The sequence below is a fragment of the Sciurus carolinensis genome, chromosome 7, assembly GCF_902686445.1.
Source record: "Sciurus carolinensis chromosome 7, mSciCar1.2, whole genome shotgun sequence".
NCBI lineage: Eukaryota > Metazoa > Chordata > Mammalia > Rodentia > Sciuridae > Sciurus > Sciurus carolinensis.
In genome coordinates, this window is record NC_062219.1 from 79,020,411 (window position 1) to 79,092,499 (window position 72,089).

The 72,089-nt window shown below is 36.0% G+C and overlaps 1 protein-coding gene across 4 annotated transcripts; it reads right to left on the minus strand.

Moving 5' to 3' along the window:
• Nucleotides 1–38,470: 38,470 nt before the first annotated feature.
• Nucleotides 38,471–42,500, minus strand: Tpbg (trophoblast glycoprotein). 4 transcript variants are annotated; one of them, XM_047557189.1, is made up of 2 exons: nt 42,300–42,500; nt 38,471–41,220 (listed from the first exon to the last, which is right to left on the minus strand). In XM_047557189.1, the coding sequence occupies exon 2, from the start codon at nt 40,880–40,882 to the stop codon at nt 39,608–39,610; it is 1,275 nt and encodes a 424-aa protein (XP_047413145.1). In that variant the 5' UTR covers nt 40,883–41,220; nt 42,300–42,500; the 3' UTR covers nt 38,471–39,607. The 4 variants fall into 4 exon arrangements, with proteins under 4 accessions (XP_047413145.1, XP_047413144.1, XP_047413147.1 ...); XM_047557188.1 differs by lacking the exon at nt 42,300–42,500 and adding an exon at nt 41,939–42,146; XM_047557191.1 differs by lacking the exon at nt 42,300–42,500 and adding an exon at nt 41,488–41,533.
• Between the last annotated feature and the right edge of the window lie 29,589 nt (nt 42,501–72,089).

The following is a 72,089-nucleotide window of genomic DNA, read 5'->3' on the forward strand; positions in this document are numbered from 1 at the left end:
AATGTTAGGTAATATAGCTGTATGCAGAGGTGAAATGACTGGATCATGAGGACTATAACCTCATCAGTAGATTAATCCATTTGATGGATTAATAATTTGAATAGACTATTGGATGGTGACTATAAGGAAGTGAGATGTGGCTTGAGGACATAGATCACTGGGAATGTGGCCTTGAGGACTTTACAAGATAAAGTAGAAGAGGTCTCTTCTACACCTCTCTCCCTCTCTCTCTTTCTCTCTCTCTCTCGCTCTCCCCCCCCCCCATTCTCTCTAAGTCCTAGCTACCATAAGCTGAGCCATGCCCTTCCACCATGATAATCTTCCTTACTTCAGACCTAGAGCAATGGAGTCAACTGACCATGTACTGATACCTCTGAAACCGAACCAAAATAAACTTTTCCTCCTGTAAGTTGTTCTTGTTAGTATTTTGGTCACAGTAAAGAAAAGCTGACTAACATCCATTTTACCAGTTAGCCATCCCAACTAAAAACAACCATAAACACTTGTGCATAGTGACATTGCTGATTAAAGAAAATGTAACAAGTCAAAGTTAACTATCAAGAGATGCCAAAGTCATTCCACTATCACTTTAGCTGAGTTGTGGGAAGAAACAAATCCTCATGCCCCTGGATAAAGGAAAAATCCACTTAAAAGGTAATTTTAGTGTATTAAGTTACAGACCTAAATAGTCCTGAGATATCTCAACTCCAAGTTTCTTTCCTCCAGCAGTCTTTACTTTTGATCCTCTTAAATCACCCCATTCCCAAGGTCTCATCCTGAGTCACCTCACCCAGTGTGATCAGTATCCCACTGACCACAGCTCTCATTCTTCCAGATATCTCACTCCACTGCTCCTGGTATCTGGTATCTGATTATCTTTAAGACACTGATGTTTCCATCATTCTCACCACATCTATTTCTTCACAGGCCACCATCCATTCTCCCATCCCAGCCTCAGCCACATCTGTCCCAGTTCCCTCTGATCCAGCCCAGGATTTATGGAACATTGTTTCAACAAATTTCCTGTTAGAATCAATTCCCTTGCCTCTTCTCCAGTCCTGCTAATTGGAGACCTTTCCCAGCTCTATCATTTGCCCTGTCTACTACTATGCCCAGACTCCTGAAGACTAATGTAGAAAGTTATGCTAAATATGTACTGCCTCTCACCTCAGCAGGGATCCCTGGGTCACTGAGGCACCCCCTGTTTAGCTGTCTTTCCCATTACCTTCAGTGGCAGTCTCTAACCTCCATCATTCTCTCCATCCCTAACCTCTTCTTTCTCAGCAGATGGTACTTCTTCATATTTTACAGGAAAAAAAGTGTCTTTCAGGAAAGATCTTTTCTCACTCCTTTTCCCACAGAGAGGTACTTATTTATAACTATGCCATCTTTTCTTCATGTCCTGCAGAAAGAAATTTCTACCTAAGACTGGTCTTTCCTGTTCTTTAGATGCTTTCTGCTCTCAATTACTCAAGATCTTTGCACTATCAATGATCTCTTCTCTCTCTGCACCATCAATTTCCCCTCAACTAGATCCTTCAACACCATGTAAATATATTTGAGTTTCTCTATTCTAAAAAAGAATCTACCATTCACCTATCTTTACCTTCCCTTCTCAATCATCGTCCCCCCATAATATTCTTTGTGCTTCCTATTTCTACATCTTTCTATTAATCCCTCCAGCTTTTACAATTTATTTCTATTTCAATAATACTATCAAAATTAGTTACTACAATAATTTCAATGATCTTCAAGTTTATAAAGTTCAGTTTTTCATTCTCTTACTTGCAATATTTGATGCTCCTGGCCATTCCCACCCTCTTCAAGTCCCTGTCCTAGATTCTAGAAAAACATTCTTCCTTGTTTGTCCTCTTACTTCTCTGATCAGTCTTTTCCAGTCTGATTCCTGGACTCTTTTTCCTATCCATATTTTAAAAATGCACAATATAAGTGAAACAAGCCAGGCACTGAAAGACAAATACTGCATGATCTCACTCATATGAGAAATCTAAAGCAGGTGATCTCATAGAAGTAGAAAGTACAAGGGTGATTACCAGAGCAGGGGAGGAAACGGTGGGGCTCTGGGAGAGAATAGTCAGTGGGTACAAAGTTACAGTTAGAGAGGAGGAATAAGTTCTGATGCTCTGTTGCCCAGTAGAGTGACTGTGGTTAATAATATTGTATTAAATATTTCAAAATAGCTAGAAGAGAGGATTTTAGATGTTCTTACCACAAAGAAATGATAAATAGTATGAGGTGATATATATACTAAATAGCTTGATTTGATTATTACACCATGTATACATCTATCAAAACATACTATACTCCATAAATATGTAGAATTAATATGTCAATTAAAAAGCAAAAGGTAAAATAAAGAGAATTCTACATTTGGTCCCGTCCTCTTATCCCTCTTTGCGCACTTACTGTGTAACTCAGTCACAGATTTGACTTTTGCTGTCAATGCTTCATCTTGGGTGATACCAAAATAATGCTGGGTTCAGGAACCACTCACTCACAGGATGAAGCTTTTACTCTTCAAAATGACTCCAAGCTCCCTCAAGTCCTGGCTTTTGCAGGTCTTTCCAGATCCTCTGACCTCTCCCTTCCTTAAGCTCCAGGAAAAAGAGAGAGAGAGAGAGAGAGAGAGAGAGAGAGAGAGAGAGAGAGAGAGAGAGAGAGAAAGGAGCAGGAGTAGTTATTTTTTTTTATTATTAGTTCTTTTTAGTTATGTCTGACAGTGAATCTATTTTGATATAATTATGCAAACGGAATATATCTTAATCTAGTTAGGATCCCATTCTTATGTATGTACTTGACGGTGGGATTCGCTGTGTTGTTTTCATTTAAGTACATGGGAAAATTATGTCAGATTCAGTCCACTGTCAAGAGTAGTTATCATTTGCTAAACATTTACTATGTACAGTAGAAAGTGAGTGGTTAAGAGCTGACTTAAGACCCAGGTCCAAATCCTGGATCTGTCCCATAGTACCTATGGGCCCACGAGTTCATTTAAAAAGACCTCTTTGTGCTCTGCTTCTTCATTTACAAAGTAGAAATGTTAACTGCAGATTCCTCATAGAGTATGGTGAATATCCATGAGTGACTGGAACTGTAGATGACATGTAGAAAGTATTCAACAAATGTTAACAGCTACCTGGTCATTATGTCAGGTAGCAAACAAAGGCTTATTCCCCAGGATTGGATGACATTATGAGTGCCCCTTACCTAAGGTAGAAGTTCAAAACTTGTTTTTTCCTTGAAGATAAGCATATAATAAAGGCAAGATGCAAGACTGATTCTTAAGAGAGCAATGTGGAGACACAGGCACCATGTGGAATCTGATTTTTGGTGAGGATGAACAGTGAAAGGCTCTTGGATTTACATATTGAACCTGTGACTGGTGCTTAACACCCAGTCTCAGTTTGCAGTGTGGAGTCTCTGCCCAGAGTGAGCACTGGAGTTTTTCTGGAGTAGCCCTGCAGCACAATCAGGACATTTTAACTGGCTGGACCTTGATGCATGGTTCCCCAGCTCCCTCAGAGACTCTTGTGGACTATCCAAAATATACTTTAGGGTTCATTTTCTAGTTTAAATTAAATATGGTGGGATTTATTGTTGGCAACTAATAGGCCTGGTTGCCATTTTATTATTTAATGATAGGTATATTAATATATGTTCATTTTACGTAGGTTCTGTTGTCTCTAAAACCAACCAACCAACCAACCAAGCACTACAACAGAAAGTTGACTTTCTGTGCATTACTCTGGGCTGGAACTCTGCCACCTGTTTCTCAGACTCCTTTGCCAAGTGGTTTAGTTTAGTCCCATCAATGGGAATCACTGGCAGGAGATGTAAAGTGCATGAAGGGGTAAGCCACTTTTCTTTTTCTGTTTCTAAAGTGTCCTAGGCAGTAGCAGCAGCAGCAGGTGTGTGTGAGCATGGCTTCAGAGGTGGCAGGAGCAATGCAAACTCTGGCATCCTTGGATCTGGTTCCAAAGAAAGCTGTGGTGGGGCAGATGACTACAGGCTTAGTCATTGTTGTGATCCCAATGGCCCCACAGCATCAGTGGGTGCTTAAGTGATCCTGGCTAGTGAAGGTGAGCCTGAGGTAAAACTCTCTCTCCCTGTACTCCCAGTCTATGGTTGTGACTTCGTGCAATCACTAATCCCTGGTAACCTCTTTTTGCATCTCCGGTCCTTCTACTATTTTGTAACCAATTCTTTGTATTCAACCCTGTGTTTAGAATACCTAGAGAGGTTTCTGTTTCCATGGCTGAACCAAGAACCCAAGTGTAAAAAATTCCTTTTTGAATTCTTGGCAACACTCTAAGCGATTATACTTCTTCAAGGGAAAACTGTTTTAAAGTGGTCCTTGAATAATCATTAATTGAATTGAAGTGCTAATCCTTACCATGTATATAGCTCATATATAATTCATATAACATGATTTATAAAGTTGAAAGGCTTTGACTTCATCAGATAATGAGAGTTGGAGACAGATTGCGTAGGCTCACAACTTGGCTTTGGCACTTGTGTGAACTTGAAGAAGTCATCTAAGTTCTCTCAGCCTATTTCCTCATCTGTGATATGGAGGCAACTTTAGCCTAGTTGAATGATTGTTCTGACAAATAAAGGTGTCGATATATATATACAGTGAATTCTAATGTAAACCATGGACTTTGAGTGAGGATAATGTCAACATGGCCTCATCAGTTGTAGTAAATGCTCCACTCTGGCAGGAAATGTTGAGAGTGGGAAGGCTGTGTACATGTGAAAACAGGATATATATGTGGGAATCCTCTGTATCTTCCTATTTCGCTGTAAAAATAGAGTTGCTCTAAAAAATAAAATCTAAATGTTTTTAAGTCATAAAAAGTAGTTAAAAAATGACCTTTGAACTGAAAAACTCATAAAAAGTATTTGAAAAAGTGATCTTTGACCTAAAAATTTTAACTATAAATATAACTTGTATATTTATAGATGAAAAGTAACTCCAAAAAGAAAAAAAAAAAAAAAACCTTAAGGGGGTCTAAACACTATGAGAATTCCAGCATACGGAAATCAAAAAGATTCCAGGAATAAAAAAATCTGTCTACATTAAATGTATCCAGTGCCTTCACAAAAATAGTCCAACAAAAAGGGATGACATATATTGCTGGTGGAACTGCAAATTGGTGTAACCACTATGGAAAGCAGTATGGAGATTCCTTAGAAAACTTGGAATGGAACCTTATCCCACTCTTTGGCATAGACCCAAAGGACTTAAAATCAGCAAACTATAGTGCCACAGCCACATCAATGTTCACAGAAGCTCCAGTCACAATATTTAAGCTATGGAACCAACCTAGATGCCCTTCAATAGATTAATGGATAAAGAAAATGTGGTACGTATACACAATGGAATATTACTCAGTCATAAAGAAGAATGAAATTATAGCATTTGCCAGTAAATGAATGGAACTGGAGGCTCTCATGCTGAGTGAAATAAGCCAATCCCCAAAACACCAAAGGCCGAATGTTCTCTCTGATATGTGGATGCTGACTCACAATAGGTGGGGGGGAGGGAGGAGTAGAGCTTAACTGAATTGGACAGGGGGGTAGAGGAAGGAGAAGGAAGGGGGATGGGAATAGGAAAGACAGTAGAACGAATCACATAACTTTTTTATGTTCGTATATGAATACATGACCAGTGTAACGCCATATCATGTAGGTCCACGATGGGAAGTTATATTCCATGTATGTATGATATGTCAAAATACATTCTATTATCATGTATAACTGAAAAGAACAAATAAAAAAAAGACTCAAGGAAAAAAAAGGGATGAGAAAAAAAGAGCAAAATCATACTTCAAATGTATCATTTTTGTTAGTCCTTCCTGGGTTCTTTTCTATTTTTGAAGACAAATGACATATCTCTAGTCCAATTTATGAGCAACAATGACAACAAGTATACTTATTGTGCACTGACTGCATGCTTAATTATTGAGAGAACTTGGAGTAGCACTATGAGCAACAGTGACAATCTCTGCTCATAGGCTTAAAGTCTAAAGTAGTTCTTTAAAGAGATCTAATGCTATTTTATAAGTTGTTGGTATTGTCTATTTTCATGAATTAACAGCATATTAAATTAAAATTGTCATTTTGAAGTTTAGTCTATTGTAATATTCATGTTAAATTCTGGAATTAGGGCTAAAATTAGATTTCTTTGTATATTTAAAAATGTATCAAATGCCTACTCTTGTACTACAAAATGTGAAATGTTGCTTCAGAGAGCTTATTATTTTTTTCAAAATTAGCAAACAGAATGCTCTTACCATTATAGATCTTACTGAAAAGTAAATGACTTTTTTGGTTTTGCAAAAATTTAAATGTATACTCTCAAATTCAGGTCCAATGGAACATAAAAACATCCTAAAATAATTTATACTCTAAATTATCCCAGGTAAAACCTTTCCACATAGAAATTTTTAAAGAGGAATGTGTATTTCACATTTTAATATGTGTGAATAGTTTTTTATGAGGTAGAATAAATAAAATTTTGACATTTATCTCAGAGAATCAGTTACAAATAAAATTAGTAACTCCCCTGCTTCCAATACATCTATGACAGCATTGCATGTAACACCTAATAAGCCAAAATGTCATTATTAATCACAGCTACATGTAATGTCACAATCATCATAAATAATCAAATATTTATTTACTTCTCATAATGGTCTGATATGAACTATATATTCCATTATTCTATACAACTAACTAAAAGAGAAATATTTTCAACATGATGTATCGTACAATAATAACCAATTTATTGATTACTTAATAAAGCACTTTACTTGTATCAGCTCATTTCATTTTAATAAGGTTCAGTAGGTCATGCATTTACCCCTATTTTAAGATGAGGAAACTGAGACACAGAGAGCTAAGTACCCCAAGGTGACACTGCTACCTCTCAACAGGAAAAGGTAGATAGAGATCTGAACCCAGGTGGTTAGGATCAAGGTCCAATTATACCCCATCCCCATATTCTTATACACCAGGCTGCTATCTCTTATTTGTTAAAACAAGAGATTTTTCCATCACTTTTTAAATCCTAAAACAAATGTTCAAAGCTGCAACCTGCTTCTGCCTCATATTAAGTAATAATGGTTCTGGTGTTCTGGACATTGATTTAGAAGCCTCCTTTTATCTCTGTTCTTTGGAAATGCCTATCATTATAATGCCTATGCACTCAGAAAAATACATGAGACATGCTTAACAAGTGAGAGATAAATTTTCTCCTGGTCTCTATTACATTTTAATAGTGTGAAGAATAATGCGGAGGACAGATAATGGGGCAAGGCAAGGAACCGTGGGAGCAAGCTTCTTTGATGTTTTATGGCTGAATCACCAGACAATAACTCAGACCCTGGCAATCCTGGCCTAGATTCCTAGATCTTGGACCAAAAAGTTGGAGAAGTAATGCTAACACTGAGGTGTAATAGCACAAACCACGTGATATACAGTGCATCTACTCTGTGCATTGTCACAGATGGCTAGTGGAGTACTGTTGAACTGCTAACGTGTTTTAATTAGGGTTTCTTGTACTTCACTTCCAATAATAAATGTCCTTGAGCAACATACAAAATGTGTCTGCCTTATAATAAATTCCACAGTATAAAACAATTAGAGCACTTATTGCTCAGAGCAATGAGCTAAGTTGTTTACCTATTAGTTACTATTAGCATAAATGATTAGTGAAACAAAAATGCCACGTATAAAGATACTAAAGACACACTAAGATACACGGGTGGGGTAAAATTTAGCTGTTTTCATGCTTTGACATTCTTTGGGACATGAGTGTTTTCCTTTTCTAAGTTTATTTACTTTTTAAATAATCCAATAAGACAAATTTAATTTTATTGGGTTCTTCTTCCTACTGAGGAGTGTAATGGAGGCAGGTTTGGCTCCATGCTCAGGTTTTGTCCTTGTGGGAGCTCTCTGGGACAGCAGGTAAAGGCCATTTGTCAGTCTCATTTATCTTTGTCAAGCTTAAGTCAGCAGGCAGAGAGGTGAGACAAGTGACAAAGCCAGGCCTTTCCAGACCTTGCGAGACTGCTCATACTAGTGTAAGGTGCAGGAGGGCTTAGTGCCCTGGAGCAAAGCAGGGAGCTTCCCACCCATTTAGAAACAACGCTGCGGATCACCCCAAAATCCGATCTTCTCCCTGAGGCTTCCATAGTGAGTGCGGATAGGAAACAAGGGAATCTCTATTGAAATCCACAGTTTGTTCCAAAAGTCACTTCTGGTGATAAAATTTTGAACAAAGAAATTTCATTATAATGCAAGTTCAATAACAGAGAAGACAAGAGATCATGAAGAAGTAGAAAAATGTACATTACAAAACATCTCTAACATTCAAAATTTAAACCACTCTTCAATCTTAAGTGATTATGGTTCTTATTTACCAAACAAAGACAGATATGTAGCTTACTGGTTCTGAACTTTTTGATCTTAACAGAACTAAGTGAAATGCACAGTATTTGATTTTAAAAAAGAAATAGGTGTGTGTGCATGTGTATATAGACATATATGTATGTGTATATAGACATATGTATGTGTGTATATATTTATATATATATATATATACACATATACTCATCACTTTCTGATTATTTTACTACATATTACTATTATCTATGTTTTTAAAGTATTTACATGTCTTGTGTCTGTGTGGTGGAAATACTATAAAAACAATGCTGTGTTCAGGGAACACATCATGTTGAAAGCTTGAAATTGGCATGGTGGGGGGATTTATACCACAGAAATTGTCAAATTCTTTAAATCAAGCTTTTTCCCTTGGAGAGCTGGTTGACAAACATTTATCAGTGCTCTCTGTACCTAACTGATTTTGAAATGGTAAAGCACTCTACACATATAATTTTAGAAGTTTCTTCTAAGTTTATTCTAATACTCCTATAATTTCATGCTGAAATATTGTGCAACAAGAGCAATGGATACTATTAATGCTAATGGAACATTAATAGTTAACTATAATGCTTTTCATAGTTTAGGGGCAGGTGATCCTGAAGATTGGGTATAAAAAAATGATTGGAACTTGGATTTAAATATTAAACATGTGACTGTAAACATTGGGCAGGCGTGTTTTCAGGAAGTAAGCCCTGAAAATGGCCCTAAGTATGATTTTATCCTTCCTTCCAAGTATAAGCTAGAATTCACTAGTTCCACTTTTAGAATAGACCTGGTAATACTTGGGTATCTATTTTCTATGATGTCATGATATACATTTATAAGGTGCCTGTTGTGGTTTGATATGAGGTGTCCCCCAAAAGCTTATGTGTGAGACAATGCAAGAAAGTTTAGAGGAGAAATGATTGGATTATGAGAGCCTCAACCCAATCAGTGAATTAATTCCTGATGGGATTAACTGAGCGGTAATTGAAGGTGGGTAGGGTTTGGCTGGAGGAAGGAGGTCATTGAGGGGTGTGACTTTGGGGTATATATTTCGATGAGAAGAGTGAGTTTCTCTCTCTGCTTTCTGATAATCATGTGAGCAGCTTCCCTATATCACACTTTTCTGCCATGATGTTCTGCCTCACCTCAAGCCCTGGGGAATGGAGCTGGCTATCTGTGGACTGAGACTTCTGAAACTGTGAGCCTGCAAATAAACCTTTCCTCTTCTAAAATTGTTCTGGTCAGATCTTTTATTCACAACTGTGAAAAAGCTGACTAAAACAGTACTTTGTTTGAAAAGAAAGGTTGGTTTTCTTTGCAAGTGACTAGTTGGGTGTAGTGGCGCACACCTGTAATCCCAGCAATTTAGGAGGCTGAGGCAAAAGGATTCCAATTTTGAGGACAGTTTGGTCAATTTAGTTTAAATTCCTGTCTCAAAACTTAAAAAATAATGATGTAGCTCAGTGGTAGAGCACCCCTGGGTTCAATCCCCAGTATTGGGGATGGGGAATTCTTTCTGAGTACCCACAGCCTTAAAACTGAATTCCACTGAACATAAATGCTCAAGTGAAAACAAAGATTTTTATCCCTGAACATATTTTTAAAATTTTCTAAGACAATGTTATCCACAAAGAATCAGTTGTTTACCCCAAAGTTCCAAGGGGAGTCGGGGGGGAGAACTGCATATGGACTATAAAACATACTAGTGATAGGGTATCTCTATATGTTTTTCAATTACTATTTGGAGTACTTTTTCTTCCTAATGCTATTTAAAAAAAAGTTTTTAAATCCAATAAACCTCTACTTTGGAGCACATGTTTACAACTAACTCTTTTTTCATTTGGAAATAACAACAGGTTGACTGATAAAAAAGCAATCTTGGCATGCCAAATTTGAATTAATAAAAAATGATAAATTGCAATGTTTGGAAGAAATACCATAAACTAGCCATTTGAAAACAGAATCTGGAAAATATCAAGAATGAGGAACAAGTTAACATTCAATTATTTTTTTCCACCAATGACTGTGTTTTATCTTTTCTAGACTAAAATTCATTTTACTTATCACATAAACTAGTCACTATTACAAATTACTTTATTACAAGGAAAATTATCCTTGTCTGATTATGTGACTTTGGAAAAATCATATTTTATTGATAAATTTTATTCCTAAATTTTATATCTTGTTTTTAAATTACTAAATCATTTTCCCATCCCACATTTTTTTCTTATATTAGTGCATAGTGTTATTTTTAACTTTGTAATTATGAGACTGGGTTTCATCTCTATTGCTTACTGATCATGAATAAATTAATATCATTCTTCTGATTAGTTTCCTGCACTCAGCAATGAGGAATAACAGAATATAAGAATCAATTCTACAAATGTTCTTATCAAGAAAAGTTGATTTCCACACGTTCCTAACTAAAAATGATAAAGAACTAACTTATTTTCAGACTATGAAGTATGGTATGGGGAACTATTATGCCAGTACCATTCAAGGATTCAATGCCATCAAGAGATCAGTCCCTGTTGAGACCACTTTAACTTTTTATTTAAACAAAGAACAGAAACAAATGAACCTTCATAGCACAAAAAAAACTGAGATTAGATATATTACCCACATTGGACTCTGCAAAGAATCTGTCCGAATTATAAAAAATAATGAGCTGGGTTGAGAAAAACAACAGAATAAAACTTTTGCATGCAAGGAAGAACAGCTAGAAAATGGTACAAGATATTTAAAATGCCCAATCCTACCTCATTTTTCACCAGTCCCAAGGAATCAGGATGTTCACCTATTGGAGGCTGTCAGCTCTCCATTTCCTTCTACTCAGCTTTCTCTCCCCCACTCCCAACACTTGTGTGCTCCAATAAGGACAGACATCAGTGCACAGATGCTCTGACCCTTGTTCTTGGGAGAGCCAATTTTGCAGTACATTTTACACATTTCTCTAAAGGTCTCCAATGGAATAAACCCCAGTTGTCCACAGCTAAAATGAGTTTAATAACACAACTTTATTCACTTTCTCTTCTCTCCTCTGCCCCCACTCTTTCACTCTACCTTCCTGGGTCCATCTTGCAGATTATTGGGATCTCAGTCCTTATCACAGGTTCTGCTTTCAGGGAAACTCAAACTAAAACAAATTTCCTACTTCTCCCTTCTTTGACTTCTTTATATCTTTACTCACCTTTTGAGACTTAGCTCAAATGTTACCTCCTCACAACAGTCTTACCTGATGTCCCACCTGATTTAGACACCTCTTTCATTATAGCATAATTGATAATTAGTTGGTATGTCCCCACACCATGAGATTATCAACTATGAAGTATTAGGCCCCTTCCCTATTGCATTTTGACCCCAGCACCTGTTACATGGTAGGTTCCCAATGTGTGTAAAATAGATGATTAAAATGAATAGAGAATAAAAGGAGAGGAAGAGGAAGAAAGAAACAAAGGACAGGCTTCCCTTACCTACATAAATTAGGAGTTTGTTTCTGATCATCCCAAATGTAATCCCTCATAACCAAATTTTATTTCCTATTCTTGGCTTATGTACTTATCCTATGAAAATAGTCCTGAAGAGAGTTTCCACAACTTCGTTCCTGAAATAAATGGAAGGACTTGGTAAAAATGAAAGTTATCTGAGATTATTTCAGCAGCAGCAGGAAAATAAAACTCCCTTATGAGCTGAATGCAACAAGAAATCATTCAGAATGTCCCCCTGCCAGAAAGCCTCAGGAACAGAATGAAGTCACAGGTTTACGCTTGGAAAGTTATTCATACCTCCAACAGAAGTGGTAGCAAACTCCAACGGTGGGGCAAATCCTATGCCAAAGGCTAAATAAAGCTTGTGTTGTGCCAAGTAGGAGTTGCACAGACAAATCTGAGTCCTGCAGCCTGCCCCTCAGAGCTGAAGAGGAGAGGACTCAGCAGTGGAGAACAGAGCTGTGGTTGTCATGGCTAACACGTGGAGGAGTGTTAAGAAACAGGGAAACTACCAGGTGGAGTTTCGGAAAAAAGAAAAAGAAAAAAAGTACTTTAGAACAAGGGAAGATAAAGAGTAAATTCAGTCTTGCCTGGAATAATCGAGCAAGCTGAGGTGTGCAAGACTGAGAACTGACTTTTGTCTCACTGATATGGAATCTTTCAAATCAGGAAAAAAAGAAGACATTTGATACAACTGTAAATCTTCTAAATCAATATTTTAAAAACTGCAGTTGTGACCCATCTGTGGTACATAGATCAATATATGAATCTTGACCAGTATTTTCTAATAATAAAATAAAATAGAGTAGAACATTATCAGAATGCTCACATTTTTTTGTTGGCAAACATATGTAAATGCTGGGTCACAATACAAAATATTTCCTAACTTTAAATTGTGGTTAAAAATATTTGAAAGTCCCTTCTCTGGGCTACTCCTTCTCCCAAATGACCTCCCATGTTAAATCACAGCTCAGATAAAAGTGGGGCCTCCTGGATCCACCTCAAGGATCCTGATTGAATGGGTTTGGGGCAAGGCCAAAGAGTCTACATTTTAGAACTGCAAATGATCCTGATTTTTACTCAAGCTTGAGTCATGAATGAGTGTTAACTTTCTGGCACTACAACAAAATACCTGAGAAAATTAACTTGTGAAGAGAAAAGATTCTTTTAGGCTTACAGTTCTGGAGATTCCAGTCCAAGATTAAGTGCCCCACTTGCTTTGGACTTCTGGCAGGTCAGCACATCATTGCAGGAGCTTGGGGCAGAACAAACTGCTTTTCTTATGAGACAGAAAGCAAAGAGAGAAGGGACTGGGTTCCACAATTCCCTTCAAGGGCATGCCTCCAAAGACCTGAGAATCTCTCAGGAGGCTCCACTTCCTAAAGTTTCTACCATCTTCCAACAGCACTACCCTGGAAACCAAGTCTTTAACACATGGACTTTCAGGGTACATTCAACATCTGAACTATAGCCATAGCATTCTGGGGTTGCAATACATAGGTGTAAATAATTGCTTCTTGTTTCATTTTCTAGAATGTCAGAGGGTTTCCCTATGATTAGCATTACAGGGGATACCTTAATTCTTGGTAAGAAACAGTATGGCATAAGAGGATTTCTGTGAAGTGAGACAGGCTCAATTTTAATCCCAGTTTGCTATTTGCCAATTGTGAGATTTCTGGAATCTCATACATTAGTAATTAGTGTGGTTAATAACTATACCTATTGCTATAATTAAAAGAATTAAATGAAGTAACTGGTGTATTATAATATAGAAAATTTTAGCGATCATCATCTTTAAGAATCCATCAAAATTTTGAGAAAAATACTATTCAACTTAATTTGACAGACATTAGTCAAGTATGCAAATAACTATGCTGAGTGCTTTTGGAAGTACAAAAATAAAAAACAGCCCCTATATCCGTGAACTCTCAAATCAAATGTGGTCATAAAATTTTAATAGAAAATAACCTTAGAGATTACTCAATCCTTCCCTCATTTAACACAGTAGGAAACTGAGACTTGAAAATCTAAGAAAGTTGCCCAGAGCTGTCCAAATAGTTGAGGTATCAGAAATGGAACCTGGGTACCTGGACCCAGTCAGTGACCCCACTAGAGTGAATCTCTGTTCCTAAGTGAGGGTGGCCCAGTCCAAAAGTAGTGTACTGGTAAATGTTAACAACAATTATAAAATGTACAACTTTTTAAATTATAAAATCCATATAGCCAACTGATTCTCCCTGAAGACTTTAGTTGATTTTGCTCAATTCTTACACCCATTGCCAAGCTGTGGTTGCAGTTAAATTGCAATTTGAAAAATGATGTTCTTCTCAATCCACTGACTAAGAAAAACTGTAGTAAAATTCATATAACCTAATAATAACCACCCTAACCATTTTTAAGTGTGTAGTTCACTCGCATTAATTATTTTCACATTATTGTGCAACCAATCTTCAGAACTTTTTCATCTTGCAAACCTAAAGCTCTATACCCATTAAATACCACTTCACTCTCTTCCCCTCAGTCCTTGGGATTCACTATTCTACGTTTTTATTTCTCTGAGTTTGACTACTTTAGTTACCCCACATTAGTGAACTCACAGAGCATTTGTCTTTATGACTGGCTTATTTTATCTAGTATAAAATCCTCAAGAGTCATCCATGTTGGAACATGCCACAGCTTTCCTTCCTTTTTAGGACTGTATACACCACATCTGTTGAACATTCGTCTATAGATGATGGACAGTTGGGTTGCTTCTATTATCAACAAGAGGCTATCATGAAAAATGTGATGAACAAATATACAAATATATAAATATCTCTTTGAGACTTTGCTTTCAATTCTTTTAAAAATGATATAAACCCAGAATTGGGATTGCTAGGTCATCTGATAACTCTGTTTTTAATTTTTTGAGGGATCATCATACTGTTTCCCATAGTGGTTGAATTATTCTACATTCCTACCTCAGTGCATTAAGTGTTCCAATTTCTCCTCATCCTCACATCCTTGGTAACACATTTGATTTTTTAATAACATTTATTTCTGATTTTTTGATAGAAGACATTCTGGTGAGCATGAATTGATCCACTACCTTTTTACAAAAGAGAAAAATTGACATTGAGTCTGAAATGTGATTTGCTTATTATGCTATTTTTCATCCTCATTTGGAGTATATTCATTAACAGCAAAACCTCTTTGTTTCAGCATGCTTATGTTAAAACTTTACTTACTCATCCATAATGTAAGTGTTTACTTTGCTGAATCAGATAATCTTTCCAATATTCCCTCTGATTGTTATGCTATTCACAATGTAACAACTACTAAAGCTACATGAGTTTAAATTTAACAGATAAAAAGTTTTGCATTTTTAATTCTTTCTCATTACATTTTCAAGCCTAGGTGAAGGATAGGAAAACTTTGTAAAAAGTGTCTTTACTTTTTTGTAAAACATAAAAATATTTTAGGCTCTGTGGGCCACAATGTCTCCTCAACTCTGCCAGTGTAGCAAGGAAGCAGTCATAGACAATAGTAAATGCCTCACCATATAATTGTCACCACTGCATTAATGTGTGTTTAGGACTATTCTGTGCATCCTAACCTTGCTCCAAGACAGTTTAGTAATAAACTATCTTAAGTAATATTGGCACAAATAAAATTAAAAGCTTCACATAATGGTCACAACCCACTTTATAAAAAAAATTTATTCATTGATGATCTTTATTTCATTTATTTATATGAGGTGCTGCGGTTCAAACCCAGTGCCTCACAAATGCTAGTCAAGTGCTCTTCCACTAACCCACGATCCTAGCCCCTTCCAACCCATTTTTTTGCAAAAAGAATTGGCATAAAATCTGTAGCAATTATGCAGCAAAATGTGGTGAATGGATGTGGCTAAGATCCAATCAAACTTTATTTGGAACAACAGATGGCAGACAGACCCTAGTTTGTTGAACCCTGCTCTAGACAATCAACAAAACAAAAATCAAGTTCCACTGCTTGCCAATTTCTCTTGTATAAATACTCCCACCATGATCACATAGTTACTTGCAGTGGAGTTAGGAAGAAATGTACAGCAGCATGCCATTTATATAACATTCTACCATATGGATACAAATAGACGTAAGTACTCTCAATGGCACAAGTAATATTAAAAAGTAACTGAATTGTTAGGAAATCATAAGTTTTGAGTATTTTTATTTTTTTAATATAATACGATTATAAACTAATATAATTTAATTATTATCAATGGTTGAAATTAAAAACTGGCTCACAAAATTCCTGACAATTTAACAACTGGCTGTCACAGTCAGCATGGGCCAGCTCCCACATGCCAGTGTTCCAGACTACAGTCTCCTGCCAATTCTTTCAGAGATATGAGAACCAACCCAGCCTTTACTCCTTCTACCTTTTCAAACTTTAAGAAAATATTCTCTTCTGAGAAAGGTGAAAACCTAGTTTCTTGGTATGCATCTTATTTCCTCATAACTTAATTCTGTAAAAACACCTCCTCTTCCAGTTATTATTTAGTCAGTCTAGCCCTAAGATAATTAAATTCCTGACCAAACCTGTGCTGTCTTGGAACTTACAGAATTAAACAACTGTTCACATGTTTGTATTGTGAGTCACATTTGGTCTAAAAGAATTTGTGTATTCTTTAGACATTTCTAAAATTACAGCATTTCCCAATCTTGGAACCAATAACTTTGGGTAGAGAGTAAGATGTATGTAAGATAGCATATGTGAGCAGAAGCAGAGAATCTATATTTTAACTCTGCTCCAGTATTCACCGTGTAGTCTTCGACAACCAATTCCACTTATTTAAGTCTCAATTTTCTCCCTTCTACAAAATAAGGGTGGTAATAATATTTGGTGCTCTTAAAGTTTGTGAGGACTGATATTGCTACAGTGATTTGGGTTAATGGAGTGTTGGAAATGTAGGTCATCATTTATCATCTGGACATGAATTTGAGGCATTAAAGATTGTAATTCCATGAACCTGACATTAACACTTTAAGCTTTGAAAAATGTACTGAGATTGTTAAGGCAAATTGAATCTACCAGCTGAAATTAGCTTTTCAATTTTTATCTGCATTTCCCTTAGACATGTTCTCCCTTTATCCCTATGCCATAAGGAATTTAGAGGCAAGGCTTACTAAGACATGTTTTTTTCTTTGCATATCTTTGAATCTGGAATACACCAGTCTATGGCAACAAAGCCACCGCTTCAGGTTTTTCCTTTCTGTGCCTTTCCTGTCTTGGTCTACATTTCTTATTTTCTTTCACTTATTTTTAACTCTTGCTTGCCAGAGTAGATGTTTACTAAACATTTCAGCCTGATGTGACCCCTGAACCACTTTGAGGCCATAAAGTTGCATAAAAATATATATGGTTCTCCTTCAAATGGAAAGCAACTTGGATTCTAATGTTTATTGCATCCATACCTCTCAGTCCATTATATTACATCATCCTTTTTCTGTTTCCAGATTCTACCTCCAAACTTACTATGGATATGTATTGCCAAAACAGCCTTCCTAAATACTGATGTATCTCTTTAATGATAAAACATGGGGAAGACACAGGATATGGGTACTGGAGTACATTCTAGTAAAGCTTGCATGATAAATCTCATTCTATGTATTCTATAGCAGTCTCTGGTTCGTGCTATAGTCTCATGAGAATATTAACCTACGAATGTGTCCTTCCAGAGCCTGACTTCTCTCCCTATTATAAAGAACCAGTGGGAAATCTGAATACCTAACACACCAGATCTAATTATTCTTTACTAGGATTATATGCAAATGTAAATTATAGTAGCTGTGTCAAGTTGAGAAGTGTATTTTGTATTTTAGTAGAATACTATATGTTGTTGAGGACAATAATTGTGAAAGGGTTATCCAACCAAAAGTTTTATTTGCCCTTTGTATAAGCATATAGATTTGAAGGAGAAAATGCTTGTTTTTATATCTGCTAAGATTAGCTGAAAGTAATTGTGGTTAGATTTGCTGAAATTCCTCATCCTAATGATGCAAACGAAAATCACAAAGCACGGAGCTTTACGTTTCAGAGGTGACTCACAAAGTCTAGCAATCCATCTTGGAAGTCTTAGCAGGCCTATTTTTGGGCTGTTCTCCACACATGGCAAGGCTGAAGAATCCCAGGTGTTCTTGCTGAGTGCAAAGTGAGAGCATGAGGATTGCCCCGAGAAGCAAGAACCTGCTCATTACAGCCGGCTTCTGGTGGGAGGCGACCAACCAGCAGTTCTGCAGTTTTCTTTGGCTGACCCCCTTTGCTTGTTAGAGAGGGGGTCTGATGTCCCAGTGAGTCTGGGTTTAATGAGTTGCAGTTCACTGGGGACTCAGAGAGGGCAAAAAGAGTGCTTGCTCTGTGAACCAAGAACAGTACATTGTTTATTTCAAGGATAATACACTGTCTAAATAATGAAAAGGATTTTTTTCTTTGATGAGATTCTCTCCTTGTGTTGGGTCTGAAATGGCACATGTGAATATAGAAACCTTAAGGCTATGGTGTGAATGAACTAATCAAGTTGTATTAATGATTCTGTTAGGATAAAATCCCGAACTCTAAAAATGATTCAATAAGATCAGTGCATATTCATCTCTCTATCACAAATGAACATGGAATAAAATTAAGAGAAGCTCTTTTCATTTGGCAGATGCAAAATGATTAATCAGGTGAAAAGATCTTTGAACAGACCAGGAAATTAGGTCATCATATTGTTTTAATTTGTAAGATACTTATGAATAGAAAGAATCCTTTGTCTTACAGGGTGTATTTCAATGGAATGGCAAATAAATGTGTTTCTTGGTGAAACCAAAAGTGAGTAATCATATATGATGATTGTGAATATCAAAGTGGTAATTTATCTATGGTCAGATAATTATATACCACATATAAAGGTGTGATGTCTGCATAAGAAAATGCATGACAACTACTGCAGTGTCAAAGTCCTTAAGAAATACCAAATATATATCTTAAGCTAAGTTAAGCATTAACTTGGCATTAAGTGTCATGAAAAAAGTATTTTTCCCTTTGGCTTGATATCTTGAAAGACTTTTCCATCACTCAAAAGTAAGTTATTTTTCTTTTCTTTCTGCCAGTACTCTAGAAATAAACCCAAATGTAGTTAGGTGCAGGAAAACTTTTCACTATTACTGGAATAAAAATCAACTGCAAAGGAAAACCGTGCTTTCCAAATCAATGTCTTAAATGTCCTCTTTATAGAATTAATTACATCAACTGCTTCATGGTATACATTTGTTTCTTCTTGTTCAAATTAAAGTTCTGAGTCTTTAGATTTTAATTTAAAGACTTAACTTCCTCTTAATGCTATGTATTGTGCAACTATAGTCAAGTCCATTCATTTTTATTTGTTTTGGTTTCTCAACTGAAAAAGGATCATGATACCTTTCTACCTCTTTATAGGGTTAAGTTAAACTGAGTACAGTTAACTACTTTTATATGATATAATTAAAGTATTACATAAAGATATTAAGATTCACATAATTTTTAATTAGTTTAACTAAAAATAGCATATTTCTCTCTATAGAGGAAATGTAAGTATATGATCTAAATCATCACTGAGCTTATCAGGTGGGCAAAGGAAGAAATTGACACAGCAGATGTATTTATTGACCACTTTCTATATGCCAAGCACTCGACATGCACTATTTAATTTAACTGTAGTGACACTTCCAAGGTAAACACTACAATGAGATCTACTTTATAAACGGGAAAACTGGACTCACAGAAGCCCTGTGCCTATGCTAAATTCATACACATGAGACGAGGGAGAGACCAAGATTCAAACCTATTACTGTTTAATTCCATAACCCAAGTTCTTAGTCACACTACTCTGTGACTGCCTTTCCAAACTGCAGCTTCCTGTTCACACAATTCAAGATTACAAAATACTTCATAAAGTCCTATCTCAAAAGAGGATGCACAGGAGTTGAAATCAACTTACAATTTCTGAGATCTTAATCCATTCAAAACCTCCACTAAATGCATGCCTTTTGTCATACAAATAAAAATAAATTTAAGAGACTCCTATCATACGAGCCAGCAGGTAGGAGATATGAAAATATTACATCTTCTGCTTTATAAATTATGAGTCTGATAAGAAAATGCATTTTCTTGGGAGATGAGAAAATGTTTCAATTCATGAAAGCCTCAAACAAAACATTTATGCAGAACATTCATTTGCCACTAAATGGAAACAAATGTAACCATGAATTATTTAAAATTTTATCTATAGAATTATATAATTTTCACCTCTTCTGTGCAGAAAAAAATGTTATCATGGTCCTAGAAAATGACATAGTAGATGCATAAGGATTAGGCATAATCTGTGTGGAGTAAGTAAAATAAGTAAGTTACTCACTGACCTCATTGGTACTTAGTATATTTTTCATCTGACTAAATATTTTAATTTTGGTAATTTTTATGTAACAGTTTTTTAAGGTAAACATATAAATTATAGTTTTAGAAAAGTGAAAATAAACATATTCTAAAAATAGGAAAGAATTATATATAGTGGTCATTTTTAAATGTTTATTTTTTTAAAGGAAAAATGTGTATTTGTGTGTTTTTAAGAAAAAAATGAATTTTAAAATTTGTAATAATATAAATTACTATGACTTCAGCTAGAAAAAAATCATTTTCCCTAAAATAAGTTATGTTTAGATATTTGTGCTTCCTAGAACAAGCTAGCTCAGTTTTGTTGTTCTGAATATGCATATTTTTCTTAATGATATACGTTATAAACAATTGGTGTCACAGTGGGTATAACTCACTTTTGAAAGTTCTACAAAATGGAGAGCTATTTAAATATGAGAAAAGAAATCAAATTATTCAGAAACAACCACCTTATGTAGAAGCTTCATTCAAATAAGGACTTTTTTGTAGTGTAAATGAACTTTTACTAAAAGTAGACATTTACCATTGTGATCCTTAGGACATACAATTTTCCCAGAAAGACATGCCACAATTTTTCTTTGTGGGAGAAGAAAAAAAAAAAAAAACCCTCATATGTTCAATTTGTACTTATTCTAGAATTTTTCAAAAACAGTGGAACATAAAGAAAAATATATCATGTAAAGTTAAGTTCTGCTTACAACTGGGCTTCAGAAACAACTATTTTCCAGTCTGCCAGCTTCCTCCTTTAAGTTAACAATAGTATATATCAAGGATTTTGAAGAATTCACAAATGTATTGTCTTCTCCTGCTGTCCGTAAGCATCTTATTCACTTGCAAAAGAAAAAGGTACTAAATGTTGCACTTAGCATCTTCCAATTAAAAAAGATGCTTTAAAAGATACAGAAGTTGTTTTCCAGCAATCTAATTTCTATTATTCCACTTTAGCTCAACCTGCAACTGACAGCCAAAGAAAATGAAAATACTGACTTTTGTTTGCTTTCATAAGAAAAAATAAAACACTTAAAATGATTTTGTTAATGTTAAATTAGTCCTGTAATTTTTCAGTTCTTTTTAAGTGACCCTTCAAAAAATTAAGATAAAGAGAAGTGTTAACAGAGTCGGGTGGCACAGGAAGGAACTATGGAGGCAGGAAAGTTTAGTCCTAAGGCTGCTCTGTGATTCAGAAGCAGGAGAGTTAGAGGTGAAAGCAGGCACAATTATGTGCCCTCACACCCCCACCCCCATTTCCTCTCTCTCTCTCTCTCTGTCACACACAAACACACACATACATGCTCATGCCCACAGGAGCACACCCATGTCACAAGCACACACACACATTCATATTCAAAGGTGCACTTGCACAGATGAACATAGACCCAGAATATACCTCCAAGCAGACTGCCATGGTGTTATTTGGAATGCCTTAAACAGACACCATGCTGTACCAAAATGTGGCTAAATCAGGTGCATTCAGAAGAGAAGCAGAGACCAGTATCTTTCCTGGACAAAGTCCAGGCACAGAAGCTTGTTGTCATCCTGGTGCCAGATCAAGGAATAGCTACATCTGAGGTTCTGCTGCTCACTCCTGCCAAGAATGTCTGTCCCTTAAACATTTGGGATCTGTTTCTCTTTCTCAAAATGTGGCTAATAGTAGTCCCAAGCCTCCACTTTGGTTTTACACAGCAAACATCTCTAACAGCTGCATAGTCATATGGGAGGGGTCAGTAATAGGGCATTAAGAGAGGTATTAAAAACTCAGAAAATCAGTGGATGAAGAAGACAGTACATATTCAATACAAACTTGATCCCTTCGTTAGTCCCATAAAGACTGAAAGATAAATTTATGTTAAATTAAATCTAAGGCAAATCTCCCATATCTTCTTAAAAGCAGCTAAGACTTCTAACAAAATATAAGCGCAATTGCTTTTCTTTTACTCTAGCTTATTCTAGGAGGTTTTTTGATGCTGTCTTAATTATTACTGTAGTTTTATAAAGTTTAATTAATGTTTCAAGTTCTATACTTTTATCTTGAGGCAGTTTTATAAAATAAACAATTTTGAAAAAATAAAAAATGTTACCCTAGCAGTTTGATCTTCAGCTTAGCCAGCCCTCAGGTATAACTGAGCATTTACCACAGTCCCATTTACCCTCTGGCATCCTGAGAATACTTGTTATGAAGTGCAGTGAGGACCAATAGCTTCAGGGATGGCAGTGAATGACAGAAGTCCTCTGGCTTGGGTGCATCCCTTCATGTCTGTGTAGCACTAGTCACTAAGAGCTCGTCCCGTGACAGAGTAGAAAGGAAAAAATGAGGTGAGTGTTCTATGCCAGAGCAGGCCAAAGGGAAAGCACAGCAAGGTGCTGTTCTGAAGAATGCCTGGTATAAAGTAGACACTCATTGAACGCTCACCTTAGATTAAATCAGTTTGATACTGGTAGAAAGGAAAGAGGAAAAAAGGTAGAGAGTCGGAGTTAAAAATGTTGAGTGTTTAAGTAATATGCAATGTTGTTTTTATTTAATGAGCATTCAGTTGGGTATCTGATGCCACAGAACCTAGACCATAACATCTATTTAAGTTGTGTGGCTCACTAGATAAGTGCCCTTCTTTCTTTCTTGGGAGTTTATTTTTAAATTATTTTTATTTTGTAATTAGGGAATTTTTCCTACCATAGAAACTGAGATCTACATGCTAATAAGGAAACAATGGAAATCTGAGAACCTCAAGCAAAATGAAAGTCTCTTCAGGCCAGTAACTGACTGATCAGTCTGGTACCCTTGTAGCTTATGATATAGGCATCACTTTCAGTTAAGATTTGTGACATCAGACTTGATCTTTAAAGAACTTCAAACATGACAAATGAACACTGACAGAAACATATTAATGAGTGGTTTGCTGACATCCTAGGTAAGGCAGAGAAAACTGCCAGTCCAAAAAAAAAAAAAAAAATTCTGCATCTTGCTTTTGGTGGGGGGTGACAGTGACTGGCTTCCCACTTAGAAAGCCTGCAGAATGATCCCTGCACCCATGCCTGGAAACTCTGTACCATCTATTTGGAGCCAACACAATGGGCCAGAGGAGTCTGTTCCTCACTTGTTAAAATGCACTGTTTGTAACCACTGAGATAAATATTTACTTCCCTTAACCTTTACTTGTGTTAGATGATTTTTACTCAAAGGATGGAAAAAATTCTGCTTTGGAGAAATATCCTGAAGCTTTGTATTCTCAATGTTCAACATTTAAGAAAGGAAAGAAATAAAAACAAACGAACAACAACATAGACCTCTATATTATGAACATCACATCTGTTATTAGTTATAGGATTAGTTCTACTTAAGTTTTCTCCCTTCCTCACTTTGGTGTGCTTATGAAAGGCCAGTAAGTAACTAGCCTGAAAGTCTGAAAAAAGGTATCAAACACTAGCCCAGCATTTGAAAGACATATGAAGAAGAAACTCCCCAAACAGTATTAATTACTTTTTAAGAGTAATTAATGAAAATTACTACATTTAAATATCTTCAAAGACTTGGAAAAAACCCATTTCAAGTTCCTTCACAGCACAAATCTAAAATATGAATTTGTACTTCATGTTCAATGTCTTCAGTCTAGACTCTAGTTTAAACTTGTGTCAGAATAGCGGGGCTATGGAGTTAAATGCACAAACAAAAAAGATTTGGGGAAATGTAACTGAGTTAAGATCTCATACATTTTTGCAGTCGTGAATAGTTTAGTACTGAATGATGACCTTCCCAGGTCACAGCATTTCCGACTAATTTAAGTGTAATTAGACAGATCTATCAGTGATTGGAACACATTTTCTTTATAATGCCAGCAATTCTTTTTTTCTCTCTTCCTCTAAAATCTTATTATTCAAAGCATAGTCCCTGTGCCAGTGGTTTTGGTATTGACTTTATTAGAAAAGAAGAATCTTGGGTTCTATCTCAGAACTTTGCAATAGGAAACTGCATTTTAACAAGCACTGCAGATAATTCACGTGCACACCAACAATAGGAGAGCCCAGTCCTAAAACATAGATGTGCATATTTCTTGTAAAGGAGAGAGGTTTGCTATTTTTGCAACTAATTATTAAAGTTAAGCCAAAATATTTTTTAAAATTCTAAAAACTTTTCCTATTTAGATTAATTCAATCTAATGAACATGACAGACTTTTAACATGACTCCAATTAGATATTTTTCTAAAAATTCCCCCAATACAGTTGGGAATTTATTATAATAATCCCAAATAATGTATAATAAACAAATCCCAAGATAGAAAGAATAATTCTTGATGACAAATAAAAGAGCAACAGCTAGTTTTGTCTGATAAATTTATATATGGACCAGGTTTATTATTTTATCCACATTTATCAAATCCTTAGTATCTTGTATGCAGTATTTTCCTATATTTATAATGATGGAATTATGCTGTAAAGTCTCTGGAAAAGCTGTAAAAAACCTGTGTTCAGAACCAGTGTAGCTTCTACTGGATAGTGATTCTCTTTCTGAAAATCCAAAATAACATTGAGAACTTGATGCTTTTGCAGAACACTGCTCTGTTTACTGTGAGATAATCTGCCTTCATTTTCTGAACTAAACTAAAACTCCTAATGAATAATATGCTTGCATCCTGAAGAACACATTATCTAAGTGGTAATTTAGGGCTTTGATATAACATTTTACTGTCAAATCATGAAATTAGATTTATTTGCTTGAACTACATGTGCCAGTGACATATTTTCTACTTAAATTTAAATATCTTAATGCATCATCTTCAATCCTTTAAAATTTAATTTAGATTCCAGAAAAAATCTTAAAGGACAATAGTGGTCTGAGGGTAAGAAAACTATGTTGATTTATTTCTTGTTCCCATTTTGTTGAATTTCTCAAATGTTTCACAATGAATAATTTATTATTTTGTAATGAAAAAAAAACTTACTTTAAAAGGAACAAAAAAATTGCTTTGACTCTTGGTGAAAGTACAAATAATTTCATATTAAAATAGAATGAGCATCTCTGACAAGGGTTCTTCTTATCTGCATACTGTCCATTAAATCAAATCATTTGATTCTAGAGTTGCTTAAATGAGAGATAATCAAAGGAAAACTATCTCAGGCAATCAAAATCGTTAAGCAGTTACCTAAAGTTTAACCAGCAGTGGTATAAAATTCATAATCTTCTGTCCCTCTTTTTGAAATTATATGTTCTTGTTGATTGGATGGAGAAAATTCCAAAGGAGATCAGTGTAACCACAAGAAAGTATACATGTAAATTCTTCAAAAAAGGAAGTATAGTTTTGATTATATTTCTCTGTACTTAAAAAACCTTCAACTGCTTACTGCTGTTTCCTGTTGAATAAATTCTAAACTCTAAAGCATGGTTACAAAATTTTCTATGACCTTTCTCAAATCTTACCAGTTACCTCCACTACTTATTCTCCTTTCTTCTCTTTATCCAACCAAATCAAACCATCCATTAGCTCTTCCATATAACATGAGTTTGTTGGCTGGTTGGTTTTTCCATTCCACACTTTGGAATGGGAAATGTTGACACAGTTTTTGTTTATGTTCTCTCCCTAACAACACCTTGCTCTGCCCCATAACCCACCATGACCCCAAACTGTCTGGACACCTACCCTGTCAGGGAGCTTATAGCTTCCTATAACAGAACATTCTCAGTTAACTGTTCCTTAAACAATACAGACATTTATGACCTTATGTAACAAGTTCTGAGATAGAAGGAGTCATATGCTTTCCATCTTTCTCATTTATTATCTTTGGCATATTGGTCATTGTTTACAGTCTTGTTTCCTTATTGACATGAAGTGGCTGCCATTGCACTAGGTATCACATTTTCACATAGCTATATAAAAAAAGGGGGGGGGGATGGAAGTTCTTCTCATATAATTTATAAAAGAAGGAAATCTTTTCCATCATGTTCTTAGCAGACTTCTGTTAAGCTGCAAAATGAAAAGAACCGTCCAAAGAAAGAAAGAAAGAAAAAAAAAAAAGAACCATTCACATCCATTTCTCTAGTTTCAAAGGTGGCACAAAATATAAGCATCTAGCATTTTTGGTTTCTAAAATCGAAAGCCTCTATACTCTGCAGAAGGAGGTTGTAAACAACCCACAGTTATCTCTAGTATTCTGTCTTTCAATGCCCAAATTCAATGACATTGACTCCATGAAGTCTTCTCTAACTCATCCAAGTAAAAACAATCTTTCTTTTTGGGTTTGCACAACATTGCAACTCTTTAATTTTCATTTTGCTTTGTAGTATGGTTTTCTGTATATTTGTCTAATTTCCACTATAGGAATGGATCTGCTCTCATTCATCTTTTATTTCACATATGCTCCAGCATAATCACTCACCCTTGTAAAATCTTGAGTATTTCCTGAATTTAAAACTTCATTAATAGGTAGAGGATTCATTTTAGCTACATAGAAGAAAAGATACCTAGCCCCAAAGGAAATTGAGTGTTTTCTCCACACTTGAATTTGATACATATTATACTTTTCAAAAAGGAAAATGCGTGGTTAAGAATCAGAAACAGTGTGCACTGGATGGACCCAAAATCAACAAACCCAAACAGGATTTTTCTATTAACACACACACACACACACACACACACACAGTTGTCCTGTTTCCATGGATTCCATATCTGTGGATTAAAACAACTGAAGATCAAAAATTACATCTATACTGAACATACAGACTTATTTTTTCTTGTCATGGGTTTTATGAAAATACTAAGCTGATTTACACAAAGAACTTGTATAAAATGAGTAACCTGAGTAAAAGTTAAATAAACATTATAAACAAGGGATTTAGTATCCATGCAGTTCCTGAACCAGGATTCTGAGGGACAGAAAAAAAAAAAAATTCAGAAACAGAATAAAAAATACAGAAAAGCTGAGCACATTCACTCTACACACACACATACACACACACACACACACACACACACTCACGTATTCTGGAAAACTAGCCCACTTTCTACTAAAAGATGATGTGAAGCTCCCCAAGGGCTCAGCCTAAAGAGATTCCAGACTCAAGACAATTTTGATCAAAAGGATAAGGGTTGCCAACTAGGCATGGAGAAGCAATCAGCCAGAAACATCCTCAGTTCCTGAGAACTTGGTGAAGCAAAGTTGCCACACCACTTTTGAACTTCAAATCTCCACTCTTTACAAGAAATTTACTTCAACTCCAGGTATTCTGACACTCAGTGATGCATCTAATCCATATTAATATAGTCAGTCTCCCTGGGAGATTACTGTACTATGACAGTCTTCAAAAACCATTGTTAGTAAGAAAGTTCTCTTGAGTCAAACCTTAATCCAGTTTGGATTAATTCAATTCTAACACTGGCCAAAACTAGTTTTATCCAGACTAGTACCATCAGCTTTCTGCATTCAGTTCCATTGGCAAAATAATGTCTGCATATTAAGTTTTTCAACGAAACAAAGGACAGTAACAAATAGTCAAATATCTTAAACATTGACATTGCTGATTGTATTAAGTTAAATGCCATTTTTTTTCCTACTAGAGTCACAGAACTGAGTTAATTCTTCCTAATGCCAAAGCAACTTACTTTCAACCAAGAGGTAGCTGAGATACATGAAAAATAAGATTCAATAGTCGTTCACTTTTTATTTGTATTGTTACATCTTTTATCAAAGATCCTCAGACGAACGCTATGGCAACCTGCACAAGCAAAACCATCAAGTTTAGGAGAAGAAAAGTCAAGTCAATCTAAAAATGCATTTTGTATTTTATTCTAAAGGTCATGTTAATCAAAATAAGTTATTTTCTTGAACTGAGCAATTATTTTGCTGGCATGGCCAATAAAGTAAGTTAAAATATTAAGAAGCTAATTTGAACATGAAAATGCAGGTTATTTGGAAAATATTTTGATTGTAGTACATATCAGGGGCAGTTTACGTATGAAAGAGAGGAATCCTTAAAACTGGGCTGTGGTGATAACACAAGTATTAACACTTTGGAAGACACATGAGAGGGACAGAGGGGCTTTATCTCAGCTTCTTCATCCAGAAGGCAAGTGTCCAGTCAAGATTAGGCTAAAAAGACAAGACAATGTTTTCTAAACTGTAAGGGGGGAATTACACAAAAATCTGTTTATATGATAAATGATATACCTCAGAAATAATAGTTAAGGTTTTCAAAATATCCAAGAGTAGGTTTGAAATGTCTGACTTATCTACATTGGTCTTATATTGATGCTCAAAATTATTCAAAACTAAATTTCACTTTGTGGAAAGTGTTTTCCTCAAAATGGATGCAGCTAATGGCATAAAACTGATAACTTAGTATCACAAAGAAAATCTATGAACCCATCCAGGTATTCAAAATAAAATAGCAATATTATTCTTAAGGAAAGTGCTTCTTTTTAAAGCTATCATGAGTTTCTCTTTTTAGTTTCAGAAATGCAATTGGTATTCTTACAGTCCTAGTTTCCATATACAATATCTTATTCAGGGCCTCATAGAATGACCTTTCTTCACATATATTAAATACCATCATAATTCTATGATTTTTGTGTTTACATTTTAAGATTAAAAAAACACAAGGATATAGCACTTGCCTACCATGCATGAGGCTCTGGGTTTGATCCCCAGAACCACCAAAATAAGAAGAGAAAAAAGAAAGAAAAGTAAAGACTTTGAAACTGAAATTGGATTATTTAATTATTTGAATCATTCATCCTTAATCTTATATAGCACACTTGCTGAGTTAAAAAACTGTTTATATACTATGTATTTATTTTCTAGATTTTTCTAAGCATAGCTATCATTGTGGTTACTATGTACATGCCAGAAGAAATATAGCACAGTGGTTGAGGATATGGACTTTGGAACAGAATTTGAATCCCTGGGTTCAAATCTTAGCTCTATCACTTACTAGCTGTGTAAATTCGGACAGGCTATTTAATCTTCAGTGTGCCTCAGTTTCCTCATCTATGAAGTTGTCCCTACTATAGTTTCTCATTAAGAGGACAAAATGAGTTACTACTTCAAGTTGAAATCATGCAAATCATATAAAGCCATGTATATAGCACATAGTATTACAAAGCATGTGCACATACTCCATTATACATAGTATAGAGTTTATAATATAAAACTAACTTAAAACTAACCTACCACCTATATGTGACCAACTTACTAAAGGACTGTGAGAACATACCACCACCCAATGTTTTACTTGATTAGTCAGTATCACATTATTAGATTACAGATTTATTCAAGCAAACTCTGGTGAATTGATTTCTCATTAGAATAGCTCTCTCAAAGGATGGAAAAAGAAAAAGAAGGGGTAGATGTGAAACCCTTTGGTTATAGGCCAAAGGAGACAGCTGGCCTCCTCCATTTATTCATTCTGAGGCCACAATCAACTGGCCCTAAGAATAAATCTGCTAAACAGTGGCAACATCTTTAGGTTTGACTAGGAAAGGTTTTATTTTATTTTGTCTTCCTTAACTGATAGTTAAAAACTAGTATAAAGAGTCTTACCATACCACTAGTTTAAATAGTCTTATACCACTAGTATAAATAGTGGTTTATACCACTATTATAAAGACTATTTATACCAATAGTATAAATAGTCTTACCATAACTATTGAAATAGTCACTTAAGCCACTTGTCTCATCTCTCTCATCCTCACTAGCAGATTAGCTTTCCTGGAGCAAAATGGTAATAGAGTCTGACTCCATTTCTGGATATTGGACCTCTGATGCTTTCAAACCCCACATCTTACTTTTCCTCTCATCCCACATCTGCACAAGCCAATAGGTCCCTGGCCACCCCTCCCTTGGGATGTTGAGGGCAGCAGGGGGAAGAAGCAGAAAGGGAATTCAAACCAACCAAACCTGGAACTCTTGCCTGGCCCCAACCCCTAACCACAATCAAAACCAGAGCCACTCCCCTCTCTGCTCAATTCGTTCTAGATCAGTGTGGATGTCTGCCCTTTTTCTCCAGAAAGTTCCACTACGGGAGTAATAGATTTTTCCAGACCTTCTTGGTGCATGTGGTGGGGGATGGGAGGCATTTGCATGTTATCAATCTTAAATTACAAATGAACTTGAGGTGGGAAGATCGATCCTGCCATCCATGGTGCAACTGAAAACAACTGGTGGAGTAAGCAGTATTGTCTAGTCATGACCACCATGTAGGAGTCTTTCTAATCTTGCTCTTGGCTTGCTCACTGGCTCTGAGGAAAAATAGATATGCTTTACCTTAACCAACAGAACTATTGTCTAAACTAAATTTCCCATGGTTTAGCCTGTTGACCTAAACTATCCTACAGTAGAAATGGAGGTTTTGACCTAACAAATAAGAAATTGAAATAAGTTATGTCTTTGGCACTTAAGATTGGCTTAACAAGGACCCATGGTGCATCATCCCACACAACTAAAATAGTTAATACATACTAATATAGATTAAGACATGGCCTATTGAGATCAAAGTTCACCATTTAAAACCTATTTTAAAAAGAACCATCATTTCTGCTGTTTTTTCCTTTAATTGCTCGATTTGGCCAAGGCTTAAAATTGTTTAAAATGAATGACATCCAATAGTGGATAATCACAATTTTAATGCTATGGTCCCTCAATTTAAGACCCTCATACCCAAGATTACTGAAATTACTCTCTTGAGTGAAGAATGAAATTGAAAGAAGACATAAGAAGATGGAAAGACCTCCCATGTTCATGAATAGACAGAATTAATATTGTTAAAATAGCAATATACAGAGTCAATGCAATCCCTATCAAAACATCAATGACATTCTTAAAGGAACCAGGGGAAAAAAATCCTGGAAGAATACAAGATCCAGAATAGCCAAAAAAAAAAAAAAATTATAAGCCAAAAAAACAAAAATGGAGGCATCACAATACCTCCTAACTTCAAATTATACTAGAGTTATAGTATCAAAAACAGTATGATACTGCCATAAAAACAGACATATAGACTAATGGAATGGACTAGAAGACATGGAGATGAACTCATACAGATACAGGAGTCATCTGATCCTTGAAAAAGGTGCCCAAAACATACATTAGAAAAAATCCAATTAGCAATTAAAAATTACTTTGCTGTTACATGTTTGTCGAATATGTTCTATTAAGTTCCTATTTCAACAGCTTCTCAGCACCAATTTTCCTTTACCATTAAAGGAATACATCACACGTTTACCTCACTGTCTCTGAGGTATCTCAGTCCTGCCCTCCCATGCAGTCTCTGAAAGTCAACATCTTCATTGTATCCACTTTTCTCCAGTCACATAGGTATATTACATTGATGACGTCCCACTCTTTCAAGATTCTTTGACACAGAAGAAATACAAATTATCACGAAGGAGTTCACAAAAAGGAATAGGCTGTTGCCCTATAAAAAAATATAAGGCCTGCCACCTTAGTTAAATTCCTAGGAATTACTTTGTCAGTCAAGAGTTGCTCTCTCTAACACTGTCAGAAAACCATTATTGCCTCTTCAGTATTCACAGTGTTAAAACAAAAACAAAACTTTTAGAATTTTTTGAAATTTCTTGCCTCATAAACACTCAAAATGTAATCCAAGGTTAAACATGTCTGCCCTTACTAAAGGCAAAATAAAAAGTCTCATATGTTGAGTGCTTACTGAGCCAAACATTAGGCAAAGCCCTTCACATGTAAGAATTTATTTCTTCTTCCTTTCTTCAGAGTTCCTGGCATTATTCGTGGTGACCAAAGCATGCATTTCACTTCTCAAATAGTAGTAAAGAAGGCAGCTAATGTTACTTTCACCTCCCTTACTGGCTTCATGCTTTAAATTTGATAGTGTACAATAATGGTTGTTTTTTGGGGAGTTCTGAACTAAACAATTTATACTTATTATTTCATTTTATGCTCATAGAGCACGGAGATGGGTATTATAGTATTACACAGTACTACTATTTTGCCTTATCAGTGAGGAATCTTTTTCTAGTGCTAAGGATTGAACCCATTGGGTGGGTACACTACCACTGAGCTACATCCCCAGCCCTTTTTCTTTGATTTTGAGACAGGGTCTCAGTAAATTGCTGAGGTTGTCCTACAACTTGTAATCCTCCTGAATAATGGCTTATTTGAACAAATCTAAAAAACTAAATGATATGTAGCATATTTCAGTCATCAACCAGTGGTGCATTGTAATAGAGTCTGGCTGCATTTGTGATGTCCAACTACTAGTTGCTTTTAAGCTCCATCCCTCCTCCCACATAATGCAGCCAACATTATGCTTCAAATATTACTGTTCCTGGTACATGACTGGTCTTCAATTGCTGCCATTCTCTTTGTTTATGCTGCTCCTTCTGTCTGCAGTTTTCTTTTCCATCCATCATCTGAAGCTGCCTCTTCTTCAAGAACCTCTTAAAAGATAACAGCTCCATGAACATTTTTTAGATTCTCCCAAACACATAAGATCTATCCCTGCTTTGAACCCATATCACAGCTTGAACCACTAGTAATGCTCATCATGTTCTGCCCCATAGCAAGCTCATTCACATCTTACTGCTCCTAAAACTCAAGGGTTAAGAATATGAGTCCTAGAGAAAGACCCCCTTCCAAACAAACAAACAAAAAACCACCAATAGTTCAAATCCCACATCTGTTCCTACCAGTCCTTGGGCAAATCATCTATCCTCTCTAAGCCTCAATTTCCTTTTCAAAGGAGAACAAATAAGGTCTTACATGTGAAGGCTTTGCCTAGTGTCTAATAATAAGTACTCAATAAAATGTTTTTATTATTGCTTATCCTCACTACTAGATAAGAAAGCAATTTTATGTTCACAGCTCATTTTGTAAAACCCAGTGCAACAACAGTGCCTGATACATAGAAATCATTTAATAAATATCTATAGAGTGACCTGGATAAATGATTCATGGAACCTCAATGAAATTTTAAAGCAAATTAGCAGGAAGATTAAAACAATTAAATCACTTACATGGAATCTAAATTAATTATCAGTACACACACAGATTCTCTAAAAAAGAAGAGAATTTAGGTAAGACATATTTATCTTGAAAATTCCTTCCTAAAGTGTAAGTAGCTAAAATAATTTTCCAGATGTTCCTTTATACCCAACAAACCTCTCCCTACCTTGGCAACTGTTTTTATCTCTCTCTTGCTCACTCAACTGAGCTATGAGCTTAGTTACCTTCTAAATTTACTTTAATAAAGAATAGGCATTTATGGATTTAAAAGTGACTAGTGCATTGGAAACCTGGTCAAGTTTTCTTCCTGTTCAAAATCCTGTCCACAATCATTTCATTACTACGTGAAGTTTGTTACAAAATTCTTTTAAAACATAGAGTGAACTATCTAATTTAAATAGACATCAAACTTATTTTTAGAGGTTAGAAAAATACAATAATTCTCCTTCAAGCATCTACTATAAATTAAAAAAATGTTAGATGTAGAAGCACAGGTAGGTACAACAGTGCTCCTTATAACATTACTTAATAGTTCAAGAAGTGTCCTGTATGTATAAAATGTGACTGTTTACAATACTCTAAAACAAGATATCAAAACAGTTTTTAATGATAGTGGAGACTGTAAATGAAGAGGCAAGATACATGTGATAATAGGAGAAAGCAGTTTATCTCAACATTAGGGCATTTTTTTCCTTAATGATAGGATTATTCATGGCATTTTCCTGTCCTCTATATTTTTAAATACTTTACAAAATGTGAGTTAACCTTAAAATATGCCTTTTAAGTGTTTTATAGCCATGTGTTTGAATGTTCCATAAGAATAACCAAAGAATGTGTCTAATTGAAAACTAAAGTCTTCTTTGAATACTTTAAAAGAGGGAAACTGTCAGAGGCATGTGTATTTGAAAACTGACCCACCTAAAGTTTCAGTTATTCTGATTTTCCTATGTACAGGTAGTCACCTTGAATTGTTATACATCATAGTTTTCTTTGGGGGAAGAAAGGAAATAGTAAAAACGGAACTACGGAACTATGAGGCTAGGTGAAAGAAGTATGGAAATCTATGAACCTCCATTACATCTTGATAACACCCTCAGATTCTTTAAAACATATTATTTAATATTTAATTTTCATTAAAAGTTGTTCATATCTTAAGCTTTTGCTTCCTCGAAACAAACATTTCCTTACATGAACCAAGTTAAACTGTGAACCCCAAGTAAGTCCTATTATCATAAAATGTCAGTTAAATATCAAAAGGATTTTTATAAACACTAACATGTAAGTTAGTGATATAGTAATCATAATAGTTCATCTTAAACAACATTTCATTATAAATAGTTAAGCAAACCTAATTTCCCACGGGATTCATTAAAAGGTAACCAATAAATAGTCTTCTCAAAATTCACACAAATGACAAACTTCAATCTGTGACATGTATACTACAGTGTGAGGAGACTGGGATTGCTGTGTGGTCCTGCACATGTAAAGACAGTAAATGGGCACATCAGCAGCAGAGCTGGCAAGGTCTGGCTGGTCAGTCTGCTGATTTTCCAGGGTGATTATGAATTTGCATTGGTTTAGCAACCCTGTCTGGTCTAGGCCTTTGGAGGATGGTAGCATGCACCTGCAGTGGGTGTGGGCTAGGAGAGCAGACCACAGCATGCAAAGTGGACAGTCTCACCTGGTGATTAGTTTCACAGCCATGAACTTGGTTGGTCTCATTTGGTTCATTTTCTCACCAGCTGAGCTAACTCATCTTTAAGATAGAATCATACAAGCTAGCACAGCATTCTAGAATTTTTAGCTTTCTTTTCAGAAGAAATATCACCAGTACATTTCCAAAATATTTCCTATCATGTAATAGACTCAGAGGGGCTTTATAGTAATAAGATTGTCAGAAAAAAATTATTTCAGAAACATTTAAATATATTCAGGGGTCTGAAACAGTAAAACTTTCAAAATATGGAAGAGAAATCTGAAGCAAACTGAAATATTCTGTCAAAGCAAAAATGATAAAACAAATAAATTCACCAAAGTGATTGCTTTCTTTTTTTCCTTTCTGTTTAGCTAGACATAGGAATTTCAAAGATCTTAAGGTGGGTTGTTAATAATATTAAGAGAGCTAAAGGGGCACTAGAATCTTGTCCTGCCTGTCATTATGTAAGTCGCAATTATCAATTTCTCATTTGTAGATGGGAAACTGGGTTTGACATGTCTAAGAGTCCTTCCTATTTCAAAATATTAAGAATCCATATTCTTATATAAATCATATATTTAATATTATATTAAAATCTATATTTTTAAAAACCCATGGATAAGATGGAGCTGCTAAAATGATCTCAGATAAGACATAAAATTTTGAAAAGCCTGCTTTTTAAAATCAAAAGTCTTTAAGAGTTAGAATGAAAAGATAATATAAAACATCCTGAAGGAGCCGGGGTCCCCCCCGCCATCTGAAAGGAGACAGGGTCACCTGGACAGTGCAGAATATATTTTCTTAAGCTAATTATTTCTAGTGCAGCACTGCAGTATTGCTGATTTTTAAAAGACACTATCAAGGTATTTTCCACGTTATCCAGAAATATAATTTCCTCCCCTTTCCTCTCCTTTACTGTGAAAGATCCTTGCCCAAGTGTAAACCTGAATTTCATCTAATAAATTGTCTTCACTTTATGGTGCTGCTCTGAGGCTGGATAACTGAATGGATTTCAGAGCAGAAAGAAAGCATGTGCCAAATTGTTTTTAGCCTTGCAAATCCTCACAGTGTCTCTTAGTATAGTCTTTGGAGGAAAATTAAAAATGGAAAGCAGAAATGGTATGAGATAAACTCTTGAAAACTACAGTTGCAAAGCCTATAATGTCTTCAATAAGGGAAGCCCTACATGAGAACATCAGGTCAAAATGGACAGAGTAAAACAATTCCTAAAGAAACAATCAGTTCATTTGACTCTTCTTTTTTACAGACACTCAATTAAAATGACAGAAAACTAAGATATGTTAATTCTAATTAAACACTGAGATGAGCATAATCCATATTCATTGTCAATCTTTATTTCAACCCGGTCTTCCCTTTTACACCCTGCAAGTGTGTAGCTACTTCTTCTAAAAACAAACAAAAAACAACATTGAATGTGCTTCAAAGTCTCCCTATTTTGTAAGAAAAAAAAAATCTATCAGCTGCTATGCAAATTTGCCTTATAGGTCACCAGTGACAGCAAAACTGATATTATAGAAAATAATACTACAATCAAAGAGGAGAGTTTCAATTCAGGGTCAGAAAGCTGTATTGCACTAAAATCTTTATTACTTTACACAGAAATTTATTGGACATTTTAATAGCTTTTTAAATTAAGGGATAATTTTTAAGGTATTTTTTCAACTTTCTTCAAATGAAACTTGTAATGGATAAATGAAGGATGCTTTCTGCTCAACACTAAAGGTCAGTAATAAAGTATAATGCCAACCAAAATAAATTTGTAAAAATGAATTATTTCTAAGTGTTCAGGAATAATAATGCAAGTCGGTAAAGAACTATTTACAAGTCTACTTGTTTTATTTTTAAGTAGTCACAATACTTTCACTTTTATTGCATGTTTCCTATATCCTCATATATTTATTGGATTTATATAACACCTATCTTCCAAGAAACTCAGAATACCTTGAGGGGTTATAGACTTTGTATATTATGACTGCGCAAATATCAACTAGTTGTCAAACAACAATTTTTTACCTTAAGAATTTTCTATTGCCATCTTTTGGAGAATAGCAAGGAGTGGTGTGATAGAAAACAAAGCCGTGGCAAATTGGGAAATCTGTACAAAGAAGTAGGTAAAAGAGGAAAGAAGTCATAACTTCAAAAATGCCATCCACCTAACAGACAGAAACTCATCTTCACTTGATCAGAATCATCATTGCTTCAGGGAGGTGATGAGAAAAGTAGACTTATCAATCTACTGCTTTCTTCAATTGTAGATAATTTTTAAATTGTATTCAATTTTTAACAGAGTACCTTGTGATAAAGAAACAATTCTTCTGAATAGAGGCTCTATCAATATATAATTTGCTTTCTACAGTATCAGCGGACATACCAACTAAAGTTAATCAGCAGCTTATTCTTAAGATAGTGTGCTGTTATTTATTAGATGCATTCACTATTTTTGGTAGGCTAGAGTATCTTCATTGTTCTTAGGAAATAATGGCAGTCAGCCAGTTTGTGAATCCCTGGTGAAAACTTGAAATCTGTAATGGAATTATGGAAAATAAAAATTGCATATTTAGCATTTTCTCAGGTAATTATAGGATCTGAAATATAACCCATAAATAATGAATACTATAAAATTTCACAAAATGAGTCTTGTGGAACTTAAAGTAGTAAAATGTTGTGACTACACTGTATAATAATCTAAACAAGGAATAGATTCACACAGAATAGAGAGCCCTATTTCAGAAACTTCTGAATTTACTTAAATAAAGAATTAGCAAAGATTTCTAAAAACTAAAGTACTAATTCTATTGTATTTATAAAAATATGAAAATTTAAAGTTTATTTCAAATATAAAACACTGTAGAGCATAACAAATTTAAAGGTAATGTAGGCAGGTCTTAAGACTTATTGATGTATATTTACCCAATACTTTAAGTTAGGGAATAAAGGCTAAATATAAATCACTTAATGGCTTGGAGACTGATTAATAAAATTTATTTTCAGATTAAATGGCTGATGATAAACTAAAAAAAAATCTATTATCAATGCTATCAATTGATTAATAGTTGCTTTATTTATAACTAAGTATGATTTATTCCTTATGAAAATATATATGCCTATATAGAGCTTAGCTAAAATAAAAATATCTTCAAATTGTTAAATCCTGAACAGGCCATAAAAATCTCTGATTGAGACACTTATTCACATAAACACAGACATTTATCTCTGGTTATTTCCTTAAGCTTAAATTCAATTATGGCAATTTAAAAAAATGTATTAGCTGGGTATCTGATTTGTATTTCATTTAAATGCTTTTAAAAAATATTCTCAAGAAAAATCTAAGTTGCAATTTACTTTATAATCTCAGGAATTTTTTTTTAAATTTACACTTTTATATTTTTTACTTCAGAATATTCTATATATTTAAGATCCTGCTTCTTTATACATTTGCATTATATTTGTTTTACACTCTAAAATTCATAGAACAAGTTCATTCAGAGTTTTATTAAGTAAATAATATTGTTCTGCCCTAACAACTTCATTAGTCCAGAAAAAGTTCCAAACTATGAACTGTTTATCATACAGAATTCTTTACTCTTACCAATTTCATAATGCTCTTACAAAATTGTTTCATGAATAGCATTAACTTTGGGACCATGAGAAATCTAGTCACATAAATATTCAAATTCTCTATTTAAATCCTAAAAGAATCCACCACTTCAAAACTATCTCCCAAATCTATTTATGTAAGACCTTGTTCAGCTTGCTAACCAATAATTTAATTATCATTGGAACCAAGACATTCAGTATTATTGCCCTTCATCCTTTTTTCAAATACCAAACTTGAACACAGTGTAATTCTTTTAAGAATCTTTATTGAATTTTTTTCAACAATTCAGTCTGTTTGATCTTGATGCAGTTTATAAAAAGAAAAAATTCAGTACAGTTTCATATAAACTGCAATCAGAAAAAGTACTTTACTTTGTGAAAGTTATCTGAAGTTGCAAGTTATATTTTGTAATATGCAGAACAGTAAAATATAAGCATGCTCTTGGATGCAGGTGCTCCTGTGCACTACGGAGTTATTTTTAAGAGCTTGCTAAGGTCTGCAGGCAGTTCATGGGATGCATGAGGATAAAACTGATATTTATGAATAAAGTATTTTTCTCAAAAAAAAAAAAAAAAAGTTGAGGCAGCTTCTGTTGAATGCTATCTGTGTAGGTACACTTGCTACACCTTGAACTGTACTAAGAGAAACAGCAAGGAGTCCATGTTCATGCTGAAACTTGGAAAATCACTCCACATGTGTTGAGCAGTTCCAAGAAAAGAAAAAGGGCAAAACACTATGCACAGTTGTTCAACGTCTTACATTCTTACATTAATAGAACACACCAAGAGACTTTATATAACAAGGAAGCGGAAACCCCTTCACTGCTTTCAGTCAAAGTCAGTGGTGTCTACAGTGGAGGGTGGAAGTAGAGCAAGCCTAATACTTGGATAAAGCTTAAGTCTACACCTCATGCAGAGTTGTCCTTTTTTGTCCCCCCTGTCCTCTAATGTTTCTCAGACATCCGAATTAGAACTGAGGTTTGTTAACCTGGGGTCCGCATTGATTTCATATCTGTAATGATACCCTTCCATGTGATCCCTGCAGGCATCTCTGATGTTATGCATCCACTTTTTTATCCCCTTACGGTTCAAATATAAAACAAGGAGGAAAATAGCGCCTATCAGAGCTAAAACAATACCAAGGAAGACATAAGAAGTCTGCAGGGATGGTGGGAGGATAGGGTCACAGTCCAGGTCAGAGCTGCTGAGTTCCAAGAGGACCCGATTCCTCATTTTTTCCGGGAATGCACAGGTGAGCCTGGCTTTGCCCTGCACTATCTCGGTCTCCTTGAGCCAGTCCACCATGTCCGCCATGTGGCAGTCGCAGACCCAGGGATTGTTGTCCAGGAATAACCTGACGTGGGCCAGGCCTTGCAACTCCGTCAGGGTGCCATTATGAAGGACCTTGAGAGCATTGTCCTCCAGGTGGAGGCTTTCTAGGTGTGTCAGGTTGCGGAAGGACACGTAGGTCAGGCTCACCAGCGAGTTGTTCCGCAGGTCCAGGTGCCTGAGGCCGGGCAGTTGGGCGAGCACGTCCCGTGGCAGGTAAAGGAAATGATTGCTGCCCAGCTCCAGGCAACGCAGCCCGCGTAGCGCGTGGCCAGTTCGCAGGGCCGCGGCCACCATGCCCTCGAAGCTTCGGTTCTGCTTCAGTAGCTGGTCTGCAGGGGGCACGATGTGGTTCAGGATCAGTTCCACCAGGGGGCTGGGAACAGAAGCATTGGTGTTGCCCGAAAAGGCGAAGGGGCTGATATAGGCGAGTGGGTTGTGGCTGAGGTCGAGCTGGCGTAGGCTGGGCAGATGCTCGAAGGCGCCAGCGTGCACTTCCACCAGGCGGCTGCCGCTGAGGTTGAGCGCGGCCAGCTCGGCCAGTGGTGGCCGGCGGGCAAAGGCGCCGGAGGGGAGCACGGCCAGCTGATTACCCGTGAGGAAGAGGTTGCGCACGTAGAGTGGCAGGTCCGCAGGCACCTCGGTCAGGTTGCGGTTCACGCACTTGACGGTGCGCGCCGCCTCAGAGCACTCGCACAGCGGCGGGCATTGGCCCGACAGCGGGGGCTGAGCAGACACCGCTGAGCCCAGGGACGACACTGAAGAGGTGGAGGAGGACGCGGAGGACGTGGGAGAGGACGAGGAGACCCAGCCCAAGAGGACCAGCGCCAGCCGCGCCAGCCGCGCCAACCGCAGCCGCCCGTCCCCGGCGGCGGGGCCCCGGGAGCACCCCCCAGGCATCGCGGCTCGCGTCTTCCCGGAGCTGGGCTGGGCCGGCGCCCGCTCCGAAGGCTCGGGAGGTTGGGCCCGGAGGGTGCTGGCCGGCCGGAAGCGCCTGGAGAAAACTTTCCTCTGGTGGGAGCGGAGGAGGACCACCGCAGCCGGAACTTGGCTAACCCCCTAGCCACCGGGCGTCCCCCTCCCGGGGCCGACTCCCCCGCCCTTCCCTCCACAAAGTACGCACGGCGGGTAGGGACGCTGGTCTCCGCGCTCCTCCTCCCGCTCCTCTTCCAGCGCCGCCCGGGGTGGCACCTCCTCGCCTCTTCAGTTGGCGCCTGTCGGTGGATCCGCTGCGCGACCTGGGACAAGCGGGAGAGAAGCGTGAGGAGCCGGGCGGACGCCGCTCCCGGGAGAAGTAACCGGCCTCTGAGAGCCAAGTGGTCTCCACTCTGTCCCCAAGACCCCCTTCCGAGCGACCGCACAGTCCTCGCCTCCCCAAGCCGCACCGCACATCCTACCCTGGAGCAATAGATAGTTCCAAGACCCGGAGCGCCAAGTCTTCCCTCGCCTCGGCCCACACTATATATACCCTTCTAGCCTCCCGCCCTCCTCCTTCCCGATCTCACACTTCTCCCGCCTCTAACTTCTCGCTTAATCCCCAGCGTCTTCCCAACCAAACTTCTCATTCTTCCAGTTCCTTTCTCCCACCGCCTCCGCGGACCACCTGCCTTCCGGGGTCTCCGCCCCCGCCCGGACCTCTCCTCCCGGTCCAGGTTAGGATGAGGGGGAAGTTTCAGGTTACAGGAGTCCTTTGATCTCTCTTTGAATCTTCTTGTATTAATGGGAAACGGAGGGCCGTAGTACTGTCGCCCCCCAGCCCACGCCCCGCCAGTCGCTTCGATCCTAGAGGGGGTTCAAGTCATCTCTAAAGGAGGGAAGGGAGTCCGCGAACAAAGCGGCGGTGGGAGTCGAGGCTGGGTGGCAATCAGGACCAAAGCGACTCTCCAGCCGAGGGCAGGGAGGGGCCCTGGCGCCACCTCTGGACTCTTGCTTGGTCGCTGGGTCCCCACCGCTCACCTCCGCGCCCGCCACCTCCAAAGCCAACTCCGAGTCCCACCAGAGTCCCGGCGACTTCCGGGCTCTGCGCTGCGAGCGCCGACTCTCCAAGTACCCCAGCCCCTGGCCCAACCTCCACAGCTGGGAAAAACCAACCCGGGGGGAGGGGAGGGCCTGGCCTGCCGGAGGGATTTCGGCCGCGCAGCCAACCTTGGCAGCCCTAGGTAGGGTGGACTTAGGAAGAGAGACTGGGGGAGTCGGGCTGCGCGCCTCCTCCTGGTGGAAATCAACGAGGAACAAGCCGGAAAAGGTGAGGGAATCCCTTTCTCTTCCCCCTCCCCGGCATCCTTTGGTGGTTCTACACTTTGCATACTGTATTTACCTCGGACAGGAACAAAACCGCTGGTGAATCTCGTGGAATTTACCCCTGCTTAGGGAGCTTTTGGCAACGACGAGATAAAGGCGTGACAGAGCAGCGCAAAGCAGCAGCAGCAGCAGCAACAAAAAGAAATGAGCTGAAATGTACAGCGGCAATAGCAAACGCCCAGCAGGGTGTAAGGGAGCTTCAGAAAGTCTCCCCACCAAACTGGGCCCTTTGGCTGTCAGCTTCAGATTTAAGTGATGTTAATGCGTTCCCACCTGTCCCGCCCCCGCATGTCTTGGGTAGTTATGGAACTTGTGAAGAAAGAACCAACTTGGGGAGGGTGGGTGAAAAAGATTAGTGGACGGGAGACTCATTCTTGATTCACTAGGTTTTCTCCTCCAAAAAATTAAAAACAGAAGAAAGAAAACAGCAGCCAAAGCATCTTAGAAACAAAAGACAAATAGCAACGAAGTGAGTCAACCACAAAGCGGACCCGCCCGCCCCACCCCCTCCAGTTGTGGTGCCTTATGTCAGTGCAAGTAACTTAAGCCAAGAGAATTTACTGGGTGAGATGAGGAATAGACAAGGCTGACTAGGGAGTGCAGAAGTTTGTCCCAAAGTCCAGAGTCCCAAGGGGCTACAGGCAGCAGGAGTATGGGATTGGGGAAAGAACTGGGCGTTTGATTACAGGAGGGATCTGTTATTATATTGGACAGATTCTTGGATTCTGAAAGCCTTGTCATTGCTCTCTTTAAAACTTTATATCTCCTTTACCCAATCAAATAATTTCCGTCATAGAAGGTCATTGTTATTCCAGGTTTCTTCATATTAGAGGAAAAAAATGGCATTAGGGGAAATGGTTGAAAGAATTAAGATCTGGTATAATAAAAAGGATCAAATAAGGAAGGCTGAAGTTTGTTCCTGTGGCATGTCTTTAGTGTGAAGGCCCCAACTCTGCATGTATTCATGATTAGTAGAAAGGGTCTGCAGAAACAACAAAAATGGGCCAGACAAAAGCTGCAGAGACCAGAGACTATAGAGATTTGTGCAAAAGAAAGTTTCATTAATTTGCATCTTCAGCACATTTATCTAAATCCCTTTCTCATTTTTTGCAACATAAATGTGAAACATTTTTGCAAAAAGGAATCTCAAAAGCTGTAGTCATGTTCTGTATCCCAATTGTGGTGATGTTATATAAATCTATACATGTGTTAAAACTCATGAGACTTTTTACACTATAAAGAGGCAGTTTGAGTATATGATAATTTTTAAAATAAAATTAATTAAAACTGCAGTGATGCTGTGGTGTGATCTTAAACTGATTTTAACAAAAGAGCAACTGCTCTGGTAGAAGAGTGAGATTTTAGAATGTAGAAAAACAATACATATTCTTATCTGATCTTCAAAACAGCTTAGCGGCAAGATAATTATAATTAGTATTTATGTGTTCTGGTGGTTGTTATCGTTCTTTCTTTCTGTACTGAGGATTGAACACCGGACCTGGCAGCATGCTAGGCAAATGCTCTACTACTAAGCTACATCCCCAGTCTTTTAAAATTTTGACACAGTCTAAACTGAGTTGCCTGGGCAGACCTGGAATTTTCTAATCTCCTACCTCAGCACCCTTCCAAGAGCTGGGATTACAGGAATGTGCTATGACTGGTTTGTGTATTTCTTTTTCTTAATCTTTAAAATAGGACCACTAAACCGGATTCAGTGGCATGCACTGAGGCAGGAGGATCTCCAGTCCAAGTAACATAGTGAAAATCAATCTCCAAAACAAAACCAAAAAGAACAAGATCCCCCCCTCAAAAAAAAAAAAAATTAGAACCACTAATAAAACTTTCAGGCATTTTCATGAGAATTGAAATAATGTATGTACATACTTAGCAAAACCACCTGTTGTTACTGTTTTCTCCTTAATTACTTTCCCTCCTGTCATTTTTGGTGACCTATTTTATCTCTGCAACTGTTAGTGACAGAAATACAAGGAAGTATAATTAAAGATCTCCTCAAAGTAGAGTTTCCAAATTTAACAAATAAAAATTATGGGACTCCCAGTTAAACTTGAATTTCAGATAAACAATGAAAAAAAATTTTGGTAAAAATATGTTTCATTCAATATTTGGGAAATTCTTTCACTAAAAAACTTGTTTCCAGTTGGAATTCAAATTCAATTTGGCATCCTGCAATTGATCTAGCACCAAAGCAACTCATAATCTGGTAAAGAAACAGAAACATAAGCTCTCAGTGCAGACTTGAGTGCAATTTGGTGTATATATCTTCAGATCCATCCTTTTTGTATATATTTTGCTTCTGTTCTGTTATTTTTATATGAATGAGATCCAGAGTACATGTATCATTCACAGTCTTTCTTTTTAAAAAACAACCATATATATTTTTATGTCCATCATATAGGTATGCTTTGAGACTGTGGAATAGTCCATTTTGTGGATTATTACTCTACAATTTTTTAACAGCCCAATTGAAAGACATTTAGATCAGTAACTACTTTTTAAAGAAGTTTTCTGTAAGTAAGAAAAACTTACTAGGATCAGTTCTATTTTGATTGTCTTAAGCATTTAATTATCTTAAATTATCATACTTTCTTTACTCCTGACAGCTTGAAATTTTTTGTGCATGATGCTATTTACATGCCTTAAAGCGGGACAGAGGATTTCAGAGCACATTTTTTTCTCCATTTATTCTTCCATTTCAAAAATGAAATAAAGGAAAGATCTGAATGTCCTGACAAAGAAGAACCAGTTTAGTGTATCTCAATAGTTCACACTGTAGCCTCCAGAAAAATGTCTCTACACTATCTTTTATGTAGATTATTTCTACAGAAAACCATTTCTACAATGACTCAAAGAAAAGTCATCAGCAAATTACTGAAATATTGCTGTTAAATCCCAAGAAGGCAAGGAATAAGTAGATTTAAAAAAAAAAAGGTGAGTGATTATGGTCACTCTTATGATAGCTAGCAAAGCAATACCATGAGGTCCAGATATACAATAACCAAGATTTTTAACACTAATTTTCATCCTTGCTTAGTTAGCAAAGGAGTTGAAAAAGGTGAACATTCTTAAACCTGAAAAATACCCCAAAGTCAAGTCCCCATGAACATCAAGCATGTATGTTATAAAACCATGAACCAACACTAGAAACAACCAACTTGAGAGTCACAGTGACAAAAAAAGAAAAAAAAATCATACATACGGAATAACGATTTTTTTTAACTGTAAATGGTTAAAAACAAAACCCTATTCTCATGCGCTGATTTCAAATAACTTCAAAAAGAATAGTCTTCTATTCTTTCAAGGAGGATGGGTGCTAGTAAAAAAAGTATACATGTTTTGAAATTCATTGGAGATTAAATATCTGTTAAAGAAAGAACAAACTAAAAGGCTGTGATGACTAGAAAGAATAAACTAGCTAGTTAGAAGGATGAGAAAATATTGAAAGACAAAAACAATTATATAGTAATACACAGAGCTCTCCATATAGCTATCACTATCACTGAACTTTAGTTCAATAAATGCTTTTTTAGTTGGGTATGGAATCTCAGCTACGGGAAGCTGAGGCTGGAGAACACAAGCTCAAGGACAACCTGAGCAACTTAGTGAGACCCTGTCTCCAAGTTAAAAAAAAAAAATCAAAAGCACTGGGAATAGAGCCTAGTGGTAGAGTACTTGCCTAGTGTGTGTGAGTCCCTAGTTTCCATCCAGAGCATCACAAAAAGTAAATAAATAAATTCTTTTTTAAGACTTCATCATATGCCTCTACCTATTTGATACACTAGATAGGATTAAAAATCCTTTCCCTCAGATAACTCACAGACTAAGGTGAGAGCGGACTAACGGTTACAAAACAAAGCTCAGGATGAAGTGGGAGAATGACAAGAGACGACTTCACTAGATGGTAATGCCTGAAGTTGCATTTTGAAGTATTAGTAACAACTTGCCAGACAAAAACTCAGTGAGTAGGTTATAAGACTCAGAATGTTTTTCAATTCTGGAGACTACATGGGGAAGAGCACAGCTACACATGAGAGAGTGGTACAGGTCAGATTTGAAATATGGTGGGATCAGATAACTGACTTCCAATCTAAAAAATGTGATTTACCTTATAGTGCTGGGGAACCAATATAGGTTTTCAGCAGGGAAATGACATGTAATTCAACATGTGTCTTGAATTACAAGCAGACTGAGAAAAAGCAGCAAAATTGGGAGGTCAAGTGAGAGATGAGACACACTAAGGCAGAGGTAAAAGATTACCTTGCAAGAATAGATTATAATAGACCAGTGACTCTCGGCAGTGTGGCACTGCCCCTAGTGGGCATTCTGTATTCTTCTGGAGGCATTTTCTGGTTGTCAGCAATAATTGAGGAGAGCTTTGGGCATTTAGTGGGTAGAGGCCAGGGATACTAGACATCATGTGATTAGAGGACCAATTCTGTACAATAAAGAATTGTTCTGTATCCCACATAAATTTCAAATAGCCATTTAGGTATTCATATGGATGAAACCCTGAAGTTTCAGCCTAGAAACAACTCCATTTCATATTTAAACTCCAAATTATTTTCACGTGCTTTTATGACACCAGAAATACAACTATGTCATTTATTAAGGGAAGACTGTATATTGTTTTGTTTGGAAATTTTCCAAAACTTTATCTCCAGCAGCTACACCTCTCATTCTATTTGAATCACCCACATATCCACTTTTGTTAGTTTGCATTTGTAGTTGCATTTGCAGTAATTTTTATTTCAAAATGTCTAATACTAAAACAGCTATTATCAATAGATTTGGAATATTGGTCTAACATCTCTTAAATCCTAGCTTATTTATAGAGTGGAAGTATATTGCCACTTCGTTACAAAGTTTTCGATGTACTTATTCCCAAATATTTCTATGTTGAACCACATATAGTATTTAATATGCAATTACTCTCCTTTTATTTCTCCTTTAATATTATGGTTAATATAGTACCTATGTATATTTAAAATTGTTTGAGAAAGTTACATTTTATATAATTAAGGAGGCTTTATAAAATATTTGTTTTTAAAAGGAAACATTGGTTTTAGAAAATTTTAAAACAACCTGTATAGATCTTTAAGAGAATCTATAAATCTTGGTGATTTATTCACTATGGAGGTTGGAATACAGACATTTATAATTCTAAAAATTGTAATATTACCATTAATTTCTTCATTTTAAATGATGGACAAGAGAAATTCTAATGGTTTGCTACAAGAATCAGGCTTGATTGTGAGGAAGTTGAAATATACCAAGAGAAAAGATAGAAACTGAACTTATCTGTTTAAAGAAGAACCTGCCTTATTTAGTTGAAATCATTGTCTTTTAAAAAGAAATTGTGGTAAATATTTAAATCAGCCATGTTATTCAATCTCCATTTTAATGTAAATTAATTAAACTTTGAAGATGACATAAAAGAGTTTCCATTTCTTTAGTTTTTTCCCAGATGGTTCTAAACCAAAACTGGAATTCAGCCAAAAAATGGAGCAGTTGCAAATGTAGCTACCTTCCAAATTCAATTAATTTTAATTAAATTTAATTTAGTTCAATAAATATTTATTAATGTGCTTTCTTTCTTGTAGCATTTACTTTGCTTTCCAAACAGAACCACCCCCAAGGCCAGCAATTCCCTTTAAAAATTGTCTGATTGTGGCATATTGACAGGCAATCTGTTGTGCATCCATGGTAGATGGTCAGCAGATAGACTGAGACCACAGTTTGGGCATGTGATTCTAACTTCAGTAATCTATTTTTATAAGTCTTACCCAGCAAGCTAAAGTACATAGGTCAATAAGATGACTAGGATCACTGCTTCAAATGTTCAAATCCAATAAGTTAGTGTTTATTAAATTTAGTTTAGATCTCCTATATAAAAACTGAGGAAGAAAATACCAAAAGATGTTATGTATTTTGGAATAAAAATTTATCATACTATCTTGGCAATGAAAAAAATAAAAGGAGGTTAAAGAGTTTAACGAGGGAGACAAAAGTCAAGCCAGTGTCAAATTATATGACTGAATGGTGTGTAGTGTGGGTGATGGGAGAATAAAGTGGGGTCAGAGAACATGCCAAAGAATGCCTATACTAAACTTGAATAAAGGCCTTCTGGAGGAATACATGACTCAGGAGGTACTTTAACTCAACAAACAGTAATGCGATAACATTTACAAAGGGATGATATTAAAAATAGTTTAGAATCAGAATGGTATAGACACTGACCTATCAGTATTCAATAATCAGACAGGGCTTCACCTATAAAGAATTAATAGAACTTGAATGAATCAGACAACTTTCCTATGTTCATATATGAATACACAACAGTGAAACTCCATATCATGTACAACCTCAAGGACGGAATCCTAATTACAATAAATTATACTCCCATGTATGTATAATATTTCAAAATACATTGTACTGTCATGTATATCTAAAAAGAAAAAATAAAAAAGGGAATATAAAATAAAGCTATTAGTTTGTATATACATAAAATACTAAAGACGCTTATAGGTTTCTAGTCATGTCTACTATCATCCTCCACAGCATGAGCAGTCACTCTAAAATTGTTCCATAACTTCCAAGCTTCATGGTGAGGAGTTGGAAGCTTCTTTAAGAAGAAGACTGGGGATGTGGCTCAGTGGTAGAAATGCTCACCTAGCATGCTTGAAACCCTAGACTGGATCTCTATCACCAACAAAAACAAAAACAAAAACTAGTTATTGATAAACTGAGTCTATTCATTTATTAAATAAATGTTTTTTGTAGTGTATTACGAGTGCTTCTAGATGTTTCTCTGAGAACTGAGGGTGCAATGATGAATAAAAGACAGGGGCTCAATATTCAGGGAGTGTACTGGTTCTACTAGTTTATTAAATCAATGGATTCAAGTATGTAAATTTAGTTTTCTCTTTTAAAATGGAATTTAAATATTTTGACATTTGGTATGGCAAACACATACCCAAAGAATAGCAAAATACTGTGTACCAATTAAATAACCTTACAAATTCTAACATTTGGTTTCTTTTCCAATTTGTGTATAAATTTAAACACACAGTTTGCTAACTTTCCACTTAGTAAACACACTTGGAACCATCATAACAATAAAAAAATGAACATATTCATCATCCTTGAAAATTTCCTCATACCTTTTTGTAAGTCATGTATGTAACTTCTACCCCATCCCATATGCAGGTAACCATCAATTTGATTAATCACTATAATTAGTTTGAATTTTCTAGAATTTCATGGAAATGAATTTGTAGAGTGTATGCTTTTTAAAACCTGACATCTTTCAATCACTAAAGTTAATTTGAGATTCATGCATGTTGTTACAAGCATCACACACATTCATTCCTTTTTATTTGTTTTTGCTGTGTAGTACTCCATAGTATGGATAGAGGACATTTCATTTATCCTTTATGCACTGTTGGATATTGGACTGTCTCTAATTTGAGGCTATCACATACACGACTATGGTAAATACTTACATTTGAGTCTTTGTATGGACATATGTTTTTATTTCTCTTGGATAAGTGCCAAAAGGTAGAAAGATTGGGCGCTTTTGGTAGATTTATTTGTAAGTTGTTCAGATAGTTCCAAACTGGTTTCCAAAGTGGTTTTCCCAAGTGATTATACCATTTTACATTACCACCAACAGTGCCTTTTATTTATACAGGCAGCTTCAATAAAGCTCTGCAGATATAGTTAAACTTTTCAAATTTTAGAAATTCTACAAGGTATGCATTGACAACTTATTTTGCTTTTAATTGATGGATGTTGTTGAGCACCTTCTAATGTGTTTATTTGCCACCTATGTATCTTCTTTTATGAAATATCTGATAAATTCGTTTGCCCATTTTAACAATTAGCCTGTTTTAACAGTTCTTTACACATTTTATAGCTTTCAAGAAATAATAAAGTCCTACACCCAGACAAAAACTATTGAAACTCCTGAGTTTACAGTAAAAATTCTACAAGCAAAACAAACAACAACAAAATGGTATTTGTAAAGGAAGAAGAATCTTACTGATTGAGGGTTTTTCCTCCTACTCTATCAGACACCAGAATAATTTGGAGCCCTATCCCTAACCCAAGTTTTGAAAACAATTTAATTTAAAAAATTATGTAACACATTTAAACAGTTGAAAATTTAAAAGAGACAGAAGGGGAACCAGATGTGATTGTCTGTCTATAGGTAGTTCCAGATACTCAGCAGCCTAAGGCAAGAGTATCCACTTGAGCCCAGGAGTTCAAAGTCAACCTGGGCAAAAGACCTGACCTCTTAATAAAAAACAAAAGTGACAGAAGAATATACCGCAAAAAGTCTTATCCACTTCTGTACCTCAGCCACAAGCAATCAATTTTTATCAGGTTTTCTTGTGCATATCCTTGCATAAATATGTACATTTATGTAAATTCATTTTCACAAATGGGGTCAGACAGTACACATGGTTCAGCACTTTGTTCAGTTTAGCAACTCTCAGAGATTTTTTCTTTTTAGTACAAAAAAGACCTCTTTTGTGAGTAGTGTCCACTGGGCAGGGTATTACCTATCTATTTACTGCACACCAAACCACCTAAAAACTCAGTGGTTTAAAACAGTTGGTATTTATTTAGAAGTATAGCTTATGCATCTGTTATTTGGTTGAGGATCTTTGATCTGAGTTGAACTTGTTTGGCAGACTGCTCATTCCGGACTTGCTCATCCTTCTGCAAATTGTTTGGAGGGCTCTATTCTAGTCTGGATTTGACTAGAGCACCTTACTTGAAGACAGTTCTGCTCTCAATGAGCTCTTACTTCCTCCCAAGACCAGTGGAATAGCTGAAGCACGTTATTCTCATGACAACAGTTTACGCACAAGAGCAATCAAGCCTAAATTATGCAAGCCCTTTTTATGATACTGCTTGCATCCCATCTGTATGTGCTGTAAACAAGAGCAACTCACATGCTAAAACCAAGGAGCAAAGGAATTACACCTCACTCAAAGTGGGTGAGCACTACAAATTGACATGGCAAAAGACTTTTATATTAAGGAAAGCCTAAAGAAATGGGTCTATTGGTGCACTCTATCACAAATTGATAATTTACAATAATTTACTCAGTTTCCTTCTTATGGTGTTTTTGATCTTTTTCTATCACAAGCAGTGCAGTAATGCACAGTTTGCTAACTTTCCACTTAGTAAACACACTTGGAACCATCATAACAATAAAAAAATGAACATATTCATCATCCTTGAAGGTTTCCTCATACCTTTTTGTAATTCATGTATGTAACTCCTACCCCATCCCATATGCAGGTAACCATCAATTTGATTAATCACTATAATTAGTTTGAATTTTATAGAATTTCATGTAAATGGATTTGTAGAGTGTATGTTTTTTAAAACATTAAGAACGTATGTCATCTTCCATGTATGCCAGAATATCCTTAGAATAAAATCATGGAAGTGAAATTCTTGATAAGGTGGTATGATATGGACTTTTGTAACTTTGAAAACTAATGTCAAAACACTATTCAGAGATGATGAATACTAACGAAGTATATTCCTACTAGCAATGTTTGGACCATGTTATCATTTTTTTAAAGTACTTGACACTTTACATGTGAAAATAGAAGCTCTGCATGACTCCAATTTGTATTATTCTTGTATAAGTAAGCATATAATCTTTTTATATGCTTAAAAGTCATTTATATTTTCTTTTTTGAATCTAACTACTCTTTATCTTTTGTCCATTTGTTCCAGCAGGGATTAAAAAAAATATTTTCCCAATTGATTTGTAAACATTAAAGGAATTATTACCTTATTTATTAAATTATTTCCAAATATTTCTTTGATTTTGGATTTGGATTGAGGAAATTTTTCAATAGAGTTTTTTTTTTAATTTTGATACACTCAGATTATCTTATAATAATAAAAGGGTCAATCTATTATAACAATCATAAACATGTATGTACCTAACAACAGAGTCCCAACATAGATGAGCAAAACCCAACACAATTAGAAGGAAAATTAGACAATTCTAAAATAATAGTTGAAGATTTTAATACCCTCCTTTCAAGAAGGAGAGAATATCCAAGTATATTTTAAAAATAAATAGAAAACTTGAACAATAGTATACACGATCTAGACCTAACAGACATTTATAGAATGTTCCACCCAACAATGGCAGAGATTCACTTGAACACATGGAACATTCTCCAAGGTAGACCATATTCTAGCTCATAAAACAGGGCTTGATAAATTTAAAGTAACTAAATTTGTAGAAAATATTTATCCAATCACAATGGATAAGAATTAGAAATTAGTAACAAAAAGAAATTGGGGGCGTTTTCAAGGATGTGAAAATTAAATAATATTCTGTAAATAACCAATGAGTCAGAGAAGAGAGCAACAAATGAAAATGAAGATGCAATATAATATAATTTATGGAATGCAGCTAAAACAGGGAAATTTATAGCTGTAAAAGCATCTATTTTATTTTTTTGAAAGGACATCTCAAACAATAATGTAACATTCCCTGTAAGACAATAAAAATAGAAAAAAAACCAGTAGATTAAATTCATGGCAAGTATGGGAAGGAAATAATAAATGTTAGAACAGAAAGCAATGAAATAGATAAAAGAAAAATAATAGAGAAAAATCAACAAAACTGGAAAACTGGGTTATTCAAAAAGATCAACAAAAATGACAAAAATTTAGACCATAAAAATACTCAAGTTACTAAAATCAGGGAGTAAAATGGAGACATAACTACCAACCTTACCAAAATAAAAATACTATTAATAACAATGTACCAACAATTTAGATAAATTCAATGAAATGGACAAACGTCTAGGAAGACATAAACTGCTGAAACTGATTCAAAGAGAAATAGAAAATCTGAGTAGACCTAAAATAAGTAAAGGGAGTTACTTAGTAATAATATTATAATAATATTAAAAAAAAAAAAAAAAACAACTCCCTAGAAATAAAAGTCAACTCAGATGACTTCACTGGGGAACTTCCCATTTAAAGAATTATTAATTCCAGTTCTAAAACTTCTCCACAAAACAGAAGAGAAGGGGACATTTTCCAACTCATTCAAAGATGCCAAAATTTCCTTGATACTAAAACCTGACACAGGCATAGCAAGAAACTACAGACCTATCTCTCTTATTAATATAGACATAACAATCCTTTAAGAAAACTAGCAAATCATCCAGCAAAATATAAAAAGAACTATATACCATAACCACATAGAATTTACATTCAAAAATGCAAAGTTATTTAAATTATGACAATTATTATAATAAACTTTATCAATAGAAAAATAAAAGAAAAAAGCATGGCTATCTCAACCGGTACAGGAAATGTATTTAACAAAATTCAACATCTTTTCATGATAAAAAAAAAAGAAAACCCATTCTACCCATTAAAAACAGAAGGAGATTTCTCAGCCTGATGAAAAGCACCTAAACCAAAACAAAGCAGAACAAAAACAAAAAAACAAAACCACAAAAACATGTAGTTAATATGGCATTTAATTCTGAAAGACATTAATTTCATTTTTCAAATAGGTCATTGCTAATGAATAGAAATAAAATCAGGTTTTATTCTGTAACCTTGCTGCTGAACTCTTTCATTAGCACTAATTGCTTTTTGGTGGATTCCCTAGCAATTTCTACATATGAAAAGATCATACTATCAGAAAATACAGATAGTTCTCTTTCTTCCTTACCAGTCTGAATGCCTTTCATTTTCTTGCCCAATTTCCTTGGGTCAGCCTGGAATACAGGCTGAATACAGGGAATAGAGGTAGTGAGAGCAGATATCCTTGTATTGTCCCTGAATGCAGGGAGACCATTCAGCCTCTCATCACTAAATTTCACCTCAGTTGTGGGATTCTGTTGTTCTTGTTGTTATTTTTGCTTTTGCTTTGCATAGATCAATTTAATAGAACTGAGCACCTACATATAAACCCTCACCTTTGTGTTGGCTTTTGACAAGGATGCCAAGATCATTCAACGGGGAATGGTCTTTCCAATGAATTGTGCTGGGACAATTATATATTCACTTTTTTAAAAAGAAAGGAATAAAGATATTTTGTATACACATTCAAAAAATTTAATTCCAACTTAGAGAGACCCTGAGCAATTTAGTGAGACCCTGTCTCAAAAAACAAATGAACAAACAAAAAATCTAGGCTGGGGATGTGGCTCAGTGGTTAAGCACCCTGGGTTCAATCTCTGGTACTCCCTCCCAAAAAAGAAAACAAAAGAAATAAAAATTAATTCTCAATAGATCTCAGACTTAAATGTGAGAGCTAAAAGTATAAAACTCTTAGATAAACATAGAATTAAATCTTCAGGACCTTGGATTAGACCAAACCTTTCTGCACATGACACTCAAAGCACAAGCAATAATAAAAAAAATCAATTGGATTTCATCAAATCTAAAACTTGCAAGCTTCAAACAACACTATCAAGAAAATAAGATAACGCACTGAATGGGAGAAAATACTTATAAATCATCTTTGATAAGTAATTTGTATCCAGAATATACAAAGAACTCAATAATGAAAAAACAAATAAACCAAAAATTTAAATGGGCAAAGGATATTTAAACCAACATTTCTGCAAAAAGGATATATAAATAACCAATAAGCCAAAGAAAATAAATGTTAAATGTTATTAGCTATTATGAAAATGTAAATCAAAAGCCACAATGAGATAATACTTCATCCCCTTTAAGAGAGTTGTAATAATAAATGTTAAAAAGCATGTAATAAGTGTCAGTGAGAATGTAGACAAATTGAAATTCTCAAACATTGCTGTTTGGAATGCTAAATGGTGCAACTACTTAGTAAAAGAGTTTGACAGCTCCTCAAAAATGTTAAATATAAAGTTTAACATTATACTCAGCAATTGCACTCCTATGTATGAAATTAGTAACTGCACACAAAACTTGTACGTGAATATTCATAACAGCATTATTTACATTAACTAAAAAGTGGAAAAAATCCAAATGACTATCAAGTGAAGAGTGGATGAATAAATATAGTATATTTATATAATAGTGTTGTGTTCGTTTTCTGTTACTATAACAAATACCTGAGATAAAGGTTTATTTTGGCTCACAGTTTGGAAGGTTTGGAAGGTTTCAGTCCATGGTTGTTGACCCTGATGCTTTGGGGCCTGTGCTGAGGCAGCATATCATAGCAGATGGTGCATGGTGGAGAGAAGCTGTTCACCTCATGGTGCTGGGAAGCAAAAAGAAAAGAAGAGGAAGAGTGGAAATTCCAATAATCCCTTCAAGGGCACTTCTGCAATGACAGACCTCCCACTTCTTAAAGTGTCCACCACCACAGGAAAGCACAATGAGGACTGAACCTTTAACACATGGGCTTTTGGGGGACATTCTAGATCCAATCTATCACAAGCATATTACTTGGCAATAAGAAGGAATGAAGTACTAATGTATGCTATAATTTAAGTAAATCTTGAAAACATTATATTATATGAAACAAACTGGTCAAAAAGCCCATATATTGTATGATTCTACTTGTATGAATTATTAAATAAGCAATTCTATAGAGACAAAGTATATTAGTGGTTGCAAGGGTTGAACTTGGTGGTGTGGGAAATGAGTGTCTGTTAAGGGATATGAATTTCTTTTAGTGGTGATGAAAATTTTTAAATTTATCATGGTGATAATCAATTCACTGTAACTCTGTACTAAAAATCATTGACATGCACACTTAAAATTAATGAATTATATGGTATGTGAATATCTCAATAAGACTGTTAAAAATTATCAAATAATAACAAAAACTTGAATTAAAAGGAAATACCATTGGACAAGTGAGTTGTAAGAGCTAACTTGATGTACAATGAACCATAATTCAGAGTGTCCTGGTACTATTAGACTTTAAATTACTCAGATTAAAGAACTTGATATTAATATAGGCTGATGTGGAAGGATATTCCACATGGAGACCAGGACTACATGCATAAACTCCAGTACTTGGGGTCTCTCCTTTTCTTTATTCATCCTCCACACTACTACTGGAGAGATCCTTCTAAAGGCAAAATTCTGAGCAGTTCACTCTGTCCTCCACGCCCTAGTGCTACCTCATCACCTCCTCAATAAGGTCCAGATCTCTGCTGTAACATTCATAGCCTTTCGTGCCATTTGCCTCAAAACTGTATACCACGCTTTTACAGTAACAGTTTATGGGTCCCTAAACATCTTTTACTTCCTTCCCCTCCCTCCCTCCCTCCCTTTCTCTCTGTCTGTGTCTCTGTTTTCTGTATATTCAACACTGTACTCAGAGGGAGGGTCTTTTTTTATGCTTTTTGTTTATTTGTGTTTGTTTTGCCTACCTGGTAAACTCATATTTACCTTCTAATACTCAGCTTAACTTCACTTTCTTCTTGAAACCTCCTGACCTCAGAAAGTGCGTACTATTCCACCTCTGTCATAGTACAACTTGAAATATCTAAATAATCAAATACCTGAATTTGAAATACCTAGCTAATAGGATTTTTGAAGAAAATTTTTAATGAAAACAGATTCTTATTCTCTTTTCTCTGTTTTATATTTTTTTATGAGATGGTCAGTCAGGTGTGACCATAAGAAACAGGTGAGGCTCAGGGAGAAAAAAAGTGTATTATACTCCAGGTCCCAGAAACAGTCACTGCACACTGAAAAGGTGTCACAGGGAAAGCAGCTCCAAGGGAGCAGGGTCAACCCAACAGAGGGAAAGCAGCAAGAGGGAGGCCCATGGGCAACACCTTGTTGGAGTTCAGGGTGGGTGCACAAGAAAAGATGAGAGGAAATCTCCCTGATGTGTTTGTGTGTCACTAGATCACAGACAGGGGGAGTCAAGAAGCATGGCTTTTGGCAAGGACCGTGCTTGTTATACCTGGTTATACCTGTTATACCTGGTTATACCTGTTATACCTGGTTGCCTGGGAGAGGTGCTCAGAGCCTGTTTGTGGGAATGTTGAGGCAGCAGGAAAATATGAGGTTTTAAAGGTTAAAATACACACTCTCTGCAAAAGAATAGAGTGAAAACATAACCATAAGGATACAGTTTTCATAATATCAATTTAAGACAGGGGATACTAACTGCATTAAGCCATGGAATTTAGCTTGGTACTTCAGCAGATTGGTGTTAGGAGCAGTTCTGAAAAAAAAAAAAAAATCGAAACTCAAACAAAGAAAAAAATTTACAAATACTAATTTGGAGACTGTTACTGAAATATATTTTTAAATAGTTGTCTAATATATGTTCTATGAGGTGATATATGAGGTGATAGGTCAAGACAACAAACCGATTTTATCAGTTTATCACAAGCAGTTTATTATAACTGTCTATGAACAGAATGAAAAAATATGTTTATTAGATTATGGGTTGTATCTAATATAAAAAGTGCAGAGTATCTAGTTATTTGAACATTTGAAATATGATTTATTATAACTTCTGATAGCTTTGCTGAACTTAATTTTCTATTATGCTTTCTGTTGTAAATTCTTCCATGTGTGTAATCTTATTATAAATTGCTTTTCAGTTAAGAAACAAAATACATAACATATAATGTCCCATTTTATGGCAAAATCTTTATTAAGAAAACACTTCTAGGCTCAAGAAAACTGCAGTATGTTGTTGTTGATACAAACATTTCAAAAATTTTATTTCTAATGTTTGCTTTCATAATTCAAAAGGTTTATGGCTTAAAAATAGACCACAAGACCTTTAGAGAAGTACACTGTCTTGTTTTTTTGATCCTAGTGTGTAGTTGTCACTGTGGTAAAAGCCTATCTCAGAACTCTGTCTTTTCTAAATCTTATTATTAAACTTATTAAACTTCAGCTTGATGGGATCACAAGTGGAGTAGGTTTAAAGAAATTTCCAGTCTGAGTGTGTGGCTCAGAGGTAGAGAACTTGCCTGGCGTGTGTAAGACTGTGGGTTTGATCTCTGGCACCGCAATTCTGTCTCTCTCTCTCTCTCTCTCTCTCTCTCTCTCTCTCACACACACACACACACACACACACACACACACACACACGCACACACATGCTCGCATTTCCTCTAAGAGGACTTCTTGATTTTTAGCACCTCCAGTCCAGACACATGTCCTTGGAGACCATGCAGGTACACTCCTACCAGAAGCCACAGTTTTGCATTGGAGGCATGAAGCCAGGACTCGTGGTATATGTCATGGGTTTGAAGCAGCTTTTGTCAGAACAGACATCTCAACAGTCTGAGGGACCAGTCCTGGACTCACTTCTTTAAGGAGCTAATCATAAGTCAGAGATGCAGACTCCCAAGAGACATACAAGATGACTTTCAAAGTGTAGTAAGAAAATATTAGAGTTTTCATTTACATAATTTGTTTAAAATTTGAAAGAAATGATAATTTATTAACGTTTAATACATAGATAGCCAAAATATTTTGCTCGATATATCCTAAGTAAAAAGTGGGAGAGGCCAACACTGTGTGTGTTTCTTTCTTTGCTTACTTTAGCCTGTCAGTTACTAATTCTGACTCCGATCATAACCAAGTTTAGTTCATTTCTACCTGCTGGGCCCATCTGAATTTACCTTAAGTATGATAAACAGTTTGCAGCATGCTAGTTTCTCACCTCCAGCACCAGCATCTCTCTTCTTTTTATGATTTTCCGTCACCTTGGAAGTTTGCTCTGTCATAAAAGGTGCAACTCTGAAGTGAAGCTACTAGAGATAACCATAAAGTAATGGGGAATGAAAGTCGGTGGACAAATGCCCCAGCCCACACATCATCCAGGAGGTGTATTCCCCATGGCCTTCTCTGAGGGTCACTGTTGGGATTGGGCCCACATCAACATGCTCATTAACATGCCCTTTATCTTTTCTCCCTTTACCTATTCCCTCCCTTGTGCTTCCTAGGATCACCTCCCAAGCAAACAACCTGCCCTTCTGTCCTTGGTTAAAGATCTTTTTCTTTTTTTTTAATTTTTAGTTGTAGAGGGACACAATAGCTTTTATTTTATTTGTTTATGTAATGCTGAGGATCGAACCCAGTGCCTCACACACACGAGGCAAGTGCTTCACCCCAGCCCTGGCTAAAGATCTTTACATTGAGGGAATCCAATAACACAGGGTAAGTGGATTTGTGTACTATGCTATCTAGTTGGCCAAACTAATTCTTATATAATATACGCATGCTTTAAAAAGATTGGTCCAAAGAAATTCATACAGAAGATACACTGTTAAATAAGAGTCAGCAAATAAGAAAATGACATTGTTGACAGTTCTCTGAATGCAATTAAGAACTCTTTGTCAGTCAAATTGCAATATAAAAATAATGACGATCTAATCAAATGTGGCAAAAAGTGGGCAAAAATTCAAAAAAATTGTTAGACTATTTGAAACAGGCACTTGGATTTATTAAAATGATAAACTTCATCCTATCTGAATATTGTGTTTTTAGATACTAATTGGTGATATATGATAACATCACAGTCCACAAGACATTAAAATATAGTGTTTGTTTCATCTTTATTACTTAATTTTTCTGTTTCATAACATACTAATTATATTAGCAAAGTAATGCATTTATTAATTTATACATTTGTGAATAATTTATGAACTTGTTCATGCAGTATTTTACTAATTGGGGGTGCTTATAAAGTTTTCTTTACTAATGAGTCCATGATTTAAAATTAAGACTTCTGCAGAAAGGATAATAGGCTTGTAACTATATAACTATCAGAAGTCACTACACTGAAATCTCTAATTTTACAGATGAGAAAAGTGAACTCCAGATAGCTTACCTGACTTTTTTAGGATCACATTTTTGATGGTACAACCAAGATATAATGCAGACTTTCTGACACCCAATTTTAAACCTTTCTACCTTACTATAGAGTGTAAGACATGTGATTGATTTTTCTATGATTTAGAAGGCACATTTTTTGGTGGCACAAATTCTCTGCTTCTCTCTGCTCTCATGACACACTTTGACTCAGTTTCTTTATATATACATATACATATATACTTTTTTTTTGTGGTGAGGATTGAACCAAGGGGTGCCCAAACATTGAGTCACATCCCAGTTCTTTTTTATATTTTATTTTGAGACAGGGTCTCACTAAGTTGCTTAGGGCCTCACTAAGTTGCTGAGGCTGGCTTTGAACTTTCAATCCTCCTGTCTCAGCCTCCCAAGCCATTGGGATTACAGGTGTGCACCAGCATGCAAAGCTATTTTTCTTAATCTTTTAATGTTTGCTGACTTTAACTCCTCCATATGAATTTCTCTTTTAACTTCACTCACTGGGTCTAGACCATTACTTACATTAATCTACATGGCAACTCCAAATTATATTTTGTTCTGCTTTATGGACTTATCTTTTCAACTTAGTGCTGCTCATGGTTCAAAGAAGCAGAGTTAATATTCACCAACTGGTCCAGATCCTACTCTGGAGATTGAATTTGCTTTGAGCTTCAGAAACCATCTCTAGAAGACTGATTTTGCTTTGAGCTACAGGTTGCATCTCACGTGTTATTGGGCCAGTGGATCTTATTTAATCACTGATTTTCCCTCAAACTCTGAGAAAATTTTGGTTCTAAAATGTTCTAAAATTAGATGAAAGTTTGCATGAGGTCAAGAATGTGAATTTAGTCCTGATCCACATTTATAAGTTTAAAAATTTAGTAACTATTATATTTTCATAACTATAATGGAAAAACAATTAGGATGAGTATAATACAAAGAGGTAGAGCAAAAGAAAACATAAGAAAGTGCAATGTTAAGAGAGTAGATTTTGGACTGGGGTTGTGGCCCAGAGGTAGAGTGCTTGCCTAGCATAGGTGAGGCAGTGGGTTCAGTCCCCAGCACCACATTTAAAAAACTAAATAAACAAAATATTGTGTCTATCTACAGCTAAGAATTTTTTTTTCTTTCTTTTTTTTTTTTTAAAGAGAGAGAGTGGATATCTATGTCTGTCTCCCCATCTATCAGACTGGAAATAATAACTTTAGCTGCTTCAAAAGAAGATTGTATAGATTAAATAAGGTAATACATCTAGCCATTTAGAATAATAGCTGGTGAAGAGCAAACACTGTGTATTAAAAAGTAAAGTAGTCTTCATGAAATAGAATGTTGGAGAAGTATCCATCTACTCACTTAACAAATGTTTGATAATCTATTTTTCTTTCTAATAATTTTATTTTAGATTGATATTTATTGATTATACATATTAATGGGGTTTGATGTGATAATTAAACACATCCATACAGCATGAATTGAGCTAATCCAGCCTCCTTTTGTCTACCATTCCCCTCCCCAGGCTTCCCAACCTTTAGTAATCACTATCTACATTCAAGTCAACGTTTTTTAACTTCCACTTATGAGAGAGAAGGTTTTACTTGCCTTTCTGTGTTTGGCTTATTTCACTTAATGTCCTTGGGTTGCATTCATTTCACTGCAAAATACAGGAATTTGTTCTTTCTTGTGGATGAATATTGTTTCATTGTTTATATACACCACATTTTCTCTTTTTGTTAAACCACATTTTCTTTACCCATTCTCTGATGGTCTATTTCTATATACAAAATTGTGCTAGTGAGATACAGAAGAGGAAAGATATACCAAGTCTCCAAAGAGAAGTGCCAATGAACTGTTAGAATACAGGAAATGACCATGAACCTTTGAAATGCAAAGCAAGTGTTCCAGAGCAACCCAGCCTGTCTCTGGCCTGCACCCTTGACTGCAAACAGTAACACAAGGAAGGGCAAGGCACAAACACTAGAAAAACTGGCTCAGAATTACATTACCGCATCGTGGCTAACTACTGTCTCCCTATAAATATTAACACTCCATACCTAAGGGTTGTGATCTTTCACTCTGGAGATAGCCTGCATTCTCCCTTGAATATGTATCTGATTTCTTAAATAGATCTGTGTCTCTGAAAAAATATCATGCCAGGTGTTGCAGGGCATACAATAAAATACAATACATGCCAGGTACACATGCCTGTAATCCCAGCTGAGGCACGAGGATCATGAGTTCAAAGCCAGCCTCAGCAACTTAGAGAGGTCCTAAGCAACTCAGCGAGACCCTGTTTCAAATTAAAATATAAAAATGGCCTGGGTTGTGGTTCAGTGGTTAGCACCCCTGGGTTCAATCCCCAGAATGGAAAAAAAACACGACAATAACACCAAAAACAATTCATAAATCTGGGTCTCAAAATGAAGAGATAGGATGAGGTTCTGAGTTAAACCGGTAAAAATGAAAATGCACGAGAAAGGACAAATTTGGAAATTAGAATACACAGGATATGGTGATTAATTAAATGCAGCAGTGAATGAAAAAAGACATAAATCTGGGGTTCTTCCCCCATCTTTTTGCTTGTGTTTTTATATGAAATTTTTTTTTATTGTAAACAAATGGGATACATGTTGTTTCTCTGTTTGCACATGGAGTAAAGACATACCATTCGTGTAATCGTAAATATACATAGGGTAACATTGTTTGATTCATTCTGTTATTTTTCCCCTTCCCCCCACCCCTCCCACCCCTCTTTTCCCTCTATATAGTGCTTCCTTCCTCCATTCTTGCCCCCCTCCCTAACCCTAACCCTAACACTAACCCCTTCCACTCCCCATAATGTGTCATAATCCGCTTATCAGTGAGATCATTCGTCCTTTGGTTTTTTGAGATTGGCTTATCTCACTTAGCATGATATTCTTCAATTTCATCCATTTGCCTGCAAATGCCATAATTTATCATTTTTTATGACTGAGTAATATTCCATTGTGTATATATATATATATATATATATATATATATATATATATATACCACAGTTTCTTTATCCATTCATCAATTGAAGGACATCTAGGTTGGTTCCACAATCTGGTTATTGTGAATTGAGCAGCAATGAACATTGATGTGGCTGTTCTCTGTAGTATGCTGATTTTAAGTCCTTTGGGTATAGGCCTAGGAGTGGGATAGCTGGGTCAAATGGTGGTTCCCTTCCAAGCTTTCTGAGGAATCTCCATACTGCTTTCCAGAGTGGCTGCACTAATTTGCAACCCCACCAGCAATGTATGAGTGTACCTTTTTCCCCACATCCTCACCAACACCTATTGTTGCTTGTGTTCTTGATAATTGCCATTCTAATTGGGGTGAGATGGAATCTTAGGGTAGTTTTGATTTGCATTTCTCTTATTACTAGATATGTTGAACATTTTTTCATATATTTATTGATTGCTTGTAGATCTTCTTCTGTGAAGTGTCTGTTCATGAAATATGTTTTAGAAGGAAAGGTAGAAGGAAGAATAGACTTTGAATGAAAGAATGATACAGATTTAAATATTTCTAGTCTGTGGCACCTGTAAGTAGAGATGAACCTAAGAGAAAGGGACATTGCAATAAGAATTGAGATGATTACTGAGGACTTTTGACCCATTGAGATTACTCTGGAAAGACATTCAAAAGAAGAAAATTCAAAATACACCAACATTTACGAGAGAATTTAAGAGAATAAATTCACGAAGTCAGAAAGACTAGAAATGTAGAAACATCAAAAGAATATAGTACCATGAAAATAAAGGCTAGAAAAGGATCCCACAGGCCCAACGGTGCAACTGATGCTAAGAGATTGAGTCAGATAAATATTAAAAATCAACTCTTGTCAATAATTATTAGGAAATAATTGTTTACAGTGAATTCGTAGAAACACTACACATTTTAAATAACAACAAAGATTTAAATATCACCTATAGGACACAACTGGAGTTTTTTTCTAAATTTCCACCCATCCTGTCTGACTTACTGGGCAACAAGTGATACTCTCTAAGCTTCATTGTTGCAGTCTGTATTAATAAGGGCTACTAATTACACCTATGTTCATGGACTCTTGAAAGATTTAGATGAGTAATACATGTAAGCTGCACAGGGCCTGGCACACGTTATTCACTGAACAAATATTAGCTGCTATTGTTAATAATAAAATTATTACAGTTGTTTGAGAAGCAAAGGACATGGAGGCTTCTCGAGAAATCTTTAATGAATGGAAGAAAAGACTTAAAGCATCCACTTTGTAGGAAACAGTGTTCAAGGAGGAATTTCTTGTTTGTAGAATGCAGAGTCTTGAGCCGGTTTTTAGGCAAAGGAAAGAGAGCCAGTAATTGAATACAAACAATACTGTGACAAGAAATAGAAACTCCTTTATTTAGAGAAAATCTTCACATACAGTATAACTATCACAGTGAGATAATGTGGCAAGTTCAATAAATCAATAACAGAGCAATATTTGGATTGAAATATCTCCGAATGAATCTAATTTATGAAACCACCTACAATTTGTTGGACTCTTCTCAAGGAAAGTGAAAGTTTCCTCCATGGGGGGTACTTCCATTTACAATTCTTAACAGTTTTTGAGATGCATGTGAATTCTTGGAAGATGTGGCCCAGAGTCTAGGCAGGTTTACCTAGATGGCATCTCTCCTCTATCCAACAGTTTTTCTAGTCACATGAGAATTAGAAAGACCTGGATGAGGGAGAGAGAGATTTAAAAAGCCAGCAGTTAAGTTCCCAATTAGATCTCAGGCTACAGTAGTGTACACTGGAGAATACCAATTACCTTCTGGACCATAAAATATTCAGCAAGGTCAAAAAGTCTCTTCCAATGTGGGTAGAGATAAGTGGCCCTACAATGTCACAGACTTGGAAAAACAGAGAGCACAGAATACTTTCATCTCAGTAAGTAGCCTTGTTCAAAAAACAGCCAATCCCAACCTTATGCTTTGAAGAAGTGTGATGAGCTTTTTTGTCTGCCAGATACCATTTTGAGCCTTGCCAAAATCATCCTCATACTTGTCAAACTGAGCATTTAGAAAAACTTATAGCTGCCTCTTCATGATTTTCCCTAGAGTTGACCATGTAAGCAAGTGAAAAAGGTTCTTTAGCCGGATTCTCTAGATCTCTATAATCTCCAGGACTTGCTTCCCCTAAAGCACTCTGGACCTCCTGGCAGCTGGAAGAGGAAGAAATTTTGGAGAAGGTGCCTCCTGGCACTCTGTTCTCTCAGGGCAGAGGCAGCAGTCAGCTTACTTCCTCTGTTGAATTCGCACTTTCTTCTTGGCCATCCACTGTCAGCAGGAAAAGAATCTAATAGACTTATTCACACTGAGATGCTAATGACTGATAATGGTTTATTATGATATCCCTTCAGGCTATTTACATTTGAGGGAGAGAATTCACAAAAGCATTGACTCCGAAGCTTGGAATTTTAAGTACCTTGGAATGCTCTAGGAGAGATGTGTGAAGACTTAAAACTCTTCCTAGCACTTCACCAATTATATCATATAAACAACAGCCTACTCTTAGCTCTGACGATTCTTGGCAGGCCACAAGACTGAGGATACTAAGAATAATAACCATGTGACCAAAGTCCTAAGCCTAAACCCTTCCTTGAAAGAAAAGTCTTTGTGACCTTAGGAAAACAAGACGAAATCACCTCCTTCTTTGTGCAGCTCTTATCATGGATTAGCTGTGACAATTAAATGGATCTTGTACTGATTTTTCCAAGTCCATTGGTTAAAATATATTTTCCCAAAAGTTATTCTTATCTGAGAGAAGAAGAAAGAAAAGGAAAGTAGTTCATAGAAACAGTACTCTATAAAGGTAAATCCTCAGGCCATATTTAGGAAATAAAGAATTTTCATTGATGAGAAATTTAGCCCACAAAATCACTGAATAGAACATGCATTAGTCAGATAGTATCATTTTTAGAAAAGACATTATATGAACTATTGTGAGCAAATATAAAGGAGCAGACAGTAAAAAGTTACTAAACATGTGAAAACATAAATACAGGAGAAATTGATATATAATACTGTGTGTGTGCATGTGTGCGTGTGTGCGTGCGTGCGTGTGTGTGTAGAATGTGGTTGAGAGCATAAGAAAGTTATCAAACATTGTTTTCAGGCAAAGACAATACCAAATCCCTGCCTTTGAGTAGGACAATCACTTTCACAAATATTTTCTTCATTCGATCCTTGCAACTACCCTAAGACCCTAAGAATCATAACACTGAAACTCAGGTGCAACTGAGTTCCATAAAAGAGTGGCTGGCGCAGGTACAGGTGAACACTTAGGGGGAGGGATGGAGAGGAGTCAGGACAAAATCATCCCGTTTAACATTATTGGCTCCAGCACAAACCCTCTGTTTGTGAACAAAGTTACTCAAGTCACGACTATTTTTCATTCGTTCATGTGAAAAACATATTACTTCAATTACATAATACTCCTAGGTATTTGGCCCAGGATAATCCCACCCAGGTATGAAAATGACACATGTATGAAAATTCATTGCTGCCTTATTTTTAATGACAAATGTTAAATTGTTTATTTAAAGTCCATCAGTAGGCACTATTTTAAAAAGTTGTGTCCCAGCCATATGATAGATTCCTATGCAGCTGAACAATAGGGAGAAGCAGCTCTCCACAGATAAGGAAAGACCTCTGCATTAGTTTCTTAAGACTGCTGAAGCCAAGTACCACAAAGTGTGTGGTTTAAAACAGGTGTATTATATCATAGTTCTGAAGGTTAGAAGTCCACAGTCAAGTGTTGGCATGCTCCTTTTGAAACTTTCCTGTTCTCTTTCTAGCTACTGATGGTTTGTCAATAAGTCTTGGTGTTTGTCTGCCTCTGTTATCTGTCCTCACCTGGCATTTCCCCTGTATGTCTCTCTGTCCTTTTCTTTGAGGGACACCGGTCACATTTGACTAAGGGCCCATCCTGCTCCAATAAAACCTCATCTTAACTAATTGTATTTCCAAATAAGGTCACTTTCTGAAGTACTGGGGTTATGACTCCAGCATATCTTTTGGAGGGACATAATTCAACCTAAAGCAATCACCAAAATAAAGTAGGTAAAGAAAGCAACATGCAGAACACAGTAGATAGCATGATACTATTGTGTAAAAGAAGTGTTCACACACATATTAGATAAATGTTTATAAGCCCATTCAAATATTTCCAGGATTCATAAAATACTAGTGGCCTGCAAGCCAAAAAAATGCATTGCTGGTAGAAACAGCACAGAAAGATCATGCTTTTCAGTTATTGCTTTTTTGTGTGCTTTTTAAACTGTATCAACTATTTTTTAAAATTCCTTTCCACAGCTCTTCTTCAGTTACCTTCAATCTATTTAACATCCAATTTCCTCAAATATTAGAAGATAGATCTCTCTCTCTCTCTTTTCTCTCTCTCTCTCTCTCTCTCTCTCTCTCTCTCTCTCTCTCTCTCTCTCTCTCTCTCTCTCTCTTTCTCTCTCTTTTTCCTGAGCAGCTCTGGCAAGATTAATCAGAGAAGGAATTCACTCAGTTTGGTGCCAGTTCAAAATACTAAGTTGGGAGAGAGAAAGCAGAACCAGGGTGAGCTTGGACTTGAGAACTACACAATCAGAATCTGAAGATAAGCAGAGACTTGTGATAATAATGAGTTCAGATTCTCCAACAGGATTACCATGGATGTGAACGCCAAGTGGAGGTCAGGGTCAAGAGTGGCCAAGAAGCCCCACGGTGTGGCTCAGTGCACAGTATTTTCTAAACCTTCCAGTCCTAAGAATTATCTCTTCAGAATAAAAATTCCCAGGACCCTCCCCTGGAGATTCTGGTTTGGTCAGTTTGAGGTTCTGGTCATAAGATCTGAATGAATCTTCAGTGCATGCAAAGATAAAGTGGCAAACACTAATGAGCAGAGAAAACGACCTTGGTTGTCATCTCTTTCTTTACCTGATTCTGCATTAAAAATCAACCCTGATCCTAAAGTGTAAGTGAGATATCCACTTGAGGACTACTTGGATGACCTATCCTACGCCACACCATCCTACTGTTATTCTTTATTCATTCCTGCTTCTCCCTAATAACTCTGATGTGGAGATTTCTCTGGGTTTTTATTTCCCCCTGCATCATTTAGATCCTGAACCACAGTGGTCAATCTGATATTCTAACAGTTTTGAAAGAGCAATTGTGAGAGATCAGCACCCAGCATGGAACCGGTAATAGGAGAAACAAATAACCCCTCAGGATGAAAATTAGGTATTTCACAGGTACAGAATTAGAAAAAATGCTGTTGATCAAGAAAAAAAATTCCCAAACTACATTTTACTGCAATTTTTAAAAAAATTTTTGTACCAGAGATTGAACCCAGGGGTGTTTAAACACTGAGCCACATTCCCAGTCCTTTTTTATATTTTATTTTGAGACAGGGTCTTGTGAAATTGCTTAGAGCCTTGCTAAATTGCTGAGGCTGACTTCGAACTCTTGATCCTCCTGCCTTAGCCTCCTGAGCTTCTGGGATTACAGGCATCCATCACCACACCTGGCTGCAATTTGTTTTGTAAGAAGCTAGTAATATGCTGTCTAAATAGGACTGGGAGTAAGATTAATTTAGAAAATACTAGCAATTTTTTCCTTCTTAAAATTCACAATGAATAGTACTATTTTTAAAGCTCTAAAGAAGTCTCAATATAAGGAAATTTAACCTACTTAACTTACTTGAGTTTAAATCTTTTTTTGTTTTACTTATTGACATATTCTTACAAATCTGAGGTCTGAAGAGCATAGTTTGAGAAATATTTTCATAAATATCTTATATCTCAATTTGTCAGATTTGGGAAAGTTAGCTGAATTTACCAAATAGGGCTATTTCTGGACACATTTACATATTTAACAAGATTTATCAAACACCATCTGGAAAAATAAACTAGACAAATTTTTCCCCACAGAACCTAACATTGAAGAAATTCAATTAATAACAAAGATTCTAGAAGTAAAGTATCAAAAAAGAAAATGGGAATACATTATTAAAGAAGTAGCACAAGCAGATTTTCTAGCTGTGAAAAATCTGAACTTCCAAATTGAAATAAATGCCTAACACATTAATAACAATAATCATAACCAATGTTAACAGAGGGCATGTTAAGTGCCAGACACTACTAGATATTTTTAAGTCTTACTGCTATTTTCCCCAAACCCTATGATGTAGATATGAGTATTATCCAACAAAGGCTCAAAGATATTGAGTAAACCTACTTAGGTTATGAACCAAGAACTCAATAATCTGGCTCTAGAATTTGTATTCTTAATTACTACACATTCCTGCGTCTCCACAAAAAACAAAAATCTCATGAAATCTCAATTATTTTGAAATTTTAGAACTCTAAGTTTCCAGAAAAAAAAAAAAAAAAAGTATGTACATACCAAGGATTGGGAATAACAATGGTATCAAGATTCTCAACAGAAATACTGACAACCAGAAGGCAAGGAACAGTGACTCCAAATTTCTGAGGACACAAATATTTCCAATCTAAAATTCTGTACTCAGCCTACCCACCAAGAATGAGAATAGAATAAAAACATTTTCACTCACTCAAGGTTGCAAAAACTTACTTCCTGTGCACCCTTTCTCAAGAAGCTTCTAGTGAACTTAATCAAGAAAGAGGAAGATGTGGTAGCCAAGAACTGAGACTCACTCAGAAGAGAGGCAAAAAGGACTCTAGGGGGCCTTGGCCAAAGGTCTGCCACAGGTCTGAGAAGCCACAGGAACTGGCTAGAGCAAGAAGGAATACTGAGAGAGGAACTAGTGAAGGAGAAGAAAGAAAAACTGAAAGGTTATCTGTTGTGTTTGACCAGTTTAATAAATTCTGGAGGAATTTTGAGGAATGAATTAGTTCTCCGTACATGAAAAACAAACCAAATGCGAAAACAAGGCAATTGCATTCTCAGAGTAAAGAAATAGTCATACAATAAATGAAATAGAGCCACAGGATATTATGTACCTAGGTGTAAAGTAATTTTCTAATCATACCAATCAAAACATCCATATTTTCCCTATCCTTCTTTTTTATACTTTTTTATTTTTCATATTATGGATTACTTTCTGGAGCCATTTATTCAATTATTTGGTTACTCATTTATTTCTTACCTTTTCACACCAGAATATAAGTTCATAAGTGTGGGCTCAATGGCCTACACCAGGACCCTCAACAGTTATTGCAGAAAGAAGCATGGGGTATATAATTAAGCTAAACCTCCATCCTTTAGTGGTGTAAGCATATCATTTCCCATAATACCAGTAGATACATCTAAAATAGTTGAAAGTTACTACCTCTGAGGAACAGAAATTAGGAATGCAGAGGCTTGAGCTGTATGCCTTGGGATGTTTTTTGATTCTTAACTATTTACATGTATTACTTTGATAAACAAGTAGTAATTAAGTTTTGAAAAGAAGAAAAATGTAAATGGACACTATAAAGTCATACAGCAAAATGTAGTTCACTCTATACTTAAAAAAATTTATAGTAATGTTGTAGAAGCACCACTTTCACAAAAATATATAGAATGTACTCAGTGAGGTAAGAGATTAGAGGAAAGAAAAACCAGAAAGGAGACTTTGAGATAATTCAGATGAGATGTGGGATCCTGAACTGAAACTGAAGAAACAGAGACATGGAATATATTGTGAAGGTTTTTTTTTTTTTTTTTTTTTAAAAAGGTGTTTGAAAAGATATTCAGGAAAAACCATATATTCCATAGCTATCATTAAAAGTCATTCTCAAGCAATATTTTATAACTAGAAATAGTGCAGTTCTGAGTCTTAAATGCTGAATTGAAAAGATATCAAGAGTTAGCCCTTATTTATTGCAATGTTTCTTTCCATACACTTTTGAGTTGTACTGCCCATGATAAGTGATCTTTACAATTCTTTGGTACACAGCGTAAGTTTTGAAGCAAAAACTGGAATTGCAGAATCATATTTTATCTTCAATTCTACAGGTTCAGAACTCTCTAGCTTTCAGAAGCCAACATCCTCTGGTTTTAAGGGATCATCTGCTGTGTTTCTGATCAAGTCTTCAAATTCTCTCCCAGACTTCTGAAATACCAAAATGCTTTGCCTTCCCTGCCCTGTGACATTTACCTTAGTCTGCCTTGTATAATTTTGAATTGCTTTCATGCCTCTTGTGAGTCGATAAGGCCACTTGAATAGGAATTTGCACCATAGGTAGGTGCTCAATAAAGATTTTCTGGGTTGAATTGAGCATTCATATTTGTACATGCTTATGGAAATTTAATTACTTACTTCTTTCAAGAAGCATTCCCTGTCCTACCAGAATAAGGAATGAAATAAGTTCAATTTTTTTTTTCCTGTGACTGCACATTAGAATTAAAAAAAATTTTTTTTGAGGCCCAATTCAATAAAATTTCTAGGGTTACAGTCTGATTAATATTAAAAAAAAAATATATATATATATACACACACACATATATATAGATATCTTGATTCTAATGTGCACCAGAGAATGAGAACTACTGCATTAGAAGATCTATAACTTTGGCTCCCAAACCTGGTTGGATAACAGAATCACATTGGAAGCTTCCTAAAAATGGATCTCTTCCAGTCCCAAACTCTGTGATTATGACTAAGTGGCACTCAAACCACTGCTGTTCATTTGTCTCATTCAGTGAATTAAATTTGACAAGTTAAACAGGCAAATAGCTTGCAGTAGGTGGTCCTCTTAGAGGCAATCTTAAGTTTGGGTTTGTTTATAAGGAATTGAACTACTGGGGAGAATATAATCATTTATCTCTAGGCATGTTCCCCTTCTCTGCAGCATGTCTCTCTCCTTACACTTGGCTTAATTTCTGTCTAGAATGAAGATTTGGGGATTGGAACAAATCAGTGCCTACAAACTGGTTTTGAGACCCTGGAGTACACAAACTAAAAAACATTG

Bases quoted from the DNA above. Each gene is read 5' to 3' on its own strand.
- Tpbg (XM_047557189.1), bottom strand. From the start codon at position 40,882: ATGCCTGGGGGGTGCTCCCGGGGCCCCGCCGCCGGGGACGGGCGGCTG.